This window comes from Orbicella franksi, chromosome 3 (assembly GCF_964199315.1).
Source record: "Orbicella franksi chromosome 3, jaOrbFran1.1, whole genome shotgun sequence".
Lineage (NCBI taxonomy): Eukaryota > Metazoa > Cnidaria > Anthozoa > Scleractinia > Merulinidae > Orbicella > Orbicella franksi.
Genome location: NC_138147.1, coordinates 25098932 through 25171020, shown reverse-complemented (window position 1 = coordinate 25171020; position 72089 = coordinate 25098932). Strand labels below are relative to the sequence as shown.

The window sequence follows — 72089 nt, the reverse complement described above, 5'->3', positions numbered from 1 at the left end:
TTTTTGAGTCACTGCGGAGAGTACTTTTGGGAGAGGAGGCATTTTTCTGCGTGGGCGAGTTAGAATTACAGTCATTTTGGGAGTCACTCGCCCGAATGGCGAGTGCTCTCAAAAGTTTAAATAAATGGCCCAATACGCCTTCTACCTCTACCTAGCGTACAATTAATTCGGAGCAGACAGTGTGTGTCTGTATAGCTCGTATTTGCAAACTTTCTCATCGATCTTGGAACAATCCTGCCTGTAGTGTATGTAAACGATCCAATGATTTTAGCTTCTGAAAACTCAGCCCGGATAAAGCAATGTAGAAACTTTGTTATTTCGAAGGAAGAAACAACATTGAGCTTTGTTTGGAATTGTCAGCCCACTTTCCTGCTATTTTCATTTATCATAACGTGCGATTACGGCTTCCGTAACTATAGTGGAATGTTAAAATAATTGGGTGATCTGATTGGGCGTTTTAAAGACGTGGCTCCCTGTGAAAACTCCCAGGAGGTCAGATGAAAAAAAGAGTTCACTCCAAGGGTTACTATGGGAGCTGGAGACTCCGAGTATTTGACTCCTGGTGGGGTCAAAAATTTAAGGTGGCTCTGAACCCTCTCCAAAGAATTTTTGAAACTTTTTAAAATGTTTCATCTTATCATGCTTATCCCAATTCCATGATTAAAAATGAGGATCATTGAGCTCGTTTTTGGGTTATAAGCAATTAAAGCTAAAATTAAGAGTGTTTTTGAGAGGTTGTGTTGTTGAAATGTTAAAGTGTTATATAAAAAGGATGAGCACAACTTGTTAACAATGATTGGGCATTTGTGAGATGCCATTGCAGGATCATTAAACAAAGAGTAGTAGTATTGGTCTAACAAAGTAGAAGTGATAAAAAGAGCTGGAAACTATTGACAGCCACCTTAACCAGTATTTTAACCGACCTTAAACTTTTAGTTTACTCTCACCTAAATAAATGCAAGTGCAAATATGGTTGTCATAGAAACGTCAAGTCACAAAGTCAAAATCTAAGCGCACCACAATATTCCTTATTAAGTTTCAGGAAAGGTCACAATGTTTCACGACTAGTTAAGAAATTGACGTCAGTTTTTATACGTCTGTTCTCTTGTTGATGATAAATTGCGTCATAAGTGGCTGTGGAACCACGAGCTGCAGGCGAGTGGTTCTGCAGTAAACTTTGATGTTGTTATGACGAAATTTATCGTCAATAAGAGGGCAGACGCATGAAAAACTGAAGTCAATTTTTTTTTACAATAACAAGACCCCAAAATGGTCAAATGCCGGGAATAAATGAGGGGAAAAAGACGCCGTAAACTTGCCGTAAACAAAGATAAGCGAAATTTTATTCAAAATGACGCGACTATTGTCAATAGCTTTTCTCGCTTTTTGATTGGCTACTTAAAAAAGTCCATAAAATCTCATTGGTTAAAAAGTTGACGGTTTGACAGCTGAAAATGGAACTTAAAAGCTTGCATAAATTAAAATTTTATGCCTCTGTACTCTTATTGATGATAAAAATGAGCCAATCAGCGCGCGAGAAGTTAGATAGTTATTGTTAAAAGCTTGATTTCTGTTTAAACAAGGACAGATCGAAATCACCACGGGCACTTTAAGACATCTTTCCCCCTATCAAGGTTAAACAGGTTTGAAATCGAAGCTATTGCGCAACAGCACCTTGTCTTCAAATAAGGGAAGAAAGTAAAACAGGTACGGAAGAAACAAATCAAATGTGAGCCCAGCTTGTTATTTGTTGTCACCGGCTTATTGCTGCAAGGTATTTAACGCTTATTAATTTACAGTTTTAGTTATTTTTCTTTTTTATAGAGTAAAGCGGTTTACGTAGCGCTGCCATTGCAATGATTAAACTAGGAGATTATGTCTTAGCGAAACAACTCAGTTCTTCTAAATATTGCTCACTCAGTTCAATATAACATCCAATCCTTAATCCTTTTCACAAACAATGTCGCCTTTCAGATCATCAAAGTTAATGTGACCCCACCCACCAGAGCTGGCATCAATGAGCCTGACTCGAGCGAGTTTACCAATCAAGTCTTGGACGTCCCAGCTTTCACGGCGCATCGTCTCCGTACAGTAACCAGTCTTATTTCTGACCACCTTAAATACAAACAGACAAGAACTCTCAGATCACAAGGAAAAGAAGTAATTTGAATTGCACTTGATTTAATTAAATTAATCTAATTTAATTTTGATGACCGTTCACAATCCTTGAGTACATGCATTCAATTACTTGCGCAGCTACCACACCCTATAATCTCTATTCTGCTCATTGAGACCAATAACCTCTCATGAAATCTTAGAGATGTTCGAGAGAGGCTGGAAAGATCGATTTACTTCTCACCGCGTTGTCGACCAGTAGCTCTGCCCGAATGACAGTCACGTCACAGCCTCCACCGATGAGAAACGAGATCTTTCTACCAATAATACGAAAGCGCGTTGATGTAAGAGTTCCTCTGGGTCCGTCTCCTTGAATGGCTCCCGCTTGTGCCTCTTTGTAAGGCCTGTTCTCCATTCCCCCTATCCAGTAGTCCCCCTGGTGATTGGAAGGCTCTCCTCTATTGCGGGCAGTAGGGTTGTCACCAAAAGTTGGTTGGTTATTAAACACTGTACCAGTTCTTTTCCAGCCATCAATCCCATGCTCGAAGTCGAAGTTGCAAGCTGTGCAGATAATTATAGAAAGAAGAGTGAGACTGCTGAACGTTGTTTAGGTCTTGGGACGTTCTCATACAACCGGCCGCTATTTTTTCGACAAATGATCCAAGGTTCTAGTGGCAAATGCATGTGAAGTGCCTTTTTATTTTAGAAAGCATATAAGACCCGAATGGTGGAACCTCCCATGCCCAACCTCGTATACCCTTGCGTACTACTCTTCCCAGTAGACCGCAACACCTACGAGTAACGTTTTTGATGCTGCGAGTTTGTTTCAAACCGATTACGCGGTGCATTGAAATGCACCACGTGAGGACATTTTTTCTATGTGGCGTCATGAAGTTTTCACATTTATGTTCATTCACAACGTGTTCATCTTCAAGAGGAAAACTTATCGTGCCGAATGCGTCTAAAAAACGCGCTCCGAGTTTGTCCTGAACATATTTTATCTTCAGCTGATAAACAGAGGCCATGCAGACAGTTCCATGGCAGACAAAATGCGCGGTAAGCTTTCCTCTTGAAGATAAACACATCAAAAACGTTACTCTGAAGGTGGCAAGAAAATTTGTGGGTGTCGCGGTCTACTGAGAACAGTAGTATGTTGACTCTGACGCCCTGGCGAAGCAAATGAAAGCTTGTAACTCTAATATAAACTCGCTAGGTCTGTGCAATTATTTTTGGTTTACATATAATACAATGGGCTACCCTCGCGGAAATGGGAGGTGGCCGCTTAATAGAAGTTGGTGTACCTTGAATATTTTTTCACTATCGGATTATAAATTTCTTAGTGAACATGGAGTCAGTTCAAGACAATCATGATAGACGTGTGCTTCAATTATCATCGCCCTTTCCAAAACGGGTGTCTGGAAAACCCGAATAGCGAATAGCGAATAGTCGGGAATACCGAATAGCGAATAGTCCCGAATAGTGCGAATAGTCTCGAATAGTGCGAATGGCGGCGAACAATCGCGAAAAGTGGCGAATAGTGACGAATAGTCGTCAATAGTCACCGCTTTAGATCTAATATCCTGCGTTAATTAATTATCCAAATACGCTACAGAATTTCAGTGAATTTATTACCTTTTCTTCTCCGGACTCAGGCTAGGGCTGTCCATCGCCGACATTAAGAAAACAGAAAACACAAGGATAACCTAATAAAGACGTATTTACGCTTTTGCAGTGGTTAAAACAGAAGAAATTACGTTTAGAAACACCTTTTGTCCTGATAAGCGTCTGTGCTTTTTAGCGAGAAAATCCCATCCTTCGTTGCTGCGAGGTTGACTGCGAGGTACTGGGTACCCTATTTGCTACGATTTGCCACTATTCGCCACTTTTCGCGACTGTTCGCCACTATTTGCACTATTCGAGACTATTCGCACTATTCGCTATTCGGGACTATTCGCTGTTCGCTATTCGCGACTATTCGCTATTCGCTATTCGGGTTTTCCAGAAACCCTTTCAAAACAAAGTTTTTAAATTTTGGCTGGCCGCTTAATGGGGGTAAAGACAATAGAGAAACCCTTACCGGAACGACCAAATGGTGGCCGCGGCCGCCTTATAGGGGTAACTGGTCAATAGGGGTTTTATTTATAGTATTTTATTGACAATAATTTTTGACTGTATTGACAAGGGATGCAAGTGGGCCACTCCAGACATTTTGAACGAAATCCAAAAATTCGTCCGGTTTCTAAATTTCACAGTTAGCAGCGAAAACGAACTAGTAAGATTTTTTTACAACTTGGCCGAACTTGTTTTCGAATAATTTTACGACAGTCGGAGAATTTTAGCTTTTTTTGCAAAGTTTTTTTTTCTCAAATCGCTTTTCGCAACGTGATCGTACCGTTGCCTAATCCCAAACGCGTCATCCAACGCACGCTCGCACTCCCTTCCGCTCCCTCTCCCACACATGCTTTTTTAAAAATTTTGACACGACAACTCTTTGCAAACCCCTCCCCGGTTCGCAGTTTTTCTTGCGTGTCCGATGTTGCCCGATCTACGCATGGAAACAAGAGACCATGATCTCATTTTCTCTTGATAGAAAAAACATCAAAAAACATGTGTAGGAGAGGGAGGTGAGCGCAGGCGCGTGGTGGTTGGCGCGTATGGTACCTGACCCAACTTGTATGAACGAATGCGCACGAACCAATTTTGCGTAAGATTACCTCTGACTCCTTCTTTCCCAACCCTCTTTTACTTTTTAGACATGGGCCTTTGCCTTTACAATGGGCGGAAATTCCTTCCAGAGCCCTGCGCCTGCTGCTGGACTCCGCAAGGGAAACTTCCATATAAAAATGACGGGGTTGCTCGTCACGAAAACGCAGTTTGGTATCTCTTAGGGTGCTTAGTGTCAAAAGGTCCACAGCGGGAGCTTTTGCAGTACCTTTTAGGGTATTGAGCTGAAAAAAAATATGACTTGAGATGTGTTATGTGTTATTTAAGAATCAGTGCAAATGAATATATGAAATATCAAATATTTGAACTGCGGAGAAAGAGATCAAGACATGATTGATCATCGCAGTTATACAAACAACTTAAGCAGTTGTGAAATTAAGGCCTAAATTTTCTTTTAGGCTTTTATTTCACAACTGCTTAAGTTGTGCGTATAACTGCGATGATCAATCATGCCGAATCATGTCCTCTAAGGGGAGGAAAAAACCTCCACGCCACGCCCACAAAACAGGATCTCGGTACCACTCAGGGGTTCTTTTCAAAATGTCCGACGAGCACCCCCGTCTTTTATACGGGAGTCCCCCTCCCCTCCCAGGATGTTGAACCTTCTGCTCTTCAATAATCCAAGTTTTGTGCGATGGTTAGGAGATATCGTCACATGGTGCGCAAAATTTCGCTTTTGATGAACTTCGCAGCTCGGCATAAAATCAGCTCGACTCGGTTACTTTATTAGTAAACTTATGAACAATTTCAGTTTCACGCTTTCGATCTTTAGTGTTATAGCCACAAACTCCACCAATATTGCTTTTAAAAGAACAACAGTCCTCTATTTTCTGATACAAACATACCAATGCCTCGCCACTGAGCAAACAAAATACGCCAAATAAAATGGCATGGCCAGGATTTGTTTACTCAGTTAAGGTTACTTCCCACCTTCGCAGGTGCCCTTCGGGAAAAAAATCGTATGCGCGCCAGTTTCAATAAAACCCCAACAAACTATATATCATAAGAAAGCTTAGTAAATGTACTTTACGAAAAAAATACAATTTCAGCAATGTTTTCTTTTAGGAAGTGTCAGGAGGCGGTAAGGCGTGAAACGACCGAGGCTTCTTCTATTGAATTTATCGGGTATCGGATTCCGCAGTACGAGCAAAATGGCTGCACAGTCTTATTCATCAAGACATCAATCAACGAAAGTGTGTCGGGCTTTTTCGATGTTCTGATTGGTTGTCTAGATATCCACTTCTAAAGTTGGAGTAGCGAAAAATATGCGAGACGTGTGGCGTAAATGGACGCCACAGGAAAAATGTGTTAAATATCAAAATTTCCCGACATACTTTGGTTTGTCATTATCTCTGGAATGTTCTGGCAAAATTTCACGAAAATCCGTCAAATCTGCATATCCTATAAGTGGATGTATTCCTCCAAAAATCAATTGCAAGATTTCAGCTTGTAAAGGTTCGTAAACGACTCGCGCCACGCCCGGAGATTGTCGCGCCTAATAAAACCGCAAAGCAATGGAACAACAGTCCTAGTGCCTATGACAATAGATCGAGATTTCCCGGGAAAAGCATCGCATTGCAACATGCTTTTTTTTTATCTCGCTCAGTGGAGTTCAAAGGGCGGCGACGTAATACAATGGGCAAAGACGCCAAAGGCAAAGGCAAAGGCAAAGGCAAAATCCGCGCCAAAAAGGTTAAAGGCGGAAAATGTGCCGCTGAAAAACAAGACGTTAAGGAATCGACGGACAGCTTAAGAAATACCCTTACTGCTGAAATGAGTTCCCTTGGGTAGGTTTCATTTTCTTCATCACTTCCGCCAGATTCCGACGAAGAATCTTGTTCGCAGCCTGCACTGACGTTAACTTTGATTTTAAAGCTACTTGCTCCAAGGATATTCGAACGCTCCGGATCTCCAGCAGACGCCGAGATTGTCGAAGGCGTTTGGCCAAACAAAGGGCCTTTGTCGCTTTCAGCAAGGTTTTTTTTTCTTTCCTTGACAATATGGAGCTTTTTCTTTCTTCTTTGGGCCGGTTTATTTCGTTTTCTTTACCCAAGGCCTTTTTTCTGCTTTTGATTTTTCCATAGGAGTTAGCGTAAAGAGTTTCCACGTGGGAATTTTTGTCAAGTGCGTGATGTAAATAAAAATATGTAAATGACATGAAATACGAGCCATGAGCGTTTGCCGCGAGAATTTCCCCAGAGTTCTCGCCCGTTGACAAGATTGTGACACCTTCCTAGTTTATTAACTTTATTTGAAAATACGTTTTTTCTAAATAACTCGGCCGCTTTTTTAGATTTTTAATGTTTTTCTTTTGGAAACACTAGATAAAATGACGAACTTAAATTTTGTCAAATAAAAGAAAAAACTATTTTTTGGGCCTCTGAAGGTGGGAAGTAAACTTACTAATTGAATTTAGTCTGTTTTTCTTACGAATTAGACACGCTGTGATTTCCTATTTTTACTTCAGCTAGTTCTTGCTTCATTGATCCATAGTTTGTTTATGGCGATGTTTTTAGAATTGTAGTGAGTGCAGGCATTGGCTTTAGCAGTTGTTGTCTGAAACATCAGAAGTACAACAAACGTGATTTGGACCGAGGCCACTTACACTATAGGATACGATTATATAAATGTACACATATTATTTTATATATGAACAGATAAACAATGAATAAATTGTTTCACTTATCCTGAGAGTGCTCTATACAAAATAGATCAAAATGTGCGGCACATGCCGTGACAGCATTGCGTGACGAACAAGATTGTACTGCGCCGGCACGCTTATCAGCAATCGATCGTAATATTTCAGGGGCCCCCTAACGACCGTTTTCTCTCGAGTGCCTTTAAACGCTGTTTTAGGCTATCTGGAGTAATTTTAAGGCTCTTTAGGTTAATTTTAGGTTGCGCTAAAAAAAATTTATCTGTTCGGTTATTCAAGGGGAACTTGAGTATTCTCGAAGTTATTAGGGTTTTTTTGTCCATTTCCCGATAACCTTAGGTCTTATCGCCTTTCCGAAAATGATAGCTGACCTTTTTTCGGTACTCAAAACGACATTTTTAACAATCCGAAAACAACAGAAATTAAATTTCTCATATCACGAAAGTTCGAGGTGACAATTCTCTTAAGTAAATCAGAGGGGATTAAAGGCCTTCCGAACAGATAATTTACCGAAACGATCCGTTGGGTGCCCTTGACATTTTGGCGCAGTGTAGGGCAAGCAACTATCCACAAATGACTTAGCCGTTTTTGACTTAGATGCAGTGGTGCTCTTATGGTCTAAAAGTGGTCGCGGTCCCTTACGAGAGGTGGACGCTTACAAGAGGTTTCAAATATAGTGATTTGACCAGGAGACTTTCGGTATTTTGGACAACTGGTCTCAGAGGAGAGGTGGTCGTAACCGGACGTTCGACTGTATTAGAGCTTGCTCAAATTTACACATAAATACAGCTTACCTAAACACGCGCGACCATCTCCAGCAAATCCTTCCTTACAAGTACAGTTATGTCCGCCAACAGCGTTGGTGCAGTTTGCATTCACGTCACAATCATGGTTGCCAGTGACACATTCATCAATGTCTAGATCATAAACGATTGAAAAAAGAAAAAACAACTTTAACTTTTGATATGGAGTATAGAAAAATACTATGATAGTCAGAGAGAAATCCAGGAGTTTAAGTCTATTTTACAAAAAGAAGCAATCAACAGCAACAAAATGCCTGTAAGCTACAATCAAAACGACTCTTAATTGACATAAAAGCTAATTATCAGTAACCTTCTAAATTCATGTCGCAATGAACCAAAACTGCCGTTCCATTCCCGGTTGGATCAAGCCAATACTTGCTGCTAATGGTGTCTTTGCCTTCGCTCGCCTTTATTTCCTGACACGAATGCGCTGGGAGCTCCGGAATGGATCCCAGAGGAGCTTTAATAATCAATGAAAAAATAACATATTACAAAACGTGCTAAGCATACTACGGTCTCTACTATTGTGATAATACTCTCTGTCGAACGAAAGCCTGTACGCTGATAGCTGCGAGCAAAAACTTAATGTTCTAAAAAAGAACCCCTTTTTTAAGGATAGTTGATGAACGTCAAACCCTCGGGAAAACAAGGCCTACTAAACCTGATATATCTTTTTCATTATTAGAAAACGAGATGTCATTAAACCGAGGATTGCAACCACAAACGGAAATTTATGCCCTTTCTTTTGATGCACGTTTAACCCCCTTCTCTCCACGGGGGAGGGGGTACTCAACAAAGCTTTTTAATTTTTACCTCCGCTTTGAGGACCAGCCCTTTACCATTTTATGTTCCATTTTGACACAAAAGGTGCCCCTTTCGTATTCCTTTTATTGAAAAAAGGTACACGTACTTACTTAAGAACAGTGCAACTGGCTGGTCGTATGAACGAATCTCCAAAAGAGGAAGTCCAGTCTTATCATTTACTTTTTGCGTCTGTTCGAAATATATGACAGCTTTCCCTATCCTCTCGTACACCTCAAATTGTGAAATCTCTACCTTATTGTATACCTGAAGCTGAAAAAGGTACTCCCTTCGAGACGCTTCACTAAGAGTCGATAATAGACGCTAAAGAAAAAAGCATAAGACTTATTGTTGGCATCCGCCTCTGAAAAGCGTCTACGCTTTAAAGCTTCCTATAGTTTTATACATACTCCGATTGCTCAAGCGTCGTAAGTAAACGCGTGCCGGATCTGAGCGCAAATGTTCAGGTCTTGCCTCCTTGGTCCTGTAATTCAGTTCGCACGAATTTTCCCCTACGACGTAGTTATAGCTTTGACAGGTGAGTTCTCTTTCACAGCTGATATCACACTCGTGAAAGGCTCTTACGGAGAACGTTTTAAAGACGAATCCTTGTAGAGCCATCCCATTTATGCTCCGTTCCTGTCTGCATTGCTCCCCAGCAGATACGCAGTCCATAAAGAAGCCGGCGAAGAAGAAGGAACATGGACCAGTCCACAGCATTTTCCTGGTCTTTCAATTTGTAAATGTAGAAGATATTTATCAAAATTTAAAATTATTAATTTAAGTAGGACATTCACCAAACTCAAGGTATCGTTCAAGTTGCAATATTAATAAAAAAATGATCTAAATTCAGTCCACAGCTTCAACTTACTACCTAGCAATTACTGTTACCTAGCATGAGTAGATCAATCCAGGTTAATGAGCCGACCATCAAGCGGCGAATGGCTAAACACAAAATGAGAGAGAATGGACTACAACACAAAATGTCCCCTGAACAACGCTTCTACATTTTGGGCAACCAGATAAGAAAAACCAAAAGGGTTGGAGGTTTGAAAATTTTAACTCGTCCGTGCGAACACGACAGGTGGTATTAAAGTCTGGTATGTTTTGGGTTTTACGGGTTTTGTGCGCAAACTAATAGATGTTATTAGCTTGGCGGTTAAGGTTATGAACCTTTTTGGCTCTGTTCAAAACAAAGCGAGTACGAATACGTAACTTTGACATCAGTCTTGATGGATGAATCAAACTCGCTTTAATTTACATATTGGAGGAAATAGCAAAATAACCTTTCTTTGGCTTTTGGCATAACAGTTATTAATGATATTGTAAGATATTTAACTCTTTGAACTAAACGGAGAGTAACTATAGAATGGAAATTTGAAACCTTAGTCTCATCTCTTCTCCCGTGATCACGGTAATATATAATTTTTCCACTTGATATTCTACTTGCATTATCCGTGGTGAAGTGTAATTCAAATCAAATGCTTCAGGCGACTAATTCATTGTTTTATATTAATAGGGGCTCATCCTAATTGACTCCAAACAATTAAAGAGGTGGTGAAACTTAGTACATGGTGAAGTTATTAGCTCTTTAGGTCTAATATTCAAGGAGAGATTGTTTTACAAACACTGTTTAATTTCTGGGTGGATAATTAAAGCGCTAAGAAACTCATACATTCTTACGTAAGGAAGATCGTAGCACCATGTAAACTACCTTCGCTTGGTATTAAGATCCTAGTACTAGAGATTAAGAGCATAAAAACATGATGGCGCCCAGGCGGTCAACTGCTAAGGACAGACAATGTTTCACTTTCAGTTCCTACTTCACTTGGTTACCACCTCGACAGAATTTTCTTCATCGCTCCATATCATTAGCTCCTTATACTAACCTTTCTGCTGTCTTACTTTCGGAAAATTGAAATTGAAGTCTTCTGTGTAATAAAATATAAAACAAACATTAAGCAATATACAGCACTATTATGGATAAAGCTGTTATTTTTAGTGAATGGCAGAATTCCTCTCCAGTACCTCAGTGAAAGATAGCGACCGTCCTAGATACTGATAGCCTTGCATTGAATTGCCTGCAAGCTATAAGTTCAGCATGTTAAGGGGCATAAACAGCCTGTAAAGGCTTCAATGAGCTATTATGCTGAAACCCAATATTAATATATATAAATGCTTTATTACATGCATGGCTAGCTCCGTGAGCGGGCAGATGAACCAAATCTTGCGCTGTGATTGGCTACCTAAGCGGGCTTTTTTTTTTTTTTTACAGCAACATCATTAACGTCTCTTATTTTCATTTTTACGAATACGTCTTGTCAGCAGTAGTTTTTGAAAGTAAAAAAATTGGACAGGCAGTCGAACTTTCTATTCTGGCGCTTTTTATCAACTTTTTGTTAAAAAAATCAGGTTGTAGATGATAAAAGGAGAACTTCCAACTCATTTGTGGGGCCGGGGTGAAAACCAGTTAGAAGGAAAAGCATTAACTCACGGTTCACATCCGTGGTTCTAAAACATCTGTGTTAAAAGGTTGCTATTATTAACATAGATTGATTGACAACTAAATATAATGGGCTTGGTTCGTTAAAAATTAGGATATTAGCTGCACTGAAGGTACAAAAAGAGTATTACAATACGTTACGCACGCAGGTTGTAAGGTCAAATCGAATAAGTCTTGGAGACGGCTTCACACTTTAATTTTGTGGCCATGCCGTGGGAAAAAATCGCTTAAGACCAACCACTGTACAATTTGTTCTCCCTTCATTCCGTCATTAACATACAAAATAATGGATATTGCTAGGTAACAACGCAAACAGATGAGAGTACATCCAAAATTAACTGTAGCTCAGGAGTGTTAAAAATTAGCGCTCGCCCGCTAGCCCACGCGAGTGTAAAAAGCGGCGTCGGGTGAGTACCAATCAAAGATCACTCGCCCGTTTGGCGAGTACGATTTTCAGTTTTAGGAAATTATTTCAGCTTAAATAATGACAACAGTCCTTTTTATTTTCTATTTTGGCAAGAGTATCTCTAAATCATACCTTTTTAATCTTTCGAGAAGCTTAACTAATTTGCCAATAAAATACAACTTATTGTTTCATAAACGGGGCAAAATGAAATACGGTTTTTTGTTAGTAATAATTTAGATAACGGTTACACGTGTATGTATATAGTGATACGGCTGGTCTCTAGTTGAGCCGCCAGGTATTTCGTAGTTTTCCCCTGACGTCCTGGCCGCCATGTTGGAGCCCCTAAACAAAGAAACGACGGCAATGTTGGAGCCCAAAATTTAACCTCCGGGAATTGAACTCTATTTTTATGTAAATCTTTTCTTTGTTTCCGTGAGAAAACACGACTGTCGATCACGTGAGTGAAAACCAAGAATTACGGCATGGGAATGGAAGATGGCACATGAGAGGGACTACGATGTTTCCTTGGCTAAGGAATGAACCTTATAAAGAAAATTAAAAGAAGAAAAATTAAAGAAAATTAAAGTTGTAGTTATCTTTGGGTTGAAAGTCTTTTAGTATAACTTCCACGTGCCGACAAGTTGTTTGACTTCCCCAATGTCTCGATTCTAGGGATATAGGCGAATTAGGAAGCGCCAGCTGTTCGTTGAGCTGTTTTTCAGGCAAAACGATGGAAATGTGTCAAAGGTTGATGATAAAACTGACGAGGATAAACAGTGAAATCGGTCCGTGATCCGAAGGAGGCAGAACAAGTCTGAGAAAGCCCAACACGAAATGGCAAGCTGCGCTTCCGTGATTACGAGATACCCCCCCCCCCCCCCGCCCCAAAACATATGGTTTTTGAGTCATTGCGGAGAGTACTTTTGGGAGCGGAGGCATTTTTCTGCGTGGGCGAGTTGAAATTACAGTCATTTTGGGAGTCACTCGCCCGAATGGCGAGTGCTCTCAAAAGTTTAGATAAATTGCCCAATTCGCCTTCTACCTCTATCTAGCGTACAATTAATTCGGAGCAGACAGTGTGTGTCTGTATAGCTCGTATTTGCAAACTTTCTCATCGATCTTGGAACAATCCTGCCTGTAGTGTAAGTAAACGATCCATTGATTTTAGCTTCTGAAAACTGAGCCCGGATAAAGCAATGTAGAAACTTTGTTATTTCGAAGGAAGAAACAACATTGAGCTTTGTTTGGAATTGTCAGCCCACTTTCCTGCTATTTTCATTTATCATAACGTGCGATTACGGCTTCCGTAACTATAGTGGAATGTTAAAATAATTGGGTGATCTGATTGGGCGTTTCAAAGACGTGGCTCCCAGTGAAAACTCCCAGGAGGTCAAATGCTATAAATAAAAAAAGGGGGGCGAAAAGAGTTCACTCCAAAGGTTACTATGGGAGCTGGAGACTCCGAGTATTTGACTCCTGGTGGGGTCAAAAATTTAAGGTGGCTGTGAACCCTCTCCAAAAAATTTTTGAAACTTTTCAAAATGTTTTATCTTATCATGCTTATCCCAATTCCATGATTAAAAATGAGGATCATTGAGCTCGTTTTTGGGTTATAAGCACTTAAAGCTAAAATTAAGAGTGTTTTTGAGAGGTTGTGTTGTTGAAATGTTAAAGTGTTATATAAAAAGGATGAGCACAACTTGTTAACCAATGGTTGGGCATTTGTGAGATGCCATTGCAGGATCATTGAACAAAGAGTAGTAGGATTGGTCTATCAAAGTAGAAGCGATAAAAAGAGCTGGAAACTATTGACAACCACCTTGACCAGTATTTTAACCGACCTTAAATTTTTAGTTTACTCTCACCTAAATAAATGCAAGTGAAAATATGTTTGTCATAGAAACGTCAAGTCACGAAGTCAAAATCTAAGCGCACCACAATATTCCTTATTAAGTTTCAGGAAAGGTCACAATGTTTCACGACTAGTTAACAAATTGACGTCAGTTTTTATACGTCTGTTCTCTTGTTGATGATAAATTGCGTCATAACGTTGTCAAAGTGGCTGTGGAACCACGAGCCGCAGGCGAGTGGTTCTGCAGTAAACTTTGACGTTGTTATGACGAGATTTATCATCAATAAGAGGGCAGACGCATGAAAAACTGAAGTCAATTTGTTTTTTAAAATAACAAGACCCCAAAATGGACAAATGCCGGGAATAAATGAGGGGAAAAAGACGCCGTAAACTTGCCGTAAACAAAGAGCGAAATTTTATTCAAAATGACGCGACCAATGTCAATAGCTTTTCTCGCTTTTTGATTGGCTATTTAAAAAAGTCCATAAAATCTCATTGGTTAAAAAGTTGAAGGTTTGACAGCTGAAAATGGAACTTAAAAGCTTGCATAAATTAAAATTTTATGCCTCTGTACTCTTATTGATGATAAAAATGAGCCAATCAGCGCGCGAGAAGTTAGATAGTTATTGTTAAAAGCTTGATTTCTGTTTAAACAAGGACAGATCGAAATCACCACCGGCACTTCAAAACTCTTTCCCCCTACCAAGGCTAAACAGGTTTGAAATCGAAGCTATTGCGCAACAACACCTTGTCTTCAAATAAGGGAAGAAAGTAAAACAGGTACGGAAGAAACAAATCAAATGTGAGCCCAGCTTGTTATTTGTTATCACCGGTTTATTGCTGCAAGGTATTTAACGCTTATTAATTTACAGTTTTAGTTATTTTTCTTTTTTATAGAGTAAAGCGGTTTACGTAGCGCTGTCATTGCAATGATTAAACTAGGAGATTATGTCTTAGCGAAACAACTCAGTTCTTCTAAACATTGCTCACTCAGTTCAATATAACATCCAATCCTTAATCCTTGTCACAAACAATGTCGCCTTTCAGATCATCAAAGTTAATGTGACCCCACCCACCAGAGCTGGCATCAATGAGCCTGACTCGAGCGAGTTTACCAATCAAGTCTTGGACGTCCCAGCTTTTACGGCTCATCGTCTCCGTGCAGTGACCAGTCTTATTTCTGACCACCTTAAATACAAACAGACAAGAATTCTCAGATCACAAGGAAAAGAAGTAATTTGAATTGCACTTGATTTAATTAAATTAATCTAATTTAATTTTGATGACCGTTCACAATCCTTGAGTACATGCATTCAATTACTTGCGCAGCTACCACACCCTATAATCTCTATTCTACTCATTAACACCAATAACCTCTCATGAAATCTTAGAGATGTTCGAGAGAGGCTGGAGAGATCGATTTACTTCTCACCACGTTGTGGACCAGTAGCTCTGCCCGAATGACAGTCACGTCACAGCCTCCACCGATGAGAAACGAGATCTTTCTGCCAATAATACGAAAGAGCGGGGTTGTAAGAGTTCCTATGAGTCCGTCTCCTTGAGTGGCTCCCGCCTGTGCCTCTTTAGAAGGCCTGTTCTCCGCTCCCCCTATCCACCAGTCCCCCTGGTGATTGGATGGCTCTCCTCTATTGCGGGCAGTAGGGTTGTCACCAAACGTTGGTTGGTTATTAAACACTGTACCAGTCCTTTTCCAGCCATCAATCCCACGCTCGAAGTCGAAGTTGCAAGCTGTGAATATATAACAAGAAGAACAAATCAGATGACAGTGTCTTTTTTTTTTTAATTTTGGAAAATCCTGATACAACCGTCCCTGTTTTGTTGTTGTTGTTGTTGTTTTGTTTTGTCATAGTTAGTAGTAGTATGGTTTTGTTTTGTTTTTGTCAAATGATTCGAGGCTTGAGAAGCAAATGCAAGGGATGGCCTAGACAATTTCCTTAGACAAGCCAAGTCACACGACCATAGATGACACATGTTGACAGATCATAAGTGACAAAATATTCCCTGAAATTAAAAATTTTAAGATACATAAATTTTGATCTTCCAGTAAAAATTTTTTTTCAGAAATATTTTGCCTTGGATCTAGATATTCTAGATATTTCAGTGCAACAGTACTTTGAAAGCCGTGTTAACCCTTTGACGCCCAAGGAGTCATATAACAGTCGTGCTCTTTGTACAACATGTGTCGTCAACAATTTAAATGTCACCAGATGTTCTTGTTAAGCAGGTAGTAGAGCTAGGATCTATTCGCACAACAGTCGGTTTTGGATATTGACGGAATTCTGACGTAGCAAATTGAAAAACAATGTTGTGAGTTTTGGTGCAAAAATGGTGGTAAAATGGCCCATTATACCTATAATTGATCAAGGTCCCATTTCCAGGCTTTGCCCATAATTAACACTAAAATTTTTACGGCAGCTGGAAAGAATATGAAACGTAAAAAGTAGCGAGAGTGAAAGGGCCGAGAAAAATGAAAGGAAAAGATCAATAAAAACATTCGGAAGGGGAAATCGCAAAAAAAAAAAAAAAAAAAAAAAAAAAAAAAAAAAAATGACTTATGCGCTTCCACCAAATTAAAATATTCTACATTTTTGTACTTTGGGAAATCTATCTGTTTAGCAAAAAACAGGTTTTTCAGCAATACCCAGCAAGGCCCATTCAGCGTCATGGTAGCCAAAAACCTGATTTAGGGGTTAAAAACAACATTTTTTTGTCGACCATTTGATCGTGAAAGGATTAAGCCAAATTTTTCTTCTGACTATAGTACAGCTCATTTAGGTGTGATTTTTTGTTTTTTTGTTTTATTGTTTTTTTGTTTTTTTTGGCGTCATCCTAGCGTTACTTTCTGTAAACTACGCATTACACTTTTTAAGGTCTTTTAAGGAGGGTTTTAGACACAGCATTCAAGTTTCTATTTAAAAGCTTTTAGAACTTTTGAAGTTACAAGCTGTAAGCACTACCACTAAATACAAGGGAAACAAAGGCCTAAATCAAGCCCACATAAAAGGCCCAATTCAGTTCGATTCGATTCCAAAGAATCTTGGTGAAATTTTCCATACGATTTATTCTCGCCGTCTCCTACTCGAAGTATACATGCTCTAGCTGTACCAGAAGGATTACTACATGTTTCCTTTGTTAAGATTTCACTTTTACCTTTGCAGAGCTCCCCAGTGAATCCTGGTAAACATTTACAACGGAAGTCTTTTGCTGTATATCCTACTTGACAAGTTCCATTGTTAAAACATGGGCTGCGGCTGCAGGGATTCTGGTTAAAAAAAAAATAACGGAGTATAAAAAATATTGAAAAATCATTAGTCCACTTATGCTCTTTCCGATTTACACTTAACAAACTGACGCCAGCTTATTATGTGTCTGTCCTGTCACATCGTGAAGTATTATATCAAACAAGAAAAGACCGTGTTTCACCACATTTACTGAAACACCGAGCAGATATATGTAGTTAATATTACGACACACAGCGGTGTTTGGGGTGTGTTTGAGGTGTTTGGAAATGTGATCAAACATTGTCTCGAGTGTTTGAGCAAACACTGAATTTTGGTTGGCAGACAAACCAAACATAAACGAAAAATTTACATGCGAAGAAAAAAAGCACTGTCAATGTCTCACAAACGGATACAGCTATTAGACAGCTGAACTGAACACTGACTGAAACTCAACAGTAAAACTTTTTACCTCGATACCGAGATAGATGTAATCCATCTTCTTATGCAGCACAGGGAAAGGTTTGCTCTCTTCAGTGGCGTTATTCAACTCACATTTGTATTTTCCTTTCCGCCAAGGCCCAAAATTTATGGACACACAGTTGGGCTCAATAAAACACAACACCCGGCAGCTCGGCTGATTAGGTACCTCTTCCATTTTGATCACGTGGCCCCTCATTTCTCTGTTTGCTATTGCTTCCTTAAATATGATCATGCGACATTCATCATCTGTAGAAGGCAAACATGTAGCTGTCAACTTAGAGACAGGAATTGTAAAAGTCATTTGCATTATCTTGCCTGTACATGTTTAGACTCCTCTTATTAATAGTGTTTTAGTATTCATAATGTCTGAGCATTTTGCATATTTTCGGGCGCTTTCACCTCGAATGAAAATAGAAATTAATTTAGACGTCAAAGCCAGCTAAGGAAAAAAAAAAGGAAATCCCGGAGTAGTTTAGAGAAATAAAACATGCTATGGAGAAAGGCGCTTATTGATCCAAAATGTTAGTTTGTATTGAAGAACATAGCCTCTCAATGAGCGCAGCAGGATCTAACATATTTATAATTTGAATTCATACAAATATTGATTCTGGAATAAGCTATTTAGAGACAAGAAATTATGTCAGAGGGCACTGTTATCATTTACGATGTTAGAGTTTATTTGCGTATGTAGCTGGTATCTTTCTGTTAACTCCAGTATTTCGATGGGTTGTTTAACCAAATTCCGTCCAGGTTCTCTTCTTATCAAATCTATGGTTTAGAAAGCTAGCAAAACTCCCTTTTATAGTTGTAGGCGTTATTCCACATTTCTAAACAGGAAGAGTTGAAATTCTTAGAAAAGAAAACTCCGCATACGGCCACACAGCGACTGAATAACAGCTAATTGCGTACTCTTCTGATAATGAATGAAAAGAACAACAAAAATAACTTATACCTTGCTTTCGAAGAGAAAGAAAATCATAATTATTTATCACGCGGTCCGCGATCAAAGATGCAGGAAGTTTTAATTTTGTAGTAGTAGTTTCAGGTGCTATGAATGTAAAAGAGAAAGCTGATAGAGTTATGAAGAAAAATTGGACCATTATCAGCATGGGGGCAATTGACCTTATATAAAAATAACTATAAAAAATTATCAAAATCACCTTATGAAACCCATGACTCCAGAATAGCCCTATGTAACTTTATTCTTAAATTAGCCGAATAGACATCCCTAATTTAACAACCTTAAATTGGCCGAATTATCGGCCAAAAAAAAAAAATCGATAAAATTAAATGAGGAAACAAAACGGAAATGAGGACAACGTTTCTTACCAGAACATCCATAACATCGCGAAGAGATGATTCCAAAGAAAGCAGAAAGAATGTAGATAACGGGAGTGCGTGGTCGTTTAAACTTCCTGGATGAGGCCATTCACACTTCGGATAAAATTTAGTTACTTGGTCAATATCTTTCAAAAGCCCTCGAGATCAAAACGGGCTTGGGAAACTGAAGCACAGTAAATAAACTAAACGACGCAGTCGAAAGAGGCGTTATATTTAAAGAAATGTCTATGAAATTTGATATGGCAAAACGGCTACCGCTATGAAAGATCTAATATCTTAATGACTAACTTAAAATTAAATTTGCTAATGGACTGATGGAATGGTGATATTTTTTGGTTGTTTTTGTTTGTACCAATGCAGAACGAATGCTGGCAGCTTGTCACGAATTCAGTTCTTTCGAAGAATTGTGAATTTTTATGCCGCCGGGCTATGTTGTTTTGGCGGACTTCCAACACTAACAGGTCGTAATTAGCATTAAAACAGACGTGAAAAACAAACACAAAGACGATGCGCGGGAAAAAAAGGCATAATTCTCAGGCAAAAAATACAAAAAACTTTAGGTTTCTTCTATTTTTCGTCTATATGATGAGTACATTTCAATTTCTCGGATTAAGTTTCATCTTCTATCCTTTATGTACTAAAATATTTAAGTAGAAAGAAAAAACAATAATGGCATACAACGGCAATAGCAAGTTTGACAGGCAAGACGGAGTTTCATTGATACAAAAATTGTGGTCTAAAGGAAAGCAACAAAGTTGGTAACGAGATAAGTTAATTGAATATTGAACAGTTTGCCATTCAGTATCACTGAGTTTCACGCAACGTTTCTGGGGGCCAGGAAAACACGCGCATGCGAACAATTGCAAAAACCACTTGCTAGGAACAACCATCATAGAAAGCTTGAACGCGAATGCTGTTTGCAAACGAGGAATGTCTAAGAGTGAAGTAGTACAAGAGACGTCTAACAACCTAAACGGTGACTGTAAAACGGTGGAAACAGAAGAGGTAGAGTGCACATACATGTACTAAAATCTTGAAATATTTACCGGAGCATCCATGCGAAAATGGCAAGACGGTTCCAAGAATTAAGATGAAAGTCTCAATTCGTCGCTTGAATGCGGCTGAAGGAGACATTTTCGAGGGTACCGTATGATAATTTTATTTTAAAAAGAAATTAAAAAAAAAAAACCTTAAGTGTTCCGCATATTTATTTTGCACATCGACAATTGAACAAAACTTGTTAAGTGACTTAAAACAGGTGTCATTAAAATAAAAGTTGTAGTTGGGTCTCTGGAGTATTGTTTGTGACTGCCTGCTTTGAAAGTAAGGCAAAAAATGGTCAAAAATATTTATTTCGAAAAGAACTGAGTACGGCTCAAGTGCACCGACTGTAAGCTAAAATTTAGAATTAATTAAGTGGTCATCACTGCTTTAGCAGTGTTTACATTGAAAGTTCCTGTCTGAGGAGTCCACAAACGTGCCCATAGTTCTTAAATTCATCTAAGCACAACTTAAGGCCGCATCAAAGAAAAATTAATGGCCTGAGCAAAGCGTATCTGCAAAAGAGTTTTCTTCAGGATGTTGCGGGAATGCAGAATGGAGAATGAGGAATGGAGAATGAGGAATGGAGAATGAGGAATGGAGAATGAGGAATGGAGAATGAGGAATGGAGAATGAGGAATGGAGAATGAGGAATGGGGAATGGAGAATGAGGAATGGGGAATGGGGAATGGGGAATGGGGAATGGATAATGAAGAATGGGGAATGAGGAATGGAGAATGGGGAATGAGGAATGGGGAATGAGGAATGGGGAATGGAGAATGGGGAATGGAAAATAGGGAATGAGGAATGGGGAATGGGGAATGGGGAATGGGGAATGGAGAATAAAGAATGGATAATGGGTAATGGGGAATGGGGAATGGGGAATGGGGAATGGGGAATGGGGAATGGGGAATGGGGAATGGGGAATGGGGAATGGGGAATGGGGAATGGGGAATGGGGAATGGGGAATGGGGAATGGGGAATGGGGAATGGAGAATGAGAAATCGAAAATGGGGAATGGGAAATGGATAATGGGATATGGATATTGGGGAATGGGGAATTAGGTGAGGGGAATGGAAAATCGGGAATGGAAAATTAGGAATGGGAAATTAGGAATGGGGAATGGAAAGTTAGGAATGGGGAATAGGGTATGGGGAATGGAAAACAGTGAATGGGGAATTGGGAATGGGAAATGGATAATAGGGAATGGGAAATGGGGAATGGGAAATTGAAAATGGGAAATTGAATTTTTTTTACATTAACTTTTTATAATGTGGAATACATTTTTTCAGCAGCTATTATCGATATCCACGTTTTGTTTTTGGCAACGTTGTGCTCCAGAATAAAAGTATATGACAGTGGGAGAAGTCACACTGCTTTGTTTATCTACTTCACTACCTGAAGCTATATTTGTTATTGGCTGGCTGGTCGGTCCGTTTAGTGAAAAACTGTGAGCGATGTCTTAAAAATACTGCCCTCGCCCTGCGGCCTCTGGCAGCATTTTCAAGCCTGAGGTCACATTTTTTCACTATACGGACCGACCCTGAGCCTTTTCTTCCTGCAGTCAATTGGCTTAAAAGTGGCTTTTTTTACGCAACTTTGTCATTTAATCGGCTTACACGCCGTCTACAGAACAGATTTATTTCAACCTACTTTATGTTAGTTGCATTTAGTTCACCAGTGAAGTTCTCCAAAACTATTTTTCCCGTGTGAAATTTCGTGTAAAGTTTGAAGTACTTTGTATTACGTACAAAAACAATTTCTGTCAGTCGTTGCGAATCACTCGAAATCGGCTGCAGACTTTTTCGACCGCAAATTGAGTAGCACATAGCGAGGAAATCCGTCAAGTGTATTCCACAGAAATTGTCTCAAATATACAGCAAGGATCAGTTCATCATTCCCCATTCATCACTTTCCATTTCCCGTTCTCATAACAGCCGTTTTCTTCAGCTTTATAGATTTTCACTATTCTCATCAGTGCGCGCTCAAACGATCGGAGAGAGAGTGAGTTTTTTTTTTTTTTTTTTTTTCTTTATTCTTTTTAAATGCTACTTACACTACTTACAATACAATATTAATGTAGTTACTTACACTACTTACAAAAAACTTATTACTTACGCCACTTAATGTAGTTACTTACACTACTTACAAAAAACTTATTACTTACGCCACTTAATGTAGTTACTTACACTACTTACAAAAAACTTATTACTTACGCCACTTAATGTAGTTACTTACACTACTTACAAAAAACTTATTACTTACGCCACTTAATGTAGTTACTTACACTACTTACAAAAAACTTATTACTTACGCCACTTAATGTAGTTACTTACTCTATATAATACGCATACTCACGCTACTAACAATACTAATACTTACACTGCTTACAATACAACATAATTAGATTACTTGCCCTACTTACAATTCTAGCACGGTAAGATCATACCAGTTTACTCCTGTCAGTAATGTAAACTCCGAATTGCGAATTACAGAAAATATGCATGGTATATATATATGCGCCTTGTTTCTTTTCCTTTCATTTTTATTTTCGTTTTCAGGGGACTAGGGTCGAGTTGTCAAGAGATTACAAAAGAGGCAACAGAGGCTCCCACTTTTTTAAAACGATTGTAGTTGTATTTTTTTCCATTTCATAGATATGTTTTAAATACAGTAAGAAATCATTTAGTTTTGGAGAACATTTTTTCTGTCTACATAGCCAAATGTAATATTTAGCATTTAAGCAGCAGAAGTTAATTTGGAGTTTATGTTTAGAGCTATCCGGCCTTAGGCCCAGTGCTGTATCAGGCTCTAAGGGTGTCTCCTTGGCAATAACTTGGCAAGACTGTAGCCATACTTCAAAATTGTTCCAAAAATATTGAGTTTTTGGGCAAGCCCAAAATAAATGTACAAGTTTCTCTGTTTCTCTTTCGCAGAAAGTGCATTTCTCGCTATCGACGAGACCAATTTTTTTCAAGAAGTTGTTTGTTGATATTCTTCTATGAAGAAATTTAAAATTGAAAGTTATAAGTTTTGTGCTCTTTGTACATTGAAAAGCCATTTGGTAAACGTTTTTCCAGTTGAGCTCTTGTTTTGTTGTGAGAGTGACGTCTTCCTGCCACTTTTGTTGACTTTGATTGGGTGGTTCACTTTTTCCTGATACAAGTTTCTTATATACTAGTCTACTAGGTTTTCTGCTTTTTACAAATTTTGACAAGAAACTTTCATGTTTAATAGAGGTTCTGATGTTATGGGGTATATATCTTTGAAGACGTTTTATTGAAGAAATGATTCCAAGAAAGGTTAAAGGTCGGGCTGTCAGGTCATGTATAGTCTGGAAAGCAGTGAGCGAGAGAAACTTTCCGGAGTCATCCATTAAATGTTCTACTTTTGTTATTCCTTGAGGAACCATTCTTTAAAAAACACTGGTCTATTCCCAACTCTTATTAGTGAATTATACCATAAGGGCGATGACCGAAAGTGATAGTCTGATACAATCTTTTCTTCATAATTGGCTTCTGACCAGATTTCAAGAATTTCTTTGAAAAAAGGATCTGATACTTTAATAATGTTACGACTGTCTTTTATGTTTAGATTTCCAGTTAGTGTTACTTCACCTCCATATTTTTCAAGTTCTGAGTCAAAAAATCTTTTCCAGCTTCCATTGTTTTCCTTATCTAGATACTTCTTTATCCATGTGGCTTTGAGAGATCTATTAAAGGAGGTTATATCAATCATTTTAAGTCCCCCTTCTGAGTAATCATTAATCATTACCTTTCTTTTTATTTTGTCGCCTTTGTCATTCCATAAGAAGTTGTAAAACATTACATTTATCTCCTTTATTGCTGTATGATTTGTTTGCAGAGGAGAGAAAATGTATACCAGTTGTGAAGCTATGAGGCTTTTTAAAACAGTAATTTTACCTAAAAGGCCAAGTCTGCGAAGTTTCCAGCATCCCAGAATCGATTTAATTTTTTCTATTTTATCTTTGTAATTCAAAGATATAGTTACATCAGGGTCTGTTGACAACCATACCCCTAACGCTCTGACTTTTTTTTTTTGGCCATTTGAAGTCTTTTTCAGGGCAAAGTTTAAAATCCCAATCCACACTTGCACCGATCCACAAAGCTTCTGTCTTTTTGCTGTTAAGTCTGAGGCCGGATATATCACCGAAATAGTCTATTATCTTCAAAGATTCTAGAAAGGATTCTTCGGAGCCGTCTAAAATAAGGGGCGTGTCATCTGCATATTGGCTAAGTTTAATTTCTTTGTCCTTTACAATTATGCCACGGATTTCTTTTTTTTGGCGAATTGCATTGGCGAGTACTTCCACAGAGAGAATGAATAGATACGGCGACAGAGGGCAGCCTTGCCTGACTCCCCGGTTGAGCTCAAAGAAATTACTTGCCCATCCATTGTTTAAAATACAGCTTTCGCTATTGCAGTAAAATACTTTTAACCAGTTCAGCAGTGATGGGCCGAAACCAAAGTGAGCGAGTGAGTTTTGACATCATCTGCTTGCCAAAGGATCGAAAACTTATCATCAGCTCTCATGACTATTTGAGCAGGCAGAAGATTGACGAGAGCGGGATGTCGTTTTGTTCTGCTGGTACCCTCCATGATTGTCTAAAGACCAAGTTTTGACCACGATGCATTGCGCGCTGTGAGCATTGGAAAACAATAGAAACGTCTGACGTAAACCAACACAATAAGAAACGTGCAAAAATCATAATCATTATATCATAATTATAATCATAATATCAACAATCATAATACTTTTTCATTCAATTAGGACTCATACCAAAACCAGTCGCTACTCGCTCGCACACGTTTTCCGTCGCTTCGCGTAAGCTAAGTGTATTTAAGGACGGTGCCTACTTTTGTTAGTGCGCACACATTCTGTGCATTACGCGCAAGACATGGTTTTATTGCCACGCGCGCCCTAGGTTGACATTATGACGCCATCAACTACGCTACCAAGTACAAAAATCAAAGAAAATAAAAAAAAGATTTTCCTGCTATGAACAAATCAATTTTAATGAACCTGTACTTAATCCTGCAACACCAGGCTAGAAGCATATCGCTAACCACTAACTGCTAACGTCTTCCAGCTGAAAACCTAGCTGTTATCTGTCGAAAATTATAATGAAATCCAGCTGTAAACCTGAACCTGTAGATGGCGTAATGCGCTCGCAAAACAAGTGCGTGATAAGCAAATGTTTTACTTACTGGGGAGGTGACAGGGAAAAATGTAACGGGAACCGTAAAAGTTTTTAAAAAAGATCAATAACTTTAAAAAACGCGTGGTTACGCCTGCATTTTATGTTATGAAATGAAAGTGGCAGGCCTATTCAAGAAGTGATTAGTTTCTGGTTGTGAGCAAAAGGTATTTAGACTGTATTTTCACTGAACCAGAGGAAGGCTGTCAGAGACACTATAAGCGCTGTTGCAACGATTTTGTTATTAAAAACATACCCAAAATACTTTTTTGTTACCATTTACCATGCAGTTTTAAGATCTTTATAAATGTGTTTGCTTTTTTGTGTGAAAAGGCGAATTCTAAGAAAATCATTCTAAGAATATCATTTCCTTCTTTTTTCAGAAAAATGCTGATGTCAGCATTTTTGTTGAGATTCAAGGCTAATTATCTCGAAAAAATACGTGGCTACCCTCATTTTTCCTTGTGGATTCCAATAGCCCTTGCAAAGATCTACTTTTCCCGCGAGGTCCTGACTCGGCGCAAAAGCCTTTGTATTTATTTAATTAGTAGGCACCGTCCTTAAGAGGTTTGATTGGTTCATTGGATTGCCTGATGGCGCCCATTGTGGCTGGCCAGAGTAATAACGTTTGCTTCGGACTTACGTCGCTCGATTGAAAATCACTCTGATACTGTTTTTGGTAACCATGACAAAGAGCCACCTGGTTCATCATTATACCAAATTGATCGCCTCCCTGTTCAAGAACAAACTGGACATCAGAATCTCGAGCTCTAACCTATCTCAGACCAAAATGGCTCAATTACCAAGTAAAACCATACCTCCATGACATATGTAAGGGTGTTTCAGTTTCAGTTTCTTATTATTATTGCACACTATTTACAGAAAAAACAACAACAACAACAACAACAACAACAACTTAACGTAAAATGGTTTACAATGATGTAGCCCGGACTATTACAATGCTCTTTAATGTCCTTGAACATAAACTATGTTATAAGCAGATTCAAGCTACTTATGTTCTTGTAGGGGATACCATGCCCTCGACCTCATACAGGGAAAAACTTTCAAAAGTTAAGGAGATTCATACCCTGTCCACTTAATACTTAACAATTACAACGTTTCTATCATTTATACTCATTCTAATAACTGGAGACTGACTTGGAAACTTTCGGGGTTCTTCAGTCTCCAGACTCAAATGTAGATTACTTTTCTATCCTTTATTTATGTATGTATATATATTTGTAAGACCGTGAGTTGTTTTTCTTGTTGCTGTTCTACGATTGACCTTCAGCTTAGTCAGTTAAAAGGACCTATTAATGGAGGTTTTTATTCATTCTTTTCACAAATGATGTCGCCCATAAGGTCATCAAAGTTGATGTGACCCCACTTGTCAGAGCTGTAATCACTAAGTCTAACGCGAGCGCTTTGGTCAATGAGGTCTTGGACGTCCCAGCTCTTACGATACATTGTCTCGGTGCACTGAGTTACCTAAAACAGAGAAAGAAAAGAATCAAATGACAAAGTCATACTCTTACCACAACACCCGGCCTGACAAAGTGGAAGAATGATTCCAAATGAGATAGCGATGACTGGTAAAATGGTGTGCTTCAAATTATCTGAAGAATCCGTCATTCTCGTCAACAAGATAAATTGTGATTAAAATTTGTTTTACGGCCACTCTGATACTATCAATTTTAGTTCGACACGAAAATACATAGCAGATGTTTTCCAAAACGTCAATGGAATCTTGCATGTTGTTAAATACCTTGTTTCGGTTCATTAAGGACGGTGCCTACTTTTGTTAGTGCGCATATTTTCAGCGCATCACGCAAGGCATGGTTCAAGTGCCACGCGCGCGCTGGGGTTGATATTGACGCAATCAAATACGCTACCAAGTACACGACTAAAAGAAAGCAAAATTTTCCTACTGTGACTAAATCGAGTTTAATGAACCCGTACTCAAACCGGGAACACCAAAATAGCAACATATCACCAACCACTAACTGTTAACGTCTTCCAGCTGAAAAACTAGCTGTTATCTGGCGAAAATTATACTGAAATCCAACTGTAAACAAGTACCTGAAGATGGCGTAGTGCGCGCGCAAAACAAGTGCGAAATACGCAAATGTTTTACTTACTGGGGAGGTGACAGGAAAAAATATAACGGGCACCGTAAAAGTTTTCGAAAAAAGATCAATAACTTTAAAAAACGCGTGGTTACCCCAACATTTTATGTTATGAAATGGAAGTGGCAAGCCTATTCAAAACGTGACTAGTTTCTGGTTGTGACCAAAAGGTGTTTGTACTGTATTTTAACTGAACCAGAGGAAGGCTGTCAGAGACGCTAAAAGCGCTGTTGCAACGATTTTGTTATTAAAAGCATACCAAAATGTTTTTTATGTTACCATTTACCATGTAGCTTTAAGACCTTTATAAATGTGTTTGCTTTTCTGTTTGCAAAGGAGATTTCGAAGGAAATTTGGGAAGAAATATCCTTTCCTTCTTTTTTTCAGAAAATGCTGATGTCAGCATTTTTGTTGAGATTCAAGGCTGATTATCTGGAAAAAATGCGTCGCTACCCCAGTTTTTCTTTGTGGATTCCAATGGCCCTTGCAAAGATCTACTTTTTCGGCGTGGTCCTAACCCGGCGCAAAAACCTTTGTATTTAGTAGACACCGTCCTTAATAGGTATCATTGTTTTTGATTTTCAGTTTTTGTGCATCGTAACTTCTTGACATAATCTAGACATAACTATAACAGTATGCAGTAATAGCTGTTACTGCGATTGAGTCTCGGGTCAAATATTCTTTTGTCAAGGGCCGCTGTCACACGACGACATTTTCCAGATTCAACTTTCGTTAGCAGATGGTAATTTCGAGTTATTTTCTTTTTCTGCGTATTTTTCATCTTCCTTTCTCTTTTAATTCTACGTCCTTCTACTTAGGATGGTCTTTGAATGCCTAGCAAGGTTTTAAGGGACGTTTACCACGCTATCCACGGCCGTATTGGCAAAAGAGAAGTGTTTCGCCGAAGTAGCAGGATAACGGTAAACACGGTAACTTTGAACGCTTTGTACAAGGTCAATATAATTTGGCCAAAAAACGTTTTTCCAGAAACGTGATGTATATCCCTCCAATGTCTGATTCATCACTGTGATTGCTTTCAAAAGCGTTGAACTTTTGAGAAATAATTATTTTAAAATCAGCTCCAACACTCCATCTAATTTAGTATGCAATATTTGAAACTTTATTTTTTAATCGCTTCGGCAGTTTTTTGATGTTTATCGAATGATATTGCATTAATTGGGGCCCATTTCTTCAACACTGTGTAGTTTTCTCATTATTTTGCGTTGCGAGAGTAATTTCTGAACAGTTTTTTGCGGGGGCTTATTTTCGGCCGGATTTTGCTGCTATCAGACGGAAAAAGTTTGCGGCTCGATATTTTTGGTTTAAAGCGAAACTGAAACAAAAGAAATTCATTTTTAAATAGTATTCGGTAACCTCTGCTTGGGAGATAAAAATCGGCCAATTTTATTTTTTAGCCGGAAATCATCGGTCGTTTCTTAGGCGCAGGGCCTCTTAAAAGGCATGCAAACGAGGCGAAAGGTCAATGCTATGCAGAATTGACCCTTTCGCCTCGTTTGTGTGTCAAGCCGCTGAGAACTGTAGCAACAGCTATTATGATAGCATCTTCCAGGCGTTCATTTCGCCGCGCTTTTTTCGCGTGCCGTTTTTCGCGCTGCGCCCCAAATAACTGAACGCCTGGAAGAGGCTATAATTATGAATAATGAATGCATGTCTTACCGATACATTTTTAATAAATTCTATGAACATATCTACAGAGATTAAACAATCAGTTTGTGACAGTAACAATATTAAGCCACCATGATAGTTTGTAAAAAGTTTGTTTGTTCCCAGTGCATGTTAGATCTTGGTGTCACAATATTATGATTTTTCTCCGGTCAAAACCTTGCAGGTTCCATTCAGGTTGGTTTTTTTTTTTTTTTTTTTCGGAGCGGAGTTGTTTTATTTTATTATTTAAATAGAAAAATAATCCAGTAATTTTGGTTGGAACGTAAGTGTAATAATTTAGGTAAGAGTAAAGTCGGATAAAATACGGTTAAATGCTCTTAAATAGCCGAGAAACATCACATCATCATATTAACATTTTATTTCAATGTCAATTTTCGCTGCAAAGCTTCATACAGATCCTTGTAGATATCCACCGCCATTTTGACCGAGTGGTCATGACTGAGCCTAGGCCCTTTGGTCAACTAGATGCCGGAGAATCTGGGAACGAGGTTGCAACTGAGGAGCGCTTTTTTTCCGAAATCTGTGCGGGAAATTTTGCGTTAATGGAAATCACGCGTGATTTGCATTCAACTGCAGGGAAGGTGTCTCATTCCCAGGGCCTTTCACCTATAACTGCGTAATATGCAAGAATTATATCAATGAGTCACACTGGGAGCGGAGAGGGATGGGGATAGGGGGGGGGGGGGCGAGGAGGTGGGGGTGGGGACCAAATTATGACACCTGATCTGCGAACAGTGAGAAAAGTTCAGGAGTTAACATGCTCTTTGTTCCTTTTTTTTTTAAAGTGATAATTAAATCAGAATTTTTCTTTTCTTTTCTGTATTTGTTTAACCCTAAACCTATGATCGTTATTTTTAGGTTTCGATCTTGGCTCATTTGTGATTTATATATACAATGCATGTCTTTATTGCATTGTGATATTTTTTGTCACTAAAGCCCATTGCGATATTGGGGTTGGACCCTTGTTTTAGAGAATCCTCGGCCATGTCGACCTAATGTCAATTTTCGCCGTATCTCTATCCTTGCGTTTTCGGTCATGATGCCTTTAGATATTCTTTACCAAATTTATTTAAGCTTTTGCTGCAAGCAGGCTTATTTGTAACCACAGATTCCCATTCTTATGTGAAACTTAGCAGTAGCTGGATGCATAGCAACTTTCCTCGTCATCGCTGTCTGAATAAGAACTAAATTCATAGGAAAAACCAATATTGAACTTTACTTCGAAGTATGTCCGCTCAGGAAGTGACCCAGTGAAGGTAAAGCCCCAATAAAATTAATACGCGCGCTCATGGTTTAAAACCGTGCTTGTATTAAACAATTAGATTATGCGCTCGAAATTTCTACCGCGTGATAGTTGACGACGGCGCAGTCCGGGTCAACTATCGCGCATAGAAATCGAGAGCGAATAATCTAATTGTTTTAATATAAATCTACTAGTCGTTCAAAACTTTATCTAAATACTCTTCACAGACACTTCGAAAACGCCAATAAGCGGCCATTATTTTGTTAACAAGGGTACACTGCTTCCCTAATCCCTATCTATCACAGAATGGATAGTGAACAGCGTAGCCAATCAAAGAACGGCATTTGCGATAGAACGCTAGTAGATTTATACTAATAAGCAATTAGATTATGACCTCGAGATTTCTATTTAACAATTAGATTATGAGTTCGAGATTTCAATGAGGTGATAGTTGATGAGGCCGAAGGCGGAATCAACTATCACCTCATACGTAAAAATCGAGAGCGTTTAATCTGATTGTTTTAGTAGAATTCTTACTAAAATTTATTTTAAATAAGGTTTCCAATTATTTCTCGACGCATTATTAATCTTAAAGCTGTGTGCGCGCGCATCGGTTTTTTCAATAATTTCAACTTTTTTTTTAAAAGTCAAGAAACCGTAAATGTCCTTCGTTTAGACTTCCGCGGAATCTAATTATCCATTTGCACGAAAATTTTTCTTCAAAACTTTGGAAAATCGACAAAAAAAAAAAGAAAAAAAGGGCGCCATTTACTAGACAACCTCCAGCCACTGCACACTAATAGCTGATAGTGTTCAATGGCTCAGCCAATCAGATTACAGCATTTGCATTAGTATACTAGTAGAATTTTACGAATGCGTGAAAGTTCTCACGCATAGAAATCGAGAGCGAATAATCTAATTGTTTTAGTATAAATCTACTAGTCGTTCAAAACTTTTTTCTAAATCTTTTCACAGACACTTCGAAAACGTAAAGAAGCGGCCGCCAATTCGTTAACAAGCGCACACTGCTACGCTACTCATTACGGCTACTACAGAATAGATAGTGAGTAGCGTAGCCAATTAGCGAACGGTATTCGTGATAGAACGCTAGTAGATTTATACTAAAACAGAATAGATAGTGACCAGCGTAGCCAATCAGAGATTTATATTAAAACCCGATAGAAACACGGAAATTGTTTCTATCTGTTAATTTTTATAACGCCCAAGTAGGGCTAAAATGGAATGTTTTAATTTTGTTCTGATTGGGCGTTTTAAAGGCGGGGCGCAAAATCTCTCTGAAGGTCAAATTCTAAAAATAAAAAGAGACAGGAAAGGTGCACTCCAAGGGTTAGTATGGGAGTGGAGGATCCAGGTCATGACCGACTATTGGTGCATGGGAGCGAAAATTTAAGGTGGCTCTGAGCCCCCTCAACAGAATTGTTTTAAACTTTGCAAAAAGTCGTATCTTCTCATGCTTATCATGCCATGGAGAGTAATTGTAAATGCTAAGTTTCTGGTATATTTTCTAGAATGTTTAATCACGCAATGTTTGTACCAGAACCTTCTGCAATCACTCTACTGGACAGTTTAGAACATTCCACTAAATATTGTATTTACGATGTAATGCTACATAAATAGTTGTGTTAGAAGCTCCAAGAACGTTCTAGAATATTAATTAATTATAAATAAGGACTCAGTTAGCTAGCGTGGGTTGTTGTTGTCGGGAGACCGACTGGAGAAACTATACCAAGATAATTGAAGAGAGTTATGTAGTATTAAGGAGCTTTATTTAAGTCAAGTGGATCGAGAGGAGACTTTCTTCGGAGGTAGCGACGTTTACAATCACAATAAGATGATTAAAAATGGGGGTCATCGAGCTCGTTTTTGAGTTATAAGAACTTAAAACTAAAATTAAAGGTGTTTCTGACAGGCTGTATTGTTGCCATGGTAACTTGTTATATAAAAAGGCTGACAACAACATGTTTGCTTGGGCATTTGCGCGATACGATAGAGCTGGAAACTATTGTCAGCCATCTTAAACGTATTTTAACCGACTTTTGATTTTAAGTTTACCCTAACTTAAATAATTACAAGTTCAATCACGGTTGCTACAGAAATGTTACGTCACGTGACCAAAACGAAGGGCAGCACGACATTCCCTAATAATTTCTTTTAGGGCAACTCACACTGTTTTACGACTAAAGCTTGTGAAATCACCACAGACACTTGAAACCCCTTCCCTTTAGGCGAAATAGGTTTAGACGTGATACAACAATTTTAAAGATCGTGGGAAATGACACGCAGTCTTCAAATAAGGCAAGAAAGAAAAACTGAGAGTAAGGAAAGGAACGGAACGAATGTGAACCCAGCTTGTCATCTCCTGCAAGAGGAGACACTAGAGGAGATTTTCCCGGATTCGTAAATGTTTCCGGATTCATTAATTTTAGAGTAGTCGGATTCGTAGGCGTTTACACGGAAAGGATATTCCATTACACTTGACGACAATCCCGGGACATTTATGATGGAATGGTTGATAAGCTGTTTGTTGCCTCGACAACGAGAAACAAAATGCCGCCAAAAAGAAGGGGTTAGGGGTAGGTTGAAACAGTCTGAAGATTTCTTTCCACTCGCTGACCATGCTATTGTTGCCTATCATGTTGTCCCAGCAGGCGTTTGCTCTAACCGGTCTTATTCAGAACCGTCGAGGTTTTCGATTGTGCCATTGTCGTGGTCTCCGATAACGTGTAGATGACGTCAACATTGTTTGCGTCGACAATTTTGGTTTCTGAGGAACATGGCATTACCCATTATCAAAGTGATTGCCTGGACCTGTAACAAAATGAGGCAGCAAACGACCGCCATCAATGGCCATCAATGTGACTATGACTTTGACTACATTACTAGGTCCGCCATTTTGGTTCTACCACAAACTCAAAAGATCGTAGGCGGAAAAATATCCGGATTCAACAGAAAATAGTTTACTCGATAAAACTAACCGGATTCAATAGTTTTTGGATTCAAACTTTCCACCTTACATTCCGGATTCAAAATCTTCGGAGACATGGCCCAATAGGAGAGGTTTTACTTCGGATTCGTCCACTTGTGTGTAAACGGCAAAATCAATCCGGTACTAAAACGTCCCGGATTCGTCACGAATCCGGAACAGTTTCCTCTAGTGTAAACCTAGTCTAAATTCCAGATTCAAAATCTCCAGAGACACGACCAACACCGGGGAGTTTTTATTTCCACAAGTCACAGGAAATTTGTTCGTTTGCTCTTAAATTTGGAGAGTACATGTAGCTAGTTTGACATATAAACGGCAAAAACGTGTCTGCGAAATTTTTTCGAAATATATATTTTTTTTTTCTGCGAGAGCGATTTTTCTACGATCACTCAGTATTTTTTCCTCCTTTTTAGAACATGTTTTGTAACTGTTCACTGAAGTTGAATATGGGAAATCGCTGGCGCGTTTTTTTAGCGAGTTAGCGAAAAACAAAATTCCCTTTGACTTGTAGCTGTCAAAACGGGATTCGATCATCACATTAAGAGGTCGTAAAAAATTCGACCATTCACTTTATTTGACAATTCTCAGTATAGCTTAATAGCCAGCTCTATAAGTAACCACTAACAGTTCAGTTATTGACAGATGATTAGCAATTTTTTTGTATGGATGCCTTGTTGATAAACCATTATTATTGTTGTTGTTATTTTATTGTTGTTGTTATTACTATTGTCATTATTATGATTTTTATTATGATTATGATTATTATTATTACTATTATTATTGATATTGCTATTCCTATTGATATTGCTGTTGCTGTTGTTATTGTTATCGTTATTGTCATTGTCATTGTCATTGTCATTGTCATTGTCATTGTCATTGTTATTGTTATTGTTATTGTTATTGTTATTATAAGCTTCAATTTGTTGTAGAGGTTTACGAATCTACAGTTTAAACCGGACGTGCCACATCGCTTGGACGCAAGACACCTCTAAAGGTATACGGTAAACACTGAACACACTGAACACACTCAAGACACTCTTAGAAATATGCCATAATACTACAAACTAAATGTCTAATTAGATGAATATTTTAATCCGCTGTGCATTTTTCTTTTGGCTTGAGAAGGGGGCTATCATCTCCGTCAAAGCAGTCAACAAAATTACCCCTGATTGATTTGAAGCCGTGTAAAGTAAAACGATTTTCATCAACTACATGGAATGCTCTAGTACAACCTTAAAACTGAGATTTGTCTCAGTCTTGTGGACATACAATATCGCCTTTGAGTTGATCAAAGTTAATGTGAGCCCACTCTCCAGACTTGTCATCAATGAGCCTGACACACGCATGTTGCCCAATCAAGTCCTGCACGTCCCAGCTCTTACGATACATCGTCTCCTGACAATCACCAGCCTCGGTCCTGACAACCTGTAAACAATATAAACTATGTGGTAATTATTCGTTTTCTTCTGTTTGCTGATTGTCTATTTCTTTCGACAGGCGTACTCTTTGTTTCTTTGTTTGTTTGACGACCTGGATTAAGGGGTTGACACAGACTCTCATATTAACGCGAGGGAAGTAATCGTAGTGACCTTTATGAGCGAAAAAGCCGTGGTTTGGTCTGTAAGCCAGAAAGGAATATGACAAGAAAAAGCGGTTAGAGAAAGAGCTGGCATTTCTTAAGGGTGCATGTTGGCTTTGTCTTCAGCTTTGATTCGCGTCTTTAACAAACAGTATTTGACGTGTGAGAGTGATTGCTGATGAGTAATTGCCAGGTCAGTGGTCCAACAAATTTGTCAGCACGTTTTACTTTGATAAACGTCAAAGGTGTGTTAAAGGTTGCGTGTCGTGATAATGCGCGTATGCGACTTTAATTGACACTGGAAGCTTAAAGCTTATTGAGAAATAACCAGTGTCGTACCACACATCTACCGCCTGAGATCATCTGTGGTTTTTCTCATGGGCCTTCGACTCATGGCGTAGAAAGAGTCGCTTCTTATAACTCCCCTCGAGGACATCTGCGATTTTCGTGGAAAAACAAAATTTGCTGTGATAACCCTCCACAAATGATAAATATCTCGAATTCCGTTGCTATAAGTTATACAGTTCGCACTTGATCAGTAGAAATTTTCTTCTCTGAAGCCAAACGTGACAATTCAAAACTTCAAAACTCAAATCGCCACACAAGCGGAAAAAGAGTGCAAAATGCTCTTAAATAGTGACCAAACTCAAGACAGCTTTGTTACCTTTGAGTAATGCATCAAACACGATAGACCGAGTTTGACCACTTTTCCAAACACCGAGAAGAGAGGCTAGTTGAAAATACGACGCGCAGCGGAGTAGTTTTGACGACCTTCGAGGTGTTTGGAAAAGCGTCAAACTCGGTTTTTCGTGTCTGATATATCTTCTCAATTGAAACCAAAACTAAGCAGAAAACGAAGAAATAAAAGCGCAAAAAACTGTGCTAATTAACATCAAATATTGAAACACCGTCCCGGTCATGAACTCCTTGGTTAAAGTGTAATGAATAATTCATGAGTTTGAGAATACACATTCAAGAACCATGGACACCTTTAACTTAAGCCAATAGTCTGTGAAATGTAACAAGTAGAATAACAACAAATCAGCCTGGTCAATTAGTTTGTGTCCTGTACCTGATTATTCACAACAAGCTCTGCCCAAACAGAATCCGCATTGCAGCCTCCACCAATTAGAAACGAGATGTTCTTGCCCATTATAGCGAAGCATGGGGATGTAAGGGTTCCCTGAGCAATGTCTCCTTGAACTTGACCTGCCGGGTCATCCGGGGAGGGACGGACCTCGGCACCTCCTATCCACCAGTCCCCCTGTTGTTTGGCGGGCTCTCTGTCACGCGCTGTAGGATTATTACCAAAGGTGGGCTGGTTCTCAAAAGCTGTACCAGTTTTTTCCCAGCCCCGATACCGTCTTCAAATTCAAAGCTGCAGGCTGTGTAAGAAATGAGGGAGGCATTTAATTTAAGATTATTCTCAAATTTCACTAATGTTGAAATTACCAATAACTGATATTCGATCACGACTGTTGTCTCAGCCTTACATGTTCTCAAATTTGTAGATAAAATATAATTGTCTCATTAACGGCTGTAAATCAAGGTTCATGAAATGGGCTTTCTCTCAAGCGATAATTCAAGGACCTTTTCTTTTCTGTTGTGTTTTAAGAAATTGTCAAACTGCTTGTTCTTTTTCGCAACCTAGGATGTACGCTGACGATTTCTTCTTAACGTTCGTCAGTGCAAAGTTTAAACGCATAGAGAAATTGTTAATCCACAATAAGGAATGCATGAAAACTTGGAGCAAAAGGTTCTGGAAGGGGACAGTTCAACCTCCCCCCATAAGCCACCCATCTATCCCGAGGCAGTAATAACCGAAGGAAATACCTATCGTGAGAGCAAAATTGAAGGATAATGAATGGCGGTTTTTATCTGGCACCATACTGCCTGAAGTAGTTACTTAGAGTATGCCTGTGGAGCTCATGCATATATTCGCCATTAATCACGTGACTTTCATGTGACTTTCCTTAATGCAAGGGAGTGGGAAGCTAGGGGAAGGGTGCAATAAAGATTAACCCTCTGCTGCTACCATAGGGGGTTCGAGATACGATCCGCCGATGGCACCCCCACATAGGGGGTACGGGGGCATTCTCCCCCGATAAGTATTTAAAATATAGATCCTCGGGAAAAAACGTTGTGGTTTCATTCCATTAACAAGGATTGAAGGCATTTATTAATATTATTTTTTAACACGTTCTATGACTTAAGTCGAACCCTCCATCCCCCCTTCGTTCAACCGCCACAGAGGTTGGGGGAATTTACGAACTTCGACCCTTCCATTTTCCAACTTTAGATCTGCTTACATTTACCTTTACTGCAGAGTTCCCCAGTGAATCCTGGGGAACATTTACAACGAAATCCTTTAGCAGTGTATCCTACTTGACAAGTGCCATCGTTAAAACATGGTTTGCTGCTACAGGGATTCTGTTTAAATGAGAATGAAGCAGATATAAAGAGATAAATATGAATAATAAGAAGTTCGAGGACTAAGTGGTGCTGGTGGTACGCAGTGAGGAGGAAAAGGAGGTTTTGGAAGAAAGTAACAAGGGAGAGGTGCAGGAGGAGCTTGGGAAAGAGAAGGAGAAGGAGCGAAAAAGGGCGGGAGGAAGAGGGGTAGGAAATGAAAGTACTGCTGCGAGGGGAGCAAAGGGCAAAGAGGTAGCGCAAGAAGAGGGTTTGGAGAATAAATCTTCGCATCTTTGATGCAAACATCGTGTGCTGAAAAAAAAAGGACGGACCATTAGAAAAGTGATGGGGAGGGGGGGGGGGGAGGGTGGGAAAAAATCAAAAAAAAAATTCATGCAAGGGAAAATGCCAAGAAAAAAAATTCGTGCAAAGAAGAAGGTAAGGAAAAAAATTCGTGCAGAAGGAAGGTCCAATTGTGACTTTTATTTAATATATAAAATTTGCACGTGTCTATTAAAAATAATTCTTATTGAAAATATTCTTGGGGCCTTACCCCAGGCCCTGCCATAATATTATTAATAAATAAAGACGTCTAACAGTGTACGGAAGTGTTTTCCTCACACTGCATGAAATGACAAATATAAGGTGACATAAATTAATTCATACTACAATAGCCAGAAATGTCATTCAGAAATCAACAATATTACGAGGCACAATATGAATAAGCAAAAATCACTTTCTTCTTATTGAAAGAAGACAATTAGAACCTTGTTTTTGTTTTTAATTGCAGCTAGTGTACCTACAACATACACTGGCATCTTTTTGATAATGTACTTTATGCAGATGTCCTTTTTTATTTATCAAAGGCAAACCATTCAATCCTACTGTGCTGGGATGCGCACAAACACCAGAAGGACATTTCAGGGAGGTGCAGAATGTATCCCACCATTCTTTTTAATGTCTGTGGACATCTTCGCCCGTCGGGGCATTTTGACAGAATGCAGCCAGCTACCAGACTATGTGGAACTCTGACACGAAAGGTGAGTCTTTTTTTAGTAAAATTAAGCCTAAGTTCATTTAAGTTATTACAGAGCACCATAAAAATTAAAAAAAACTTTTGAGAATCATTTGAATATTTTACTTTTACTAAACAGGTACCTTCTTTTTCGATTGACATTTTGGAGTGGAGGGCACTACAGAGGGGTTCTTTTGGTGAATGGAGTATGGCATCATTATGATCATGGGCTGTGGGAGAGGAATTCCTGAGGGCAGGGACTGAAGAAATGTACAGGTAAGCCGTCCACTCCAAGTGGCTTCCTCCTCTCTTACTGTGTATACATTTTCGAAAAGATTTTGCATTGAAAAGTGGCCTGTATCCTTTGATCTGTTGTGAGTGTAGAATAATTTATAAAGCACAAAATCATAGATAATGAATCAAGATTTCACTGGTCCAAAAAAGGCACTATTTGTCTAAAAAAAAATCGCGCAGAGGGTTTCATCTGAAGAAAAAAATTCCTGCACAAGCAGCGAGCGAAAAAAAAAAAAAAAAAAAAAAAATTGTGCAAGCTGAAAATCCCCCCCCCCCATGACTTTTCCAATGGTCCGTCCCTAATATAACCCCAATCCACCCTTCTCTCCTCCAAAAAGGACAAATTAAGGAAACAGTAAAAAACAAAACGAATGTCTACAGACTTTGTAACAATTTAAGACGAAATCCGATAGAAAATCAAGCAATTTCAGTTCTTAGTTGACAAAACTCTGGTACCAGAATAATTTTAAGTATTTATAGTCCTTTTTACATTTTCTTAAAGCTAAAGATATAAACAATTGCCTGAAATAACACCGAAAACAATTTTCCCTGGGAACGAGAGAAAACAAATTTCAAAGTTCAGAGAAATTGTGCAAACACAGATAAAACTTCAACATCAGTTTCATTTCACCAGTACTTTCAAGTGTTTCATGCAAAGTTCAACATTTGTTTTCGACGCTTGGTGTTGCTAGAAATAATTTTTTTGGACAAGATATTTAAAACAGTCGTAGTGGGGTTTGCAATACGATGTAAATCTACAAAGGTACAAAGTTTTTGTCCACTTGTTACTCGAACTTCTGGTGAATTCCGTCTTAAGTTTCTTTCTCCTTCCTCATAACTTTATATACCTATATTTTATTTCGCTTAATTTAATTGTTACCATTTATATCCTTTTTTTCCTTTTTCACATTTCTTGCTATCAAATTCCCGTGAAGGAAGGGGTGTGTGGAAGGTGTTATTTTCTTGTTCACTCCTTAGTGAATAGAGGCGAATGGTTATGAAACTCGCTCAAGTTCTTTCTTGTATGTTTTTGTTCTCTTTTTTGGCCTTGACCCTGCACAAAACACAATAGTTGTTTACTCCGTACTGAGGAACTAACCAATAGAAACGTATTGGTTGCGTAATTCATGCATAGTGTATGAGCGCAAAACAAAAGATTACGCACGGTCGTGGACCCTCCAACATAAATCTTGGCATCTTTGTTTACTCCTCTGATGTTTGCCGTGCTTCATAATCAGTCCCTCTATGAACTACGTTCACTCTCTTAATCAAACACCTTACCTCAATACCGTAAAAGGTGTAGTCCATCTTGTTCTGTAAGAAAGAGGAAGCTTGGTTTTCAGCCGTATCGTTATTCAACTCGCATTTGTGTCTGCCTCCATCCAAAGGTCCAACATTTATGGACACACAGTTAGGCTCATTATAACACTTTACTTGGCAGCTTCCCGGATTGGGAGACTCTACGGTCCTAATCAGGTGGCCGGTAAAAGCTTTGTGTCTTATAGGTTCATTGAACAAGATTCTGCGACATTTATCAACAACTGTGAGAAGACAAATACAATCTTGGATCGTTTCCCCTGTTTAACCCGTGACGGGGAGTGGGGGGGGGGGGGGGGCGGGGAGGCGGGGAGCGGGGGGAGGCTGATTTAAAGCATTCGAACTATATACGTCAAGCTTTCTGACTTGTCCTAAAATTTACCAGGGACAGTTTTATTGCGTTTGGCTACTTGACTTTCCTTTCTACGACAGCATTGTTTTCAAAGGGTGTTTCATCGAAATTTAATGTTCTGGCTTGCGTGACTCACCGAAGTGAAAAAACAGTGGGCGCAGAGTTACTAGTGAGTCAGTACTTTTGGATATACAGAGTGGGCCACAAAGACATCACCACGTCCCCCATCTATTTCTGGCTAAATCCTTAGGAAAACCGATAATTACTCACTCATACATGTACATGTTGGAAGAACAAAAAGTTGTTAACTTTTGTCCCCACATAAGCCTTGAGGCTAATTTCGGTAATGGACAGCGTTTACGAAGATATAGCTTTAAGCGTAATTAGCGAAAACAAAAATACAAACAGCAAAGTACAAGCGAGATACAAGAAAGCAGCCGTAACTAATTAAATACTGACGAAAAACAACCCCTCCACAGCGCTTCGGTTTCTTTTCTTTTCCTTTTCTTTAATTTTGTTTAGCACCATCTTGTTCGATAAGTTGAAATAAATGGCCCAATACGTCTTCTATCTCTATCTAGCGTACAATTAATTCGGAGCAGTGTGTTTCTGTATAGCTCATATTTGCACACTTTCTCATCGATCTTGGAATAATTGCGCATTTTTAATCCTGCCTGCAGTGTAACTAAACGATCCAATGATTTTAGCAGCTTCTGAAAACTCAGCCCGAATAAAGCAATATAGAAAGTTTATTTCAGTACGCGTTGTTCAAACGGATTAGTGATAAAGAAAGTGTTAGAATGAAATACAACTTGACTCTAAAATAGAGAAGCAAAAAATTAATTGACAAAGTCATACTCTTACCACAACACCCGGCCTGACAAAATGGAAGGATGATTCCAAATGAGATAGCGATGACTGGTAAAAAGTTGCGCTTCAAACTATCTGAAGAAGAATCCATCATTCTCGTCAACGAGATAAATTTTGATTCAAAATTATTTTACGGCCTCTACGATATTATCAATTTTAGTTTCACACGAAAATAAATAGCAGGTGTTTGCCAAAACGTCAGTGGAATCTTGCATGCTGTTAAATACCTTCTTTCAGTTCATTAATAGATATCGCTGTTTTCAATTTTCAGTTTTGGTTCACTGTCATTCCATGATGTAACCTAGACATAACTATGACAGCATGTAATAATTATGAATAATGAACAAGCATCTTACTATGAATTTTTAGTAAATCCCATGAAAATATCTACAGAGATTTAACAGACCGGTTTGTGACGGTAAAAATAACAATTATGATAGATTTGGGAAAAGATTTTGTTCCCAGTGCTTACCAGATCTTAATGCCGTGAGATTACGAATCTTTTTAGCCAAAAACGTCCAGGCTACAATCAGGTTGTTTTTTTATAGAGTCATTGTTTTAGCTTACCATACGAATAAAAACGAATCCAGAAATTTTGGTTGGAACGTAAGTGCAATGATTTAGGTAAGAGTAAAGGCGGATGAAACACAGTTAAATGTTCTAAAATAGCCGGAAAACATCACATAGACAACATATGATGTGAATACATATTTATTATCGTTTTATTTCGAGATCAATTTTCGCTGTAAGGCTTCATGCAAATCTGCCTTTTTTACCGGTTGATCAAAATTGAGCCTAGGCCCATTTAGTCAACCATAACTGTGGCAACCTAGTTCCCAGGTTCTCTTATCTTCCCTCCCTTCCAGAGTGATAGGGTGGGAAGATGAGAGAACCAGGGAACGAGGTCACAACTCCGAGATCTGTGCGGCAAATGTTGCGTTAGTGGAAATCACTCGTGATTTGCTTCTAACTGCAAGAAAGATTAATTATGACAAAAAAAAAAAAAAAAATAGCATATCCGAGTAATGTAGGAGAACTTTGCATTGAAAAGTGATCCCTAACTCTAATGGACAATTTTGTTTGAATGCTGTTTAAGTATGAAAGCCTCCCAAGGCTAAATACATTTAAAAGTGATCAAACAATTCCGAAGTTGTTGCGCAACGACACCTTGTATTTCAATAAGGGAAGAAAGAAAAGGTAAGAGGTCCGAGAAAAAACTATGGATATGAGCCCAGCTTGTCATTTGTTATCACATTTATTGCTGCAAGGTATTTATAGTCTTAATCTCCCATAACTGCGCAGTGGAAGTGTGCTGGGCCCATAACCCAGAGGTCCGAGGATCAAAACCTCGCTCTGCTACCAATGTACGGGTCCAATAAAACGACGAATTCTTAATTTACAGTTGCAGTTTTTATTATTATCATCTTTATTTCGATTGTGATTATTTTTTTTTTGTAATAGAGTAAAGTGGTTTACCTACGTGTTCACTTTGACTGAATTAGGACATAATGGCTCAGAAAAACAACTCTTATTTCTATCACATCTTCTAAACATTGCTCGATTAGTACGACAATATAACATTAAATATTTAATCCTCGCCGCAAAAGATATCGCCTTTGAGGTCATCAAAGTTGATGTGACCCCACCCATCAGAGCTGGCATCAATGAGCCTGACTTGAGCGCGTTTACCAATCAAGTCCTGCACATCCCAGCTCTTACGATACATTGTGTCTCTGCAGTTACGAACCTTGGTCCTGACAACCTGAAAAACAAAACAGAAATATTTTGTTAGATAGAAACAGGAATTAGTGTTAACAAGGAGAAACTCAATTCGGTCTTTTCATCAACTGCACTAAACCAGGAGGGTGGAGAGGCAACTGTGGAAATATTTCTTTTTCTAGGTCATTTCTTTGTGTGCAACCTCATCTAAGTTGGTAGAGCAATGCGCCGATATTGCAGAGGCCTTGGGTTCGAATTGCGTTAAAGACTGAATTTTCACGACTACTTACGTTGTGTGCATAACTGTGATGATCAGTCACGTCTTCCCATCTTTCTCCACAGTTCAAATATATGATCTTTCACATATTCAATTGTATTCTCACCTTAACCGACAAGGGGGTAAATCTGTTTTGACCAACTGAAGGTAAGAGAACTTGAATCTGTTCTACAGACACTGCAATTAATTTGTTTAATGAGTCACTCTCATACAGCTGCCTTGGCTTGGTATAGCTTTTCTCACAAATTTTCATCTTTTAGATAGATATATTTTTTGAGAAAATTTAACAAACGCACGGTGAATTTACTTCACAGTTTTGTTGCCAGCGACAAGGAGTTTTGCTAATATATAGCTAATATCAGTAAGTATTGAAACTGGTAAATTTCGTTTTAAAAGTCTGTCTTGTCCGCTTGATGGTAATTTGCTTTCAGCTCAGGATCTAAAGGAACAATTTTTGTGAAGTAAAAACCTTCCTCACAGATCCGCTAACAAATCTGTCACATTCCCTTTTTTTGGGCCTTCGATAAAACCAAGAGCATGGAACATTCTGGAACATCCAGGAACATCGAATAATTATCATAATTATGCGAAAAATATGGTATCAGCTTGGAATATGAAAAGATATTATTGAGGATAGGGGAGTCGGTAGTAGAGGGGTAGGGAGCGTTGGGTATTCATTCAACTGACCACAATGAGTGCAGGCTCCTCTTCTTTCCCGCCAATTGCGTCACGTCGCTTTTCAGTACCCTGTTTTTCAACACAAACATGGACGATTCTGACGATGAATGTCCGGTAATTCATTGCGTCTCCTTTTTTGATCCCTGATTTCTTTAATATCTGAGGTGTTTGTCTGAGCATCATAGAATTGCTTGTTAAGTCAGTATTCATAGTTTTGTCCCTATTCCATCTTCATGTTGCTATTTATCGTCCCCAGTTTTCGCGCCGCTCCGCTAGGAACGCCTGGCACCATGACCTACTAAGTGCAGACTCGGCCTTTCCGGAAGCCCGAGTAACAAGCCAGTTATTATTAATAAACTAGTGGTAATCAAAGATTTATAGGGCAGCGCGTTCACGCGTGGTTTTCGCATGTATGCTTTACTATGGTGGTGTCCGAATGGCTCGATAGAAAACTAAGTTTGATCGAATGTCAGATAACAATCTGCACGTGAAGTTGAACTAGCGATGAATAGATTATAGCCTGCGGTAAAAGTATTTTTAATTAATTAAGTATTAACTTGCACTGGACAAACATTTTCCAAGAGATGTATCTGAACTGTTGGTGACACTTAGAATTTAATTTCAGGTCGCCAACACTTGTAACAAATATTTCTAGAGACAATACAGTTTTGACCAGCGACCCCGCAAGACAGCGCGCACGTCGCCAAATGTTTTTAAATTTTGTGTTTGTATTTGTTTACACTGTCATCGAGGTCGAGTAGTCCGAACTAGTTTAGACAAGAAATTCGATCTGAAGAGTTTCTATTTCTATCTCATGGAGAAACTATTTCTTCATGAGAAACCGTGTATACGCATATCTTTGTATTGACGTAGTGAATTGAATAAAGAAGTCACACTCGTGTGCCCATACTTTTAGGTCTGATTGAGGAGTTCGAACGCCACCACCTTAGTTTTCTTTGAAGAACGAAACCTGGGAATAAAGGATAGTCACGTGATTAAACTGACGGTGAACGACTGGAAGGAATGGATTACTCATCTTGGTTGCTAGCCTTCACTCATTGCAGTCACTTTCATTTTTCTTTCTTTTTTCCTTTTTCCATGTTCCTGGTTTTATCGACGGCCCTTTTTCTGAGCAAGAGTAAGTACAAATAAAGATTGATTGATTGATTCCCAAACCTCGACTGATTTTGTGTGTGCTGGAGGCCTTCTCGGAGATAGCAGGAAATCAAAAAAAAAAAAAAAAACGAATAAAGCCTAAACCTAGCCCAGGAACAAAGAATCCATGAAATCATTACCTGGTTGTCCAGAATTAGCTCTGCCCGAACGGATTTCTCTACAAAGCCTCCGCCAATAAGAAACGAGATGTCCTTGCCCATGATACGGAAGCATGGGGACGTAAGAGTTCCCTGGGCAATGTCTCCTTGAACTTGACCTGCCGGATCATCCGGGGAGGGACGGACCTCGGAACGTCCTATCCACCAGTCCCCCTGTTGATTGGCAGGTTCTCTTCCACGCGCTGTAGGATTATCACCAAAGGTGGGCTGGTTATCAAAAGCTGTACCAGTCCTTATCCATCCTCCGATACCGTCTTCGAAATCGAAGCTGCAGGCTGCGTGAAAACAAAGAAACTCTTTGCCTCAAAAATTTTGCCTCATTAGCATATGGTAACTGCAGAGAGTTACACCATGTTTTAAAGGTTTTACTTGTGTGAAAAGTCAATTTCGAAAAAATCCGGAGCTTTCCATTGAAGAAAAAATCCATCTCTTGTACTTTCCAGGAATGGAATAATGCTACAATAACTTAATATCCGCTTTATGCTCTATCTGTCGTTAAGGTGGTCGATAATGGGAGGTTATAAACAAAAAACTTTTCAAACTTTTAGCTCTAAACGTAGTCCTTACGAGAGGTGGACGCTTACAAGAAGTTTGAAATATAGTGATTTGACCTGGAGACTTTCGGTATTTTGGAAAACTGGTCTCAGAGGAGAGGTGGTCGTAACCGGACGTTCGACTGTATTAGAGCTTGTTCAAATTTACACATAAATAAAGCTTACTTAAACACGAGCGACCATCTCCAGCAAATCCTTCCTTACAAGTACAGTTATGTCCGCCAACAGTGTTGCTGCAGTTTGCATTCACGTCACAGGTATGGTTTCCTTTCTTGCACTCATCAATATCTTAAGGAGAAATGATACTTGAGACACAACGCTTAAATGGTGACATTAGCTGGGAAAGTCCAGTTATCAGTTCTGGCTTTGGAGTAGAGTCAATTTACCTAAACACGAGCGACCATCTCTAGTAAATCCTTCCTTACAACTACAGTTGTGTCCGCCAACAGTGTTGGTGCAGTTTGCATTCACATCACAATCGTGGTTGCCGGTGATACATTCATCAATGTCTAGATTATAAACGATTGAAAAACCTTGAAAACAACTTTAACTTTTGATATGGAGTAAAGAAAAATGCTCTGATAGTCAGAGAGAAATCCAGGAGTTTAAGTCCATTTTACACAAAGAAGCAATCAACAGCAACAAAATGCATGTAAGCTACACTTAAGGTTACCGTATACCTTCAGGGGTGTCTCGCGTCCAAGCGATGTAGCGCGTCCGGTTTAAGGTGTAGATACCTAAGCCCCTATATCAAATTAAAGCTTATAGAGCTGGCTATCAAACCATACCAAAAATTTTGAAATAAAATGAATTGCCAATTTTTTCACGGTCACCAAATGCAAGCGTCCTAATCACCTTTTGGAAGCTACAAGTCCAAGCGAATTTTGTTTTTCGCCAATTTATTTTTTTCCTCGGTTTCAGGACAAAAAGCGCTAAAAAAGCGTGTCTGCGTTTTTCCATATTGAATTGTAGTAAAAAGTTACAGAACATTTTCGAAATAGGATTAAAAAAATGTGAAGTGATCGTACAAAAATCGCTCTCGGAGAAAAAATACTTCGAAATAAACAATTCGCAGACATGTTTTTGTTTTTTATATGTTAATCTAGCTACTGTCCAAATTTGAGGGCAAACAAACAAATTCCGTTTGAGTTGTAACTCTTTAAAGTGTCTGCTTCAAGTGAAAACATTTATCCGAGAAAACAGCGCTAAGAAAAATATCTTACTTCGCAGACAAACTCCGCCCACAAACGCCTTCAACTGGGTTCTCAGATCACTGAGCCAATCAGCGCTTGGAAAATTTACTACCATTAACTCGCGGTGAAATTTACGCGTGAATCTGCAAAAAAAAAACCTTGCGTTTCGCAATGCGCTCAGGGCGGAGAGATAATTTTTCTGCAGCTGGGTTTTTCTTGAAGCTGGTTTGGCAAAATGGGGAAGACGAAAAAGGATACGAACGTTAGAGTAGCTGGGCGACGAGAACAAACAAAAGAAAGCGCGGCAGAGCAAATGTGCATGGATAATATTGCAATGGATCTCAATGAGTTGGACGATTCATCGGTATCGAACTCAACAAAAGAGTCACTGTAAACATCGCTGTTATCGCTGTCGAGTTCCCAAATTTTACACAACCTTTCTCTTCTCTTGACTCGATCTTTTTGCCCGCTTGATACGTCCGTAGCTTCATCCGCGAGGCCAACTTTCGCTTCTTCACTCATTGATGTATTTTTATTCATTCTTCGCTCTTTCGAACTGGTAAACGGAGTTTTCCGTGGTCCATGTTTACTTATAACTTAATAGAACTACATCTAACACGAAAAATGCTTGGATTAACAATGCTGATTAACTGAGTAGCCAGCCAATTCGTGGTATCAATATCGGTAATATTCCCGCGAAAGTAGTCTCGGTTGATTGCATACACGTTATAGGGCTGTCAATCAAGAGGGAACTTTTACTTCCGGCCATAACGTAAAACATCCATTTCTCCGCCAATATTAGGTTTTTTTCAATTTTGTTTTCAGAAATTAGAGATTACTCTTCGACCATTAGTTTGAACCAAAAATCCAAATTTGAAGAAAATTGCCGATCTGAAGGTATACTGTAACCTTAAAACGACTCTTAAATGACATAAAGGCTGATTATCAGTAACCTTCTAAATTCATGTCGCAATAAACCAAAACTGCCGTTCCATTCCCGGTTGGATCAAGCCAGTACTTGCTGCTAATGGTGTCTTTGCCTTCGCTTGCCTTTATTTCCTGACACGAATGCGTTGGGAGCTCCGGAGTGGAACCCAGAGAAGCTTAAATCAATGAAAAAATAACATATTACAAAACGTGCTAAGCATTCTACGGTCTCTACTATTGTGACAATACTCTCTGTCGAACGAAAGCCTGTACGCTGATAGCTACGAGCAAAAACTTAATGTCTTAAAAACGAACTCCATTTTTAAGGATAGTTGATGAACGTCAAACCCTCGGGAAAACAAGACCTACTAAACCTGAGATATCTTTTTCATTATTAGAAAACGAGATGTCATTGAACCGAGGATTGCAACCAGAAACGGAAATTTATGCCCTTTCTTTTGATGCACTTTTAACCCCCCTTCTCCCCACGGGGGAGGGGGTACTCAACAAAGCTTTTTAATTTTTACCTCCGCCTTGAGGGCCAGTCCTTTACCATTTTATGTTCCATTTTGACACAAAAGGTGCCCCTTTCGTATTCCTTTTATTGAAAAAAAGTACACGTACTTACTTAAGAACAGTGCAACTGGCTGGTCGTATGAACGAATCTCCAAAAGAGGAAGTTCAGTCTTATCATTTACTTTTTGCGTCTGTTCGAAATATATGACAGCTTTCCCTACCCTCTCATATACCTCAACTTGTGAAATCCCTGCTCTATTATATACCTGAAGCCCGAAAAAGGTACTCCTTTCGAGACGCTTCACTAAAAGTCGATAATAGGCACTAAAGAAAAAAGCATAAGACTTATTGTTGACATCTGCCTCTGAAAAGCGTCTACACTTTAAAGCTTCGTTATAGTTTTGTACATACCCCTGTTGCTCAAGCGTCGTTTGTAAACACGTGCCGGGTCTGAGCGGAAATGTTCAGGTCTTGCCTCCTTGGTGCGGTCATTCAGTTAGCACAAATTTTCCCCTACAACGTAGCTATATCTTTGACAGGTGAGTTCTCTTTCACAGCTGATATCACACTCATGAATGCCTCTTACGGAGAACTTTTTAAAGACGAATCCCTGTAGAGCCATCCCATTTATGCTCCGTTCCTGTCTGCATTGCTCCCCAGCAGATACGCAGTCCATAAAGAAGCCGGCGAAGATGAAGGAACATGCAACAGTCGACAGCATTTTCCTGGTCTTTCAATTTGTACATGCAGGAGAGATTAATCCAAATTTAAAATTTTTAATTTAAGTAGGACATTCACCAAACTCAAGGTATCGTTCAAGTTGCAATATTAATTTTAAAAAAATGATCTAAATTCAGTCCACAGCTTAAACTTACTACCTAGCAATTACTGTTACCTAGCATGAGTAGATCAATCCAGGTTAATGAGCCGACCATCGACCGGCGAATGGCTAATCACAAAATGAGAGAGAATGGACTACAACACAGAATGTCCCCTGAACAATGCTTCTCCATTTTGGGCAAACAGATGAGAAAAACCAAAAGGGCTAGAGGTTTGAAAATTTTAACTCGTCCGTACAAACACGACGGGTGGTATTAAATTCTGGTATGTTTTGGCTTTCACCGGTTGGGTGTGCAAACTAATAGGTCAGTTATTGAAAACATTTATTTCTTCTGACTATAGATGTTATTAGCTTGGCGGTTAAGTTTTTGAACCTTTTTGGCTCTGTTCAAAACCAAGCGAGTACGAATACGTAACTTTGACATCTGTTTTGATGGATTAATCAAACTCATTTTAATTTACATATTGGAGGAAATTGCAAAATAACCTTTCTTTGGCTTTTGGCATAAGGGTTCTTAATGATATTGTAAGATATTTAACTCTTTAAACTGAACGGAGAGTAACTATAGAATGGAAATTTGAAACCTTAGTCTCATCTCTTCTCCTGTTATCACGGTAATAATTTTTTCCACTTGATATTCTACTTGAATTATCCGTGGTGAAGTGTAATTCAAATCAAATGCTTCAGGCGACTAATTCTTTGTTTTATATTAATAGGGGCTCGTCTTAATTGACTCCAAACAATTAAAGAGGTGGTGAAACTTGGTGAAACATGGTGAAGTTATTAGCTCTTTAGGTCTAGTATTCAAGATTGTTTTACAAACACTGTTTAATTTCTGTGTGGATAATTAAAGCGCTAATAAGCTCATCTCTTCTTCTGTTATCACGGTAATAATTTTTTCCACTTGATATTCTACTTGAATTATCCGTGGTGAAGTGTAATTCAAATTGACTCCACACAATTAAAGAGGTGGTGAAACTTGGTGAAACATGGTGAAGTTATTAGCTCTTTAGGTCTAATATTCAAGATTGTTTTACAAACACTGATTAATTTCTGTGTGGATAATTAAAGTGCTAATAAGCTCATACATTCTTACGTAACGAAGATCGTAGCACTATGCAAACTACCTTCGCTTGGTATTAAGATCCTATTACTAGAGATTAAGAGCATAAAAACATAATGGTGCCCAGGCGGTCAACTGCTAAGTACAGACAATGTTTCACTTTCAGTTCCTACTTCACTTGGTTACCACCTCAACAGAATTTTTTGACTGTAAACAAAACGAAAAGTTTTTCGTCTTCGATGCAGGATCTTCCCGGTGTTAGGATCTTCATCGTTCCATATCAGTAGCTCCTTATACTAACCTTTCTGTTGTCTTACTTTCGGTTTTCTTCGACCACGGTTTTTACGGCTTCGCCAAGAAGAAATTGAAGGCTTCTGTGTAATAAAATATAAAACAAACATTAAGGAATATTAAGCACTATTATAATACAGACGTTTTCTTTTTCCCAAACTCCGCTCTGGATAAAGCTGTTATTTTTAGTAAATGGCAGAATTCCTCTCCAGTACCTCAGTGAAAGATAGCGACCATCCTAGATACTGTGATAGCCTTGCATTGAATTGCTTGCAAGCTATAAGTTCAGCATGTTAAGGGGCATAAACAGCCTTTAAAGGCTTCAACGAGCTATTATGCTGAAACCCAATATTAATATATATATATATATTCTATTACATACATGGCTAGCTCCGTGAGCGGGTAGATGAACAAAATCTTGCACTGTGATTGGCTACCCAAGCGGGCGTTTTTTCGTTTTGTTTTTATTACAGCTATATTTAAAAACAACATCATTAACGTCTTCTATTTCCATTTTTATAAATATTTCTTGTCAGCAGTAGTTTTTGAAAGAAAAAAAAATGGACAGGCAGTCGAACTTTCTTTATTCTGGCGCTTTATATCAACTTTTTGTTAAAAAAACGTCAGGTTGTAGACGCTAAAAGGAGAACTTCCAACTCATTTGTGGGACCGGGGTGAAAACGAGTTAGAAAGAAAAGCATTAACTCACGGTTCACATCCGTGGTTCTAAAACACCTGTGTTAAAAGGTCGCTATTATTAACATAGATTGATTGACACCTAAATATAATGGTCTTGTTTCGTTAAAAATTAGGATATTAGCTGCACTGAAGGTACAAAACGAGTGTTATAATACGTTACGCACGCAGGTTGTAAAGTCAAATCGAATAAGTCTTGGAGACGGCTTCACACTTTAATTTTGTGGCCGTGCCGTGGGAAAAATCGCTTAAGACCAACCACTGTACAATTTGTTCCCTTTTCATCACGTCATTAACATACAAAATAATAGATTTTGCTAAGCAACTACGCACGACAGATGAGAATATGCCCAAAATTAACTGTAGCTCAGGAATGTTAAAAATTAGCGCTCGCCTGCTAGCCCACATGAGCGTAAAAAGCGGCGTCGGGTGAGTACCAATCAAAGATCACTCGCCCGTTTGGCGAGTACGATTTTCAGTTTTAGGAAATTATTTAAGCTCAAATTATTACAACAGTCCTTTTTATTTTCTATTTTGGCAAGAATATCTCTAAATCATACCTTTGTCAATAAAATGCAACTTATTGTTTCATAAACGGGGCAAAATGAAATCCGTATTTTTCTTAGCAATAATTTAGATAACGGTTACACGTGTATGTGTATAGTGATACGGCTGGTCTCTAGTTGAGCCGCCACGTATTTCTTAGTTTTCGCCTGACGTCCTGGCCGCCATGTTGGAGCCCCTAAACAAAGAAACGACGGCCATGTTGGAGCCCAAAATTTAACCTCAGGGAATTGAACTCTATTTTTATGTGAATCTTTTCTTTGTTTCTGTGAGAAAACACGGCTGTCGATCACGTGAGTGAAAACCAAGAATTACGGCATGGGAATGGAAGATGGCACACGAGAGGGACTACGATGTTTCCTTGGCTAAGGAATGAACCTTATAAAGAAAATTAAAAGAAGAAAAATTAACGAAAATTAAAGTTGTAGTTATCTTTGGGTTGAAAGTCTTGTAGTATAACTTGCACGTGCCGACAAGTTGTTTGACTTCCCCAATGTCTCGATTCTAGGGATATAGGCGAATTAGGAAGTGCCAGCTGTTCGTTAAGCTGTTTTTCAGGTAAAACGATGGAAACGTGTCAAAGGTTGATGATAAAACTGAAGAGGATAAACAGTGAAATCGGTCCGTGATCCCAAGGAGGCAGAACAAGTCTGAGAAAGCCCAACACGAAATGGCAAGCTGCGCTTCCGTGATCACGAGATACCCCCCCCCCCCCCCCAAAACATATGGTTTTTGAGTCATTGCGGAGAGTACTTTTGGGAGAGGAGGCATTTTTCTGCGTGGACGAGTTAAAATTACAGTCATTTTGGGAGTCACTCGCCCGAATGGCGAGTGCTCTCAAAAGTTTAAATAAATAGCCCAATTCGCCTTCTACCTCTATCTAGCGTACAATTAATTCGGAGCAGACAGTGTGTGTCTGTATAGCTCGTATTTGCAAACTTTCTCATCGATCTTGGAAAATTCCTGCCTGTAGTGTATCTAAACGATCCAATAATTTTAGCTTCTGAAAACTGAGCCCGGATAAAGCAATGTAGAAACTTTGTTATTTCGAAGGAAGAAACAACATTGAGCTTTGTTTGGAATTGTCTGCCCACTTTCCTTCTATTTTTATTCATCATAACGTGCGATTACGGCTTCCGTAACTATAGTGGAATGTTAAAATAATTATGATCTGATTGGGCGTTTTAAAGGCGTGGGTCCCTGTGAAAACTCCCAGGAGGTCAAATGCTATAAATAAAAAAAGGGGGCGAAAAGGGTTGACTGCAAGGGTTACTATGGGAGCTGGAGGCTCCGAGTATTTGACTCTTGGTGGGGTCGAAAATTTAAGGTGGCTGTGGACCCCCTACAACGAATTTTTGAAACTTTTGAAAAGGTTTCATCTTATCATGGTTTCACAATTCCATGATTAAAAATGAGGATCATTGAGCTCGTTTTTGGGTTATAAGCACTTAAAGCTAAAATTAAGAGTGTTTTTGACAGGCTTTATTGTTAAAATGGTAAAGTGTTATATAAAAGGGATGAGCACAACTTGTTAGCAATGATTGGGCATTTGTGTGATGCCATTGCAGGATCATTGAACAAAGAGTAGTAGTATTGGTCTATCAAAGTAGAAGTGATAAAAAGAGCTGGAAACTATTGACAACCACCTTAACCAGTATTTTAACCGACTTTGAATTAGTTTACTCTCACCTAAATAAATTTAAGTGCAAATATGTTTGTCATAGAAACGTCTAGTCACGAAGTCAAAATCTAAGCGCACCACAATATTCCCTATTAAGTTTCAGGAAAGGTCACAATGTTTCACTACTTGTTAACAAATTGACGACAGTTTTTATACGTCTGTCCTCTTGTTGATGATAAATTGCGTCATAGCATTGTCAAAGTGGCTGTGGAAACACGAACCTCAGGCGAGTGGTTCCGCAGTAAACTCTGACGTTGTTATGGCGAAATTTATCATCAATAAGAGGGCAGACGCATAAAAAACTGAAGTCAATTTGTTTTTTACAATAACAAGACCCCCAAATGGGCAAATGCCTGGAATAAACGAGAGGGAAAAGACGCCGTAAACTTGCCGCAAACAAAGATAAGCGAAATTTTATTCAAAATAACGCGACCATTGTCAATAGCTTTTTTCGCTTTTTGATTGGCTTCTTAAAAAAAGCCCATAAAATCTCATTGGTTAAAAAGTTGACGGTTTGACAGCTGAAAATGGAATTTAAAAGCTTGCATAAATTAAAATTGTATCCCTCTGTACTCTTATTGATGATAAAAGTGAGCCAATCAGCGCGCGAGAAATTAGATAGCTGTTGTTCAAAGCTTGATTACTGTTTAAACAAGGACAGATCGAAATCACCACGGGCACTTCAAGCCTCTTTCCCCCTCCCAAGGCTAAACAAGTTTGAAATCGAAGCTATTGCGCAACAACACCTTGTCTTCAAATAAGGGAAGAAAGTAAAACTAAGAGGTACGGAAGAAACAAATCAAATGTGAGCCCAGCTTGTTATTTGTTATCACCGGTTTATTGCTGCAAGGTATTTAACGCTTACTAATTTACAGTTTTAGTTATTTTTCTTTTTTATAGAGTAAAGCGGTTTACGTAGCGCTGTCATTGCAATGATTAAAGCCTTCAAACTAGGGGATTATGTCTTGGCAGAACAACTCAGTTCTTCTAAACATTGCTCACTTAGTACAATATCACATCCAATCCTTAATCCTTGTCACAAATAATGTCGCCTTTGAGATCATCAAAGTTAATGTGACCCCAATTGCCAGAGCTGGCATCAATGAGCCTGACTCGAGCGAGTTTACCAATGAAGTCTTGGACGTCCCAGCTTTTATGGCACATCGTCTCCGTGCAGTAACCAGTCTTATTTCTGACCACCTTAAATACAAACAGACAAGAATTCTCAGATCACAAGGAAAAGAAGTAATTTGAATTGCACTTGATTTAATTAAATTAATCTAATTTAATTTTGATGACCGTTCACAATCCTTGAGTACATGAATCCAATTACTTGCGTAGCTACCACACCCTATAATCTCTATTCTACTCATTGAGACCAATAACCTCTCATGAAATCTTGGAAACGTTCGAGAGAGGCTGGAGAGATCGATTTACTTCTCACCACGTTGTCGACCAGTAGCTCTGCCCGAATGACAGTCACGTCACAGCCTCCACCGATGAGAAACGAGATCTTTCTACCAATAATACGAAAGCGCGTTGATGTAAGAGTTCCTATGGGTCCGTCTCCTTGAATGGCTCCCGCCTGTGCCTCTTTGTAAGGCCTGTTCTCCGCTCCCCCTATCCACCAGTCCCCCTGGTGTTTGGATGGCTGTTCTCTATTGCGGGCAGTAGGGTTGTCACCAAACGTTGGTTGGTTATTAAACACTGTGCCAGTCCTTTTCCAGCCATGAATCCCATGCTCGAAGTCGAAGTTGCAAGCTGTGCAGATAATTATAGAAAGAAGAGTGAGACTGGTAAACGCTGTTTAGGTCTTGGGACGTTCTCATACAACCGTTCGGCATGTTTACGACACATGATCCAAGACTCTAGAGGCAAATGCATGTGAAGTGCCTTTTTATTTCAGAAAGCATATACCCTTGCGTATTACTCTTCGCAGTAGACCGCGACACCCACGAGTAACGTTTTTGATGCCGCGAGTTTCTTTCAAACCGATTACGTGGTACATTGAAATGCACCACGTGAGGACATTTTTTCTATGTGGCGTCATGAATATTTCATATTACGTAATGTTCATTCACAACGTGTTTATCTTCAAGAGGAAAACTTATCGTGTCGAATGCGCCTAAAAAACGCGCTCCGAGTTTGCCCTGATCATATTTTATCTTCAGCTGATAAACAGCGACCATGCTGACAGTTCCATGGCAGACAAAAAGCGCGGTAAGCTTTCCTCTTGAAGATAAAGACGTTGTGAATGAACATCACGTAATACGAAAAAGTCATGATGGCAAACAGAAAATGTCCTCACGTGGGGCATTTCAATGTACCACGTGATTGGTTTGAAACAAACTGGCAGCATCAAAAACGGTTGTAGAGGCTAAAAGGAGAACTTTCAACTCATTTGTGGGGCCGGGATGAAAACGAGTTAGAAGGAAGAGCATTAACTTCCGGTTTGCATCCGTGGTTCTAAAACATCTGTGTTAAAAGGTCGCTATTATTAACATAGATTGATTGACACCTTAATGGTCTTGTTTCGTTAAAAATTAGTATATTAGCTGCACTGAAGGTACAAAAAGAGTGTTATAATCGTTACGCACACAGGTTGTAAAGTCAAATTGAATAAATCACACCTTAATTTTGTGGCCGTGCGGTGGGAAAAATCGCTTAAGACCAAACACCGCACAATTTGTTCCCCTTTCATCACGTCATTAACATACAAAATAATGGATATTGCCGGGCAACTACGCACGACAGATGAGAATATATCCAAATTTAACTGTAGCTCAGGGGTGTTAAAAATTAGCGCTCGCCCGCTAGCCCACATGAGCGTAAAAAGCGGCGTCGGATGAGTACCAATCAAAGATCACTCGCCTGTTTGGCGAGTACGATTTTCAGTTTGAGGAAATTATTTAAGCTTAAATAATGACAACAGTCCTTTTTATTTTCTGTTGTAAGATAGCTTTAGATAAGGCTCAAATACTCAACGCAACGTTAAACACTGTCAACACAATGTGCGACAAAAGCCAACTCACATGTTTGCGAGATGTGGGGCGGCCCACGAAAACGTAAGGGATTCCACAGAGGGGTACCCACAAGTTAATATTACAACATTTTCTACTTTAGCAAGAATATCTCTAAATCATACCTCTTTAATCTTTCGAGATGCTTAACTAATTTGCCGATAAAATACAACTTATTGTTTCATAAACGGGGCAAAATGAAATCCGTTTTTTTCTTAGTAATAATTTAGATAACGGTTACACGTGTATGTGTATAGTGATACGGCTGGTCTCTAGTTGAGCCGCCACGTATTTCTTAGTTTTCGCCTGACGTCCTGGCCGCCATGTTGGAGCCCCTAAACAAAGAAACGACGGCCATGTTGGAGCCCAAAATTTAACCTCAGGGAATTGAACTCTATTTTTATGTGAATCTTTTCTTTGTTTCTGTGAGAAAACACGGCTGTCGATCACGTGAGTGAAAACCAAGAATTACGGCATGGGAATGGAAGATGGCACACGAGAGGGACTACGATGTTTCCTTGGCTAAGGAATGAACCTTATAAAGAAAATTAAAAGAAGAAAAATTAAAGAAAATTAAAGTTGTAGTTATCTTTGGGTTGAAAGTCTTGTAGTATAACTTGCACGTGCCGACAAGTTGTTTGACTTCCCCAATGTCTCGATTCTAGGGATATAGGCGAATTAGGAAGTGCCAGCTGTTCGTTAAGCTGTTTTTCAGGCAATACGACGGAAATGTGTCAAAGTTTGATGATAAAACTGACGAGGATAAACAGTGAAATCGGCCCGTGATCCCAAGGAGGCAGAACAAGTCTGAGAAAGCCCAACACGAAATGGCAAGCTGCGCTTCCGTGATCACGAGATACCCCCCCCCCCCCCCCAAAACATATGGTTTTTGAGTCATTGCGGAGAGTACTTTTGGGAGAGGAGGCATTTTTCTGCGTGGACGAGTTAAAATTACAGTCATTTTGGGAGTCACTCGCCCGAATGGCGAGTGCTCTCAATGGCCCAATACGCCTTCTACTTCTATCTAGCGTACAATTAATTTGGGGCAGACAGTGTGTGTCTGTATAGCTCGTATTTGCAAACTTTCTCATCGATCTTGGAACAATCCTGCCTGTAGTGTAAGTAAACGATCCATTGATTTTAGCTTCTGAAAACTGAGCCCGGATAAAGCAATGTAGAAACTTTGTTATTTCGAAGGAAGAAACAACATTGAGCTTTGTTTGGAATTGTCTGCCCACTTTCCTTCTATTTTTATTTATCATAACGTGCGATTACGGCTTCCGTAGCTATAGTGAAATGTTAAAATAATTGGGTGATCTGATTGGGCGTTTTAAAGACGTGGCTCCCTGTGAAAACTCCCAGGAGGTCAAATGCTATAAATAAAAAAAGGGGGGCGAAAAGAGTTCACTCCAAGGGTTACTATGGGAGCTGGAAACTCCGAGTATTTGACTCCTGGTGGGGTCAAAAATTTAAGGTGGCTCTGAACCCTCTCCAAAGAATTTTTGAAACTTTTTAAAATGTTTCATCTTATCATGCTTATCCCAATTCCATGATTAAAAATGAGGATCATTGAGCTCGTTTTTGGGTTATAAGCACTTAAAGCTAAAATTAAGAGTGTTTTTGAGAGGTTGTGTTGTTGAAATGTTAAAGTGTTATATAAAAAGGATGAGCACAACTTGTTAACAATGATTGGGCATTTGTGAGATGCCATTGCAGGATCATTGAACAAAGAATAGTAGTATTGGTCTATCAAAGTAGAAGTGATAAAAAGAGCTGGAAACTATTGACAACCACCTTAACTAGTATTTTAACCGACTTTAAATTTTTAGTTTACTCTCACCTAAATAAATGCAAGTGCAAATATGGTTGTCATAGAAACGTCAAATCACGAAGTCAAAATCTAAGCGCACCACAATATTCCTTATTAAGTTTCAGGAAAGGTCACAATGTTTCACGACTAGTTAACAAATTGACGTCAGTTTTTATACGTCTGTTCTCTTGTTGATGATAAATTGCGTCATAACGTTGTCAAAGTGGCTGTGGAACCACGAGCCTGCGGCTTTTGGTTCTGCAGTAAACTTTGACGTTGTTATGACGAAATTTATCATCAATAAGAGGGGAGACGCATGAAAAACTGAAGTCAATTTTTTTTTTTTACAATAACAAGACCCCAAAATGGTCAAATGCCGGGAATAAATGAGGGGAAAAAGACGCCGTAAACTTGTCGTAAACAAAGATAAGCGAAATTTTATTCAAAATGACGCGACCATTGTCAATAGCTTTTCTCGCTTTTTGATTGGCTACTTATAAAAGTCCATAAAATCTCATTGGTTAAAAAGTTGACGGTTTGATAGCTGAAAATGGAACTTAAAAGCTTACGTAAATTAAACTTTTATCCCTCTGTTTTCTTATTGATGATAAAAATGAGCCAATCAGCGCGCGAGAAGTTAGATAGTTATTGTTCAAAGCTTGATTGCTGTTCAAACAAGGACAGATCGAAATCACCACGGGCACTTCAAGCCTCTTTCCCCCTCCCAAGGCTAAACAAGTTTGAAATCGAAGCTATTGCGCAACAACACCTTGTCTTCAAATAAGGGAAGAAAGTAAAACTAAGAGGTACGGAAGAAACAAATCAAATGTGAGCCCAGCTTGTTATTTGTTATCACCGGTTTATTGCTGCAAGGTATTTAACGCTTACTAATTTACAGTTTTAGTTATTTTTCTTTTTTATAGAGTAAAGCGGTTTACGTAGCGCTGTCATTGCAATGATTAAAGCCTTCAAACTAGGAGATTATGTCTTGGCAGAACAACTCAGTTTTTCTAAACATTGCTCACTTAGTACAATATCACATCCAATCCTTAATCCTTGTCACAAATAATGTCGCCTTTGAGATCATCAGAGTTAATGTGACCCCAATTGCCAGAGCTGGCATCAATGAGCCTGACTCGAGCGAGTTTACCATTCAAGTCTTCGACGTCCCAGCTTTTACGGCGCATCGTCTCCGTGCAGTAACCAGTCTTATTTCTGACCACCTTAAATACAAACAGACAAGAATTCTCAGATCACAAGGAAAAGAAGTAATTTGAATTGCACTTGATTTAATTAAATTAATCTAATTTAATTTTGATGACCGTTCACAATCCTTGAGTACATGAATCCAATTACTTGCGTAGCTACCACACCCTATAATCTCTTTTCTCCTGATTAACACCAATAACCTCTCATGAAATCTTAGAGACGTTCGAGAGAGGCTGGAGAGATCGATTTACTTCTCACCACGTTGTCGACCAGTAGCTCTGCGCGAATGACAGTCACGTCACAGCCTCCACCGATGAGAAACGAGATCTTTCTACCAATAATACGAAAGCTCGGGGTTGTAAGAGTTCCTATGGGTCCGTCTCCTTGAATGGCTCCCGCCTGTGCCTCTTTGGAAGGCCTGTTCTCGTGTCCCCCTATCCACCAGTCCCCCTGGTGTTTGGATGGCTGTTCTCTATTGCGGGCAGTAGGGTTGTCACCAAAAGTTGGTTGGTTATTAAACACTGTACCAGTCCTTTTCCAGCCATCAATCCCACGCTCGAAGTCGAAGTTGCAAGCTGTGAATAGATAAGAAGAAGAACGAATGAGATAACAGTGTCTTTTTTTTTTTTAAATTTTGGAAAATCCTTATACAACCGTCCCTGTTTTTGTTGTTGTTGTTGTTGTTGTTGTTTTGTTTTGTTTTGTTTTGTTTTGTTTTCTTGTCAAATGATTCGAGGCTTTAGTAGCAAATGCAAGGGATGGCCTAGACAATTTCCTTAGACAAGCCAAATCATACGACCATAGATGACACATGTTGACAGATCATAAGTGACAAAATATTCCTTGAAATTAAAAAATTTAAGATACATAAATTTTGATCTTCCAGCAAAAATTTTCTTCAGAAATGTTTTGCCTTGGATCTAGATATTCTAGATATTTCAGGGCAACAGTACTTTGAAAGCCGTGTTAACCCTTTGACGCCCAAGGAGTCATATACGGCTACTTAATAGTCGTGCTCTTTGTACCACTTGTGGCGTCAACAATTTAAATGTCACCAGATATTCTTGTTAAACAGATGGTAGAGCTATGATATTCGCACAACAGTAGGTTTTGGATATCGACGGCATTCTGACGTAGCAAATTGAAAAACGTTATCAGTTTTGGTGCAAAATGGTGGTAAAATGGCCCATTATACCTATACTCGATCAAGGTCCCATTTCCAGGCATTGCCCATAATTTACACCAAACTTTTTTACGGCAGCTTGAAAGAATATGAAACGTAAAAAGCGAGAGAGTAGCGAGAGTGAAAGGGCCGAGAAAAATGAAAGGAAAAGATCAATAAAAACATTCGGAAAGGGAAATCGCAAAAAGAAAAGAAATGGCTTATGCGCATCCACCAAATTAAAATAATCTACATGTTTGTACTTAATCTAGGGGAAATCTATCTGTTTGGCAAGAAATAGTTTTTTTCAGCAAAACCTAGCAAGGCCATTTAGCGTCATGGCAGCCATAAACCTGATTTAAGGGTTAAAAACGGTATTTTTTTAGCGACCATTTGACCGTGAAAGAGTTAAGCCATATTTTTGCTGAAGCCTTCTTTTCGTAATCATACTTTCTAGCTGGATGACTATAGTACAGCTCATTTAAGCGTGATTTTTTTTTTTTTTTTTGGCGTCATCCTAGCATTACTTTCTGTAAACAACGCGTTGCACTTTTTTTCAAGGAGGTTTTAGACGCAGCATTCAAGTTTCTATTTAAGAGCTTTTAATACTTTTGTATTTGGTAGTAGTGCCGTAAGCACTACTACCAAATACTAGGGAAACAAGCCCACATTAAAGGCCCAATTCAGTTCGATTCGGGTCCAAAGAATCTTGGTGAAATTTTCCATACGATTTATTCTCGCCGTCTCCAACTCGAAGTATACATATTGGTCTAGCTGTACCAGAAGGATTACTAAATGTTTCCTTTGTTAAGATTTCACTTTTACCTTCGCAGTGCTCCCCAGTGAATCCTGGTAAACATTTACAACGGAAGTCTTTTGCTGTATATCCTACTTGACAAGTTCCATTGTTAAAACATGGGCTGCGGCTGCAGGGATTCTGGTTAAAAAAAATGGAGTGTAAAAAATATTGAAAAATCAGTTGTCCACATATGCTCTTTCCGATTTATACTTTACAAACTGACGCCAGCTTTTTATGCGTCTGTCCTGTCACATCGTGAGGTGTTATATCAAACAAGAAAAGACCGTGTTTAACCACATTTCCAAACACCGAGAAGATATATGTAGTTGAAATTACGACACGCAGCGGAGTTTTTTTTCTTTTTTTTGGACGAACCTTGCGGTGTTTGGAAATGTGATCAAACACTGTCTTCAGTGTTTGACCAAACACAGAGTTTTCGTTGGCAGACAAAACAAACATAAACGAAAAATTTACATGCGAAGAAAAATGTACTGTCAATGTCTCGCAAACAGATACAACTATCAGACAGCTGAACTGAACACTGACTGAAACTCAACAGTAAAACTTTTTACCTCGATACCGAGATAGATGTAATCCATCTTCTTATACAGCACAGGGAAAGGTTTGCTCTCTTCAGTGGCGTTATTCAACTCACATTTGTATTTTCCTTTCCGCCAAGGCCCAAAATTTATGGACACACCGTTGGGCTCAATAAAACACAACACCCGGCAGCTCTCCTGATTAGGTACCTCTTCCATTTTGATCACGTGGCCCCTCATTTCTCTGTTTGCTATTGGTTCCTTAAATATGATCATGCGACATTCATCATCTGTAGAAAGCAAACATGTAGCTGTCAACTTAGAGACGGGAATTGTAAAAGTCATTTGTATTCACCTTGCCTGTACATGTTTAGACTCCTCTTATTAAGAGTCACCGACTGGAAATATCGAGAATGGCTGGCCAGGTTAGAAAAATCGAAAATCCTGAAACTTTGCCTAAAGAACGCTTTTAGGGAGCTACTTTCGAAAATATTATTCCGAGTTTCTTAGAATTTAAAGTCTTCGAGAAATTCGCAAAAAACGAAAATATAGCTTTTTGCCTCATTAAATATGCAAAACATATCTGGAAAATTGACAAAGTTCTCGGTATTCGCATTGAAACAATTTACAAAACTAGAACACGGGGTAAACTTGGCATAAGAGCTTTACTTTTCTTCTATCTAACAATAGGAAGTTTTAAATCTTTCAAGCATTTTGAAGGATTCTGTCGATCGTTGAAGAATTGCCTTTTCAAGCCGCTATGAAAACGGCAAAAATTGCGTAGTTTTACGGGCTTAAAACGCATCTTGGTATGTCCGATATGGAACTAAAACAAGTACTGTGCAAAAGAGTGTGGTTTGTACTATAATAATATGGAAAAAAATTTCTGGGCAATCGAGGTTCACACAGGTAAAATGCAAAAGTTCGCGACAGTCTCTTCTCAAATTTGCATAATGCGGTATGTTCAAAGAACTCTATTGTTGAGCACTCTAGTCTGTTTTTGTTCCATTTGTGGACCATGCTTTGTGGGAAATACACAAAAAGAGAGTTGATCCATGTCGTTATTACAACATTGTTTCATTATTTCACGCAAGGTACATAAAACTACAGAAAAAGCCCAAAATATAAGTTCAAAGTCACCCAGACTAAACACGCTACATGTATTACGTGACGCCAGTCACGTAATATATATTTTCAGTTAGCTCCAATTGAAATTTCTAGATTATTGAGGTTTAGACACTTGCTTATAATAGAGACATATCAGGGTTTGTCTTTCCCGTTTATATACACTCGATTAGTCTGCAAATATTCGAAAGGAGAGTGGTCTTTTAAAGTAAATTTTAGCACGTGTCTCGATTTTGATCTTGATGGGAAACGAATTAATTGAAAACGAGCGGTGCCGGCGCAAGTTTGTAGAGGAGTCTAGGGGCATCCTCCCCCCAAAAGCATTTTAAATCTCGGGGCTCGGAAATGGTATTTTTGACATTCTCCATGGTGTAGTTCTTAAGAAAATCAACCTAGTGGATGAACTATAAAATGACAGGTACTTTTAGTGCATTTACAGCAATATATTTTGAAGGTATTGTGAGCTTGATACATCTTTCTCAGCCCTCCATGATATATCACGGCCTTAGTACTGACTGACCTGCGCATTTACACAAGCCCCCCGTGTGTGGGAAGGAAGCGCACGCTGCGGAAAGGTTAAAACTATGTAAACATGAAAAGTTTCCTAAAGATTTGGTACGAGGTTGTAGCTTTGTAAATTCTTGGTAAATCTGTAGTCAACCAGACTTTTTCCGTTTTCTTTTCCTTCTTCTTTATTTCTTCATTTGTACCTCATACTACAAAAAAATAAAATGTCATCGTGGTAAAAAGTGGAGGGGAGAGACTTAAGCCCCCACCCCGGCTCCGCCGTCCCTGTTTCACTTCGGCACGTGCATGGCAAGAAAGCTTTATATGAAATTAAATTTTGAGGGGTTCCGTCGACTGTCGAAGAATTCAAGCCCCTATGGAAACGGCAAAAATTGCGTAATTTTACGGGCTTAAAAGGTGTTTTAGTTTGCCCAATGTCGGGTCGAAATAAATACTTTGATTAACAAAAAGCCTAAAATCCAAATTTTGCGTAATTCCTGGCGTTTTTGAGCTTGCTTTGGATAGATTTCCCAAATTTATCACCAAGGGACTCATCTTTTGGAAAATTGGGTCACGTGATTAACCCATTGACTCCTGGAGCTTTTCGCCAAAAACGCATTGTTTGGTCGTTTTGGAGATTTTCAGGCTGGATCTGGGCCAAATTAGCTCCAATCTACTCAAGCGGGCATTTGCAACATGACAGCATGCCTTCCTTTCCACTAGCATCGCGTTTTAGAACATTTTCGTTCAGGTATGCGCAGAAATCAAAATTTTGAGTTTTTGGACGAGAAAGTGACCTACGTGTTTAGGCTATTCTATTTTTTTTATTTTTATTTATTTATTTTTTTTTTCGCCTTTCCTTTTTCTCCTTTTCTTTTCTTTTTGCTGCGGTGATTGACCTTCTACTGGGCTTGCTTCCAGTTTAAAACATTCTGAGAAAGCATCATCGAGACAGGCAATTTTTGCCATGGAGTAGCCACGTGTAGGGGCAGGAAATTTTGCTCTGAGCTTTTCACTCAACTTTTTGAGCATTTTTGTGCATATCTCAGGCTCCATTGGGCCGATCACTCTGATCTGGGTAGCATTGGAAAGATCTTTTCCTCCTGCAGAAGTTGAACATAGATGATGCCAATTTTGGTCAAGGGTGATGACGTCAGAAGTGGAAGAAACGCCAAGGCCAGTCATGGCCGGTTACGGCCGACACAGGAGTCAATGGGTTAACTTTTGGTCTGCTTCAATCATTACTTGGAACAAAAAATGTGGGCAGTAAGAACGCGCGCCAGCAAACACAAACGTTTTTAAGGCTAGGTGAACTTATTTGCATAATTGACGAAAATTGAAAAGTCTCTTTATAGAACGGACTACTCGAAATATTTCTAACAGTGTTTTTTTGTCGTTATTGGTGTCTTCAAATAATAAAGAAAGAGGGAAAATCGATGGCTAAAGTGACAACCGTTTACATAACACATTATCCCCTGTCATATTTTTCGCCTCAACCCCTGTAAAAGGCACCGCAAGAGCTCTCGCGGTGGACCTTATGAAGATTAACCCCTAAGATGTACATCGAGAACTCGCGTTATTTTTATATGAGTTCCCCCCCCCCCCCCCCCCTCGGGGTGGGGATGAATACAGTTTGCATGCCGTGTAGCGCGACTTGGCTTCGGCGTGCTCTTATACCGTGCCGAACTGAATTCATAGTCTGCTGCATCGGCTGCCGTTGCTAATATTTGTAGCATTTAAAATGGCCTTCAGTAAAGCAAGCGTCTTCCGATCTTCTTCGCGACTGATTGAACTCGACGTTTGGAATCACCGCTGTTCTCTTGTCATTGCTGCTGCCGGGACAAATTTATTTGAGGTCGGAACGGCAGAAACGCGACGTTTGGACTAGGCCGAATTCCAACCGAGGTCAGATCGCGGGATCATAGATTTCAAACAGTCTTACTCTATTTTTCAAGAAAACTTGCTTCCTTGGTCTAACTGGATCATTTTAATAAAACCTCTTCGTTTCATTTAGTGCATCGAATTAATTCGTTTCCCATCAAGATCAAAATCGAGACACGTGCTAAAATTTACTTTAAAAGACCACTCTCCTTTCGAATATTTGCAGACTAATCGAGTGTATATAAACGGGAAAGACAAACCCTGATATGTCTCTATTATAAGCAAGTGTCTAAACCTCAATAATCTAGAAATTTCAATTGGAGCTAACTGAAAATATATATTACGTGACTGGCGTCACGTAATACATGTAGCGTGTTTAGTCTGGGTGACTTTGAACTTATATTTTGGGCTTTTTCTGTAGTTTTATGTACCTTGCGTGAAATAATGAAACAATGTTGTAATAACGACATGGATCAACTCTCTTTTTGTGTATTTCCCACAAAGCATGGTCCACAAATGGAACAAAAACAGACTAGAGTGCTCAACAATAGAGTTCTTTGAACATACCGCATTATGCAAATTTGAGAAGAGACTGTCGCGAACTTTTGCATTTTACCTGTGTGAACCTAGTCTCCTCCGCAGCCGTTTTTTGGGATGTCACGCAACGCTCCCCCCAAAGAAACGGCTGCTCACATCCGAACAACATTCCTTTCACGAAACTAGCCAATCACCGCTTCCGTTCCATTTTCAAGAACGTTTTCGCGCCAAATTCGCCCTTTGAAACTTGTCCAATCAGGGAATGTTTTTTATCTTTGTATCCCGTCGTGGGAGATGTCACAAATAAACATACAGATTTCCGGCTTTTGTTTAGGGACGCTGAAAAATACCGGCGACGCTTGCACGAGCTTTCTATGTAGCTGAAGACTCTTCAAAGTTCAAGTTAATTATTAGAAGCTTTCAACTTAAAAAATTATTCTCGAGAAGGAAGATATCTATTTTAACTTAATAAAGGAACCAGGAAATCAAGTAGCTTCGCTCGATTTGTTGACATCGAGTTCTGAATGCCGCTCTTTCCGGCCTGATTACAATCTGTAGGAAGCGTTTGGCCCTTGATTGACGCTTACAATTTGACATTTGGAGAAAATATATAGTCTCATTTATAGCTGAACATAGCGATGAGCACATGAAGCACTTGTACTTAGGACTTTCATTTACAATTTTTTTCGTCCGTCATGATCGTAACCTGCGAACACCGCCTATTTTTGGCGACGTGCGACGTGAAACAAAAACCAGAAATCCCTCGCGTGTTCGCACCGCAGACATTTTCGCGCGAAAGCTTACGTCATTCACACTTTGCTATTATGTGATTGGTCTGTTCAACAGAGCGCAAACAAACCACAAACACAAAAGGAAAAGAATGTGGTTCGGATGTGAGTAGCCGTTTCTTTGGGGGGAGCGTTGCGTGACATCCCAAAAAACGGCTGCGGAGGAGACTAGTGTGAACCTCGATTGCCCAGAAATTTTTTTCCATATTATTATAGTACAAACCACACTCTTTTGCACAGTACTTGTTTTAGTTCCATATCGGACATACCAAGATGCGTTTTAAGCCCGTAAAACTACGCAATTTTTGCCGTTTTCATAGCGGCTTGAAAAGGCAATTCTTCAACGATCGACAGAATCCTTCAAAATGCTTGAAAAATTTAAAACTTCCTATTGTTAGATAGAAGAAAAGTAAAGCTCTTATGCCAAGTTTACCCCGTGTTCTAGTTTTGTAAATTGTTTCAATGCGAATACCGAGAACTTTGTCAATTTTCCAGATATGTTTTGCATATTTAATGAGGCAAAAAGCTATATTTTCGTTTTTTGCGAATTTCTCGAAGACTTTAAATTCTGAGAAACTCGGAATAACATTTTCGAAAGTAGCTCCCTAAAAGCGTTCTTTAGGCAAAGTTTCAGGATTTTCGATTTTTCTAACCTGGCCAGCCATTCTCGATATTTTCAGCCAATGACTCTTAATACTCGGCTTTTAGTATTCATTTGTCTAAGCATTTTGCATATTTTTGGGCGCTTTCACCTCGAATGAAAACAGAAATTAATTTAGACGTAACAGCCACCTAAGGAAAAAAATCTCGGAGTAGTTTAGAGAAATAAAAAAATGCTATGGAGCAAGGAGTTTATTGCTCAAAAATGTCAGTTTGTATTATAGAAAATAGTCTCTGAATGAGTGCAGTAGGATCTAATGCATTTATAATTTGAATTCATAGAAATATTGATTCTAAAATAACCTACCTAGCTAAAGGCAAGAAATTATGTCAAAGGGCATTGTTATCATTTGCGATGTTAGAGTTTATTTGCATATGTAGCTGGTATCTTTCTGTTAACTCCAATATTTCGATGGGTCGTTCAACCAAATTCCGTCCAGGTTCTCTTCTTATCAAGTCTCTGGTTTACAAAGCTAGCGAAACTCCCTTTTATTGTTTTAGGCGTTATTCCAAATTTCTAAACAGGAAGAGTTGAAATTCTTAGACTGGGCCGGAAAGCCAAGATGAACTCAAGTTTGCACAACGAAAGAAAACTCTGCATACGGCTACACAGTTACCGAATAGCAACTAATTCCGTACTCTTCTGATATTAAAGATCCAGCTAATGAAAAGAAAAGAAAAGAAAAAAAACTAATAACAATAAAAAAAAAAAAAAAAAAAATTATACCTTGCTTTCGAAGAGGAAGAAAATCATAATTATTCATTAAGCGGTCCGCGATCAAAAATGCAGGAAGTTTTAATTTTGTACTAGTAGTTTCGAGTGCTATGAATGTAAAAGAGAAAGCTGATAGAGTTATGAAGAAAAATTGGATCAATATCAGCATGGGGGCAAATGACCTTATATGAAAATAACTATAAAAAATTATAAAAATCACCTTATGAAACTCATGACTCCAGAATAGCCCTATGTAACTTTATTCTTAAATCGACCGAATCGACATCCCTAAATTAATAACCTTAAATCGCCGAATTTTAGGCCAAAAAAAAAAAAGCGCAAAACGATAAAACAAAATTAAGAAACAAAACGAAAACGAGGGCAACGTTTCTTACCAGAACATCCATAACATCGCGAAGAGATGATTCCAAAGAAAGCAGAAAGAATGTAGATAACGGGAGTGCGTGGTCGTTTAAAATTCCTGGATGAGGCCATTCACACTTCGGATAAAATTTAGTTACTTGTTCTATATCCTTCAGAAGCCCTCGAGATCAAAACGGGCTTGGAAAACTGAAGCAGCTTAAACTAAACGACGCAATCGATAGAGGCGTTAAAATTTGATGTGGCAAAACAGCTACCGCTATGAAAGATCTAAGATCTTAATGGCTAACTTAAAATTAAATTTGTTAATGAGCCATAAAATGGTGATATTTTTTTGTTGTTTGTACCAAGACAGAATGAACGCTGGCAGCTTGTCAAAAATTCAGCTCTTGCGAAGAATTGTTAATTTTTACGCCGCAGGTCGGAATTAGCATTAAAACACACGTGAAAAACAAAAACAAAGACGGTGCGCGGGAGAGAAGGCATAATTCTCAGACGAAAAATACAAGAAACTTTAGGTTTCTAAAGTTTCTTGTATTTTTCGTCTATATGATGAGCAAAATTCTCGAATTATCTTTCATCTTCTATCCTTTATGTACTAAAATATTTAAGTTGAAAAAAAAAAATAATGGCATACAAAGACAAATAGCAAGTTTAACAGTGTAAGACGGAGCTTCATTGATACAAGAGTTTTGGTCTAAAGGAAAGCAACAAAGTTTGTAACGAAATAACTTAATTGAATATTGAACAGTTTGCCATTCAGTATCAGCCTCACGCAACGTTTCTGGGGGCCAGAAAAACACGCGCTGCGAACAATTGCAAAAACCATTAGCTATGAACAACCATCATAGAAAGCTTGAATGCGAATGCTGTTTGCAAACGAGGAATGTCTAAGAGTGAAGTAGTACAAAAGACGTCTGACAGACTAAACGGTGATTAAAACGGTGGAAACAGAAGAGGAAGAGTGCACATACATGTACTAAAATCTTGAAATATTTACCGGAATATCCATGCGAAAATGGCAAGAAGGTTCCAAGAATTAAGATGAAAGTCTTTATTCTTCGCTTGAATGTGGCTGAAGGAGACATTTTCGCGGGTACCGTATGATAATTTTATTTTAAAAGGAAACTTAAAAAAGGTGTTCCGCATATTTATTTTGCACATCGACAGTTAGTCAAAACGTGTTAAGTGACTTAAAACAGGTGTCGTTAAAATAAAAGTTATAGCTGGGTCTCCGGAGTATTGTTTTGACTGCCTGTTTTCAAAGTAAGGAAAAAAATGGTCAAAAATATTTATTTCAAAAAGAACTGAGTACAGCTCAAGTGCACCGACTGAAAGCGAAAATTTAGAATTAATTGAATTGTCATCACTTTGGCAGTGTTTACATTTAAAGTTCCTGTCTGAGGAGTCCACAAACGTGCCCATAATTCTTAAATTCATCCAAGCACAATCAAAAGCCGCATCAAAGAAAAATTAATGGACTGAGTAAAGTGTATCTGCAAAAGAGTTTTTTCAGCTTTATAGATCTTCACTATTCTCATCAGCGCGCGCTCAAAGGATCCGAGAGCGCGTGGGTTTTGACATCATCTACTTGCCAAAGGATCGAAAAATTATTATCAGCTCTCATGAATATTTGAGCAGGCAGAAGATTGACGAGAGCGAAATGTCGTTTTGTTCTTCTGGTACCCTCCACGATTGTCTGAAGACCAAGTTTTGACCACGATGCATTGCGCGCTGTGAGCATTGGAAAACAATAGAAACGTCTGACGTAAACTAACACAATAAGAAACGTGCAAAAATCATAATCATTATATCAATAAGTATAATACTTTTTCATCAACCAAAACCAATCACTACTCGCTCGCACACGTTTTCCCTCGCTTTGCGTCAGCTACGTGTATTTAAGACTTTTGATTGGTTCATTGGATTGCCTGATGGCGCCCATTGTAGCTGACCAGAGTAATAACGTTTGCTTCGGATTTAAGTCGCTCGATTGAAAACCACTCTGATACTGTTGATGGTAACCATGACAAAGAGCCACCGGGTTCATCATTATGCCAAATTGATCGCCTCCCTGTTCAAGAAAAAACTGGACATCAGAAACTCGAGCTCTAACCTATCTCAGACCAAAATGGCTCAATTACAAGGTGAAACCATACCTACGTGACATATATAAGGGTGTAGCCCGGGCTATTATAATGCTCTTTAATGTCCTTGAACATAAACTATGCTATAAGCAGACCATATGAGTGAATAAAGTTGTTTTTGTTGTTGCTGTTCTACGATTGACCTTCAGCTTAGTCAGTTAAGAGTGCCTGCCTGTAAAAATCAGACAAATTCTTAATTTCGCGGCAAGGGTCGAAAATTCCATTTCGCTCATATTCCTATGGTAGATAGGCTAGGGCATGACAAAAACTACTGGATAGTTTTTTTTGGCAAAATATCCTTTTATTTCAAAGAAATATGCAAATTACCAAAATCGGTTAAAATCGTCATTTGACGCACCATTTTATTAAACAAATTTGAGAGCCTCGCATGCAAAACCACATCATTCTTCCGTCTTTAAAACACTCAAATATTTTTGTGCAATGTTTAAATGTATACTGGGTTGATTTTAGGGAATGCTGCGTTGTCTTTTTGGGTGCAGAATAATTAAATTTGGAAGACATGTATTTCATTCACTTAAAAGTACTTCGTAAAAATAATTGATTTTCACCATGTGCGAAACCATCAAATGGATTAAGCTTCTGGTGGTTGAGTCGCAGAAGGATGGTCTACAGATTCCTGCAAAAATTTCTTTGGGCAAATGATTGTGAGCGACGCGAGAGCTTTTCAAAGTACGTTAAAAATGCAGATATTTGACCATTCGTCGTCAAATTTCAGTCTACGGGTTAGACATATATTTTAGCACGCGCCACATGTCTTGAGCTATACTAAGTTGAAATAGACACAGAGCTGATAATTTCGAAATGTTCTAACCTTATTTGCTGTAAAAGGCAGGTCCAAAAGCCCATTTGACGTGTTTCTGTCACCATTCGTCGCACATAAAGCAGAAGTTTGCTTTTGTTTACACAACGTCCGATGTACATCGCCAACTGTCAACTTATTTAATTAATGGTCGAATACCATGAATCTATGACCCTCTTTCGACACATATGATCACCACTGCATCTAAGTCAAAAACGGCTGAGTGATTTGTAGATAATTGCTTGCTTTGCACTACACCAAAATATTACGTTTGATCATCTTTTGATCTATTGCTGCTTGAATCCTTGCTTGCAGCGGTTCCTTATTTGTTGGTCACGCAATGCTCTCATCCCATTTTAGGGGGTAAGGGTAGGACAAACTCTTTCCTAATACGTAAGGCTCCGTAAGGCTTGAAACCACAGGAATCACACAGTCTTGTTGAGTAGGAAGAGATTAAATTAAGCAATGAAAAGAATGAATAGTTAACCATTGCCCGTGTTGTCATCTTTTACTAGACCACCGCTACCTACATGCCCTGCGTAATACTGTAACGCTAAACTAGGTCTTTTCGCGC

The 72089-nt window shown here is 38.9% G+C and overlaps 3 protein-coding genes and 2 pseudogenes across 3 annotated transcripts; all 5 read right to left on the bottom strand.

Moving 5' to 3' along the window:
• Positions 1-1941: 1941 nt before the first annotated feature.
• LOC145482831 (uncharacterized) lies at positions 1942-9828 on the bottom strand. The gene is made up of 5 exons (XM_081461470.1): positions 9510-9828; positions 8609-8758; positions 8290-8412; positions 2360-2676; positions 1942-2115 (listed from the first exon to the last, which is right to left on the bottom strand). Exons 1-5 carry the CDS (start codon positions 9817-9819, stop codon positions 1942-1944), a joined length of 1074 nt encoding a protein of 357 aa, XP_081317596.1. The 5' UTR covers positions 9820-9828.
• Positions 9829-14775: 4947 nt separating this feature from the next.
• On the bottom strand, positions 14776-17816 carry LOC145482923 (uncharacterized). Its single transcript, XM_081461566.1, has 4 exons — positions 17572-17816; positions 17032-17143; positions 15293-15609; positions 14776-15048 (listed from the first exon to the last, which is right to left on the bottom strand). Exons 1-4 carry the CDS (start codon positions 17812-17814, stop codon positions 14875-14877), a joined length of 846 nt encoding a protein of 281 aa, XP_081317692.1. The 5' UTR covers positions 17815-17816; the 3' UTR covers positions 14776-14874.
• Positions 17817-26509: 8693 nt separating this feature from the next.
• On the bottom strand, positions 26510-55446 carry LOC145482447 (uncharacterized; annotated as a pseudogene).
• Positions 45771-49086, bottom strand: LOC145480453 (uncharacterized; annotated as a pseudogene).
• Positions 55447-59294: 3848 nt separating the features above from the next.
• LOC145482862 (uncharacterized) lies at positions 59295-62324 on the bottom strand. Its single transcript, XM_081461499.1, has 4 exons — positions 61988-62324; positions 61442-61553; positions 59713-60029; positions 59295-59468 (listed from the first exon to the last, which is right to left on the bottom strand). Exons 1-4 carry the CDS (start codon positions 62297-62299, stop codon positions 59295-59297), a joined length of 915 nt encoding a protein of 304 aa, XP_081317625.1. The 5' UTR covers positions 62300-62324.
• Between the last annotated feature and the right edge of the window lie 9765 nt (positions 62325-72089).

What these genes read in the sequence shown, in the direction of transcription:
- LOC145482831 (XM_081461470.1), bottom strand. Translation starts at nt 9,819, where the DNA reads ATGCTGTGGACTGGTCCATGTTCCTTCTTCTTCGCCGGCTTCTTTATG. An exon ending in TTGCGACATGAATTTAGAAG is followed by an intron (nt 8,413 to 8,608) that starts GTTACTGATAAT and finishes TTTATGATCTAG; the next exon opens with ACATTGATGAATGTGTCACT. An exon ending in AGATGGTCGCGCGTGTTTAG is followed by an intron (nt 2,677 to 8,289) that starts GTAAGCTGTATT and finishes TTATCTGCACAG; the next exon opens with CTTGCAACTTCGACTTCGAG.
- LOC145482923 (XM_081461566.1), bottom strand. Translation starts at nt 17,814, where the DNA reads ATGATCATATTTAAGGAAGCAATAGCAAACAGAGAAATGAGGGGCCAC. An exon ending in ACATCTATCTCGGTATCGAG is followed by an intron (nt 17,144 to 17,571) that starts GTAAAAAGTTTT and finishes TTTTTTAACCAG; the next exon opens with AATCCCTGCAGCCGCAGCCC. An exon ending in AGCTACTGGTCCACAACGTG is followed by an intron (nt 15,049 to 15,292) that starts GTGAGAAGTAAA and finishes TTTGTATTTAAG; the next exon opens with GTGGTCAGAAATAAGACTGG.
- LOC145482862 (XM_081461499.1), bottom strand. Translation starts at nt 62,299, where the DNA reads ATGACTTTTACAATTCCCGTCTCTAAGTTGACAGCTACATGTTTGCTT. An exon ending in CACTGGGGAGCACTGCGAAG is followed by an intron (nt 60,030 to 61,441) that starts GTAAAAGTGAAA and finishes ATCTATTCACAG; the next exon opens with CTTGCAACTTCGACTTCGAG. An exon ending in AGCTACTGGTCGACAACGTG is followed by an intron (nt 59,469 to 59,712) that starts GTGAGAAGTAAA and finishes TTTGTATTTAAG; the next exon opens with GTGGTCAGAAATAAGACTGG.